Source organism: Melospiza melodia, chromosome 2 (genome assembly GCF_035770615.1).
Source record: "Melospiza melodia melodia isolate bMelMel2 chromosome 2, bMelMel2.pri, whole genome shotgun sequence".
Classification (NCBI taxonomy): Eukaryota; Metazoa; Chordata; class Aves; order Passeriformes; family Passerellidae; genus Melospiza; species Melospiza melodia.
Genome location: NC_086195.1, coordinates 63,626,774 through 63,684,553, shown reverse-complemented (window position 1 = coordinate 63,684,553; position 57,780 = coordinate 63,626,774). Strand labels below are relative to the sequence as shown.

At 51.0% G+C, this 57,780-nt stretch overlaps 4 protein-coding genes across 4 annotated transcripts; all 4 read right to left on the bottom strand.

The window, feature by feature from the left end:
* Positions 1-2,948: 2,948 nt before the first annotated feature.
* On the bottom strand, positions 2,949-14,042 carry P3H3 (prolyl 3-hydroxylase 3). The gene is made up of 15 exons (XM_063148510.1): positions 13,632-14,042; positions 12,899-13,051; positions 12,032-12,218; positions 11,773-11,904; positions 10,789-10,922; positions 10,423-10,512; positions 10,055-10,107; positions 9,816-9,874; positions 8,542-8,666; positions 8,322-8,417; positions 7,181-7,331; positions 6,895-7,012; positions 4,450-4,525; positions 3,886-4,026; positions 2,949-3,632 (listed from the first exon to the last, which is right to left on the bottom strand). The coding sequence occupies exons 1-15, from the start codon at positions 14,040-14,042 to the stop codon at positions 3,420-3,422; spliced, it is 2,139 nt and encodes a 712-aa protein (XP_063004580.1). The 3' UTR covers positions 2,949-3,419.
* Positions 14,043-15,068: 1,026 nt separating this feature from the next.
* Positions 15,069-21,379, bottom strand: GPR162 (G protein-coupled receptor 162). Its single transcript, XM_063148509.1, has 5 exons — positions 21,292-21,379; positions 17,810-19,582; positions 16,828-17,017; positions 16,118-16,269; positions 15,069-15,954 (listed from the first exon to the last, which is right to left on the bottom strand). The coding sequence occupies exons 2-5, from the start codon at positions 18,647-18,649 to the stop codon at positions 15,427-15,429; spliced, it is 1,710 nt and encodes a 569-aa protein (XP_063004579.1). The 5' UTR covers positions 18,650-19,582; positions 21,292-21,379; the 3' UTR covers positions 15,069-15,426.
* A 7,833-nt stretch (positions 21,380-29,212) lies between these two features.
* On the bottom strand, positions 29,213-41,415 carry CD4 (CD4 molecule). The gene is made up of 10 exons (XM_063150417.1): positions 41,227-41,415; positions 34,924-35,053; positions 33,224-33,403; positions 32,996-33,139; positions 32,501-32,773; positions 31,693-32,055; positions 31,324-31,566; positions 31,115-31,233; positions 30,808-30,875; positions 29,213-29,586 (listed from the first exon to the last, which is right to left on the bottom strand). The coding sequence occupies exons 2-10, from the start codon at positions 34,982-34,984 to the stop codon at positions 29,571-29,573; spliced, it is 1,467 nt and encodes a 488-aa protein (XP_063006487.1). The 5' UTR covers positions 34,985-35,053; positions 41,227-41,415; the 3' UTR covers positions 29,213-29,570.
* An 8,954-nt stretch (positions 41,416-50,369) lies between these two features.
* LAG3 (lymphocyte activating 3) lies at positions 50,370-55,810 on the bottom strand. Its single transcript, XM_063150416.1, has 8 exons — positions 55,741-55,810; positions 55,339-55,510; positions 54,919-55,145; positions 54,395-54,652; positions 53,930-54,223; positions 53,331-53,621; positions 52,949-53,064; positions 50,370-50,512 (listed from the first exon to the last, which is right to left on the bottom strand). The coding sequence occupies exons 1-8, from the start codon at positions 55,793-55,795 to the stop codon at positions 50,405-50,407; spliced, it is 1,521 nt and encodes a 506-aa protein (XP_063006486.1). The 5' UTR covers positions 55,796-55,810; the 3' UTR covers positions 50,370-50,404.
* Between the last annotated feature and the right edge of the window lie 1,970 nt (positions 55,811-57,780).

Sequence of the window (57,780 nt, the reverse complement as noted above, 5' to 3'; positions counted from 1 at the left end):
TTTGCCTCCTGCAAGGACCACCAGGAGCAAGCAGGGCACGGCCAAACAGAGCTTGGGGTTGGCTGGTTCATGCCAGCCCTGTTCTGAGCTCTGAGCTGTGCTCAGCCAGTTCACAGCTCTTGGCTTTGGAAATCACGTTTCATTTCTTCTGCTCTCCAACATGACAGTTCTTCCCCCTCCTGCCTCTTCTAACAAATTTCTTGCTGCAGCACTCCTGTCTGTGGGCAACCAAACCCATCCTGAGTCCTTTGGGGCTCATAGCAGATCAAATGCCTCTGCTGTGGTGCAAGATGGAGGGGGACCTGGAATCATCCATCTTCTGCCTTTTGCTGCCACACCCTGACTTTTCAGAGCAGTGGCCACATCCCTTGCACGATGCCATGGAGGTGGCCCAGCTTGCTCCCTGGGGGCTGTCCCTCCAAGTCACCTGCATCACTCCCTGGTGGGGATAAGGGTGCAAGGAATGGGTGGGAAAAAGAGGCAAGGTGAACCCTCTTATTGTCTGCTCCTGGGTAGCTCCCCCACGCTGAGGAAGGAGTGGTCACTTTGTGAAATGTTGGGAGAGGGCTGTGAATAATGGAACAGGGAAAGGGGCAAGAAGAAGGACTCAGTGGGAACAGGCAGTGTCCCTGGGTCTCCGTGTAATCCCTGACCAGCTTCGCAGGCTCGCCCTGGTGACCCCAGGCTCCTTGCAGAGCCGGATACAGAGATGATCCCTCTCTCCTGTGATGGAGATCAAAGGTCAGGGTAAAATTACCCTGCTCTGCTCCTTGCTTTCTGAGGCTCCTTCTCCAGCCAGAACAGCAGCCAGCTGCAAAGAGGTGCACACAGGGTGCACTGGGAACGCAGGGCTGTGTTCAGGCAGTGAGTGCCAGGTCGATCAGGGGAGGTGTTACCCTCCCGCTCCAGTCTGGAAACTCGTGAGATTTACCTGCCAAGTGGAGAACAAGCAACCCCATCCCAGTGCAAAACCCCTCCATCACTGTAAAGGTATCCCAGTGCTAACCCAACTCCTTTCCATGATTTTACCCTCCCTCATTCTCTGATGGGATGAGCCTTTGTTCAAAGACTCGCCACATCATCGCTCCAAGAAACTCAGGGTTCCAATGCCAGTTTCACCAAGGTGATCTCAGGCATTGCAAGGCAGCAAACTTACCAGGGTCTGTAGAGCAAGGTGGGTTGCAGTCCCCTCTGGATGGGACCCTCACAGCCTGCTTCCCTTGCTGAGAATGGCTCCTCACTGCCCAAAAGTCCCTCGTACCTCTGCAGTCTCCAGGCAGTCCCGTTTGTCCACCCAGCGAGTCCCTCGCTCCCTCTCTGCTCCTCAGCCTCTCCCAGGACTGATCTCCCCATGGGGAGCTGGAAGGCTGTGCACGGGAGGGGTTGGGGGAGGGCTGATTCCAGGAGCAGCGTCAGGCAAATTAAATCAGACACCAGAGACTTGGGGAAATCGGATTGGGACGTAATGCAAAGCAGGTGGATGGGGAGGGGTGAAAAGAGAGAGTAGCACACTGCTCCTGAAGGGAAAGAAACAATCCCAGGCGGATTTGACTCCCTCTGTTTATATCAGCAACAAACTAATAAAGTGAAGATTAGCCAGAACAGCCTAGGATTATCAGCCACTAGGGCAGGGCTTGCTGTACCTCACAGTCACAGGAATTCCTGTTTTCCCAGGGACAGTACGCCACTCGTGTCCTGGGCAGGGTGGAAAGAGGGATGATGCCACCAGAGAGGGCCTGCAAAGGAAAAACCAATGGCAGGGCCACCACACCCTCTCTTGGCTGTAAACGGGGCTCTGGATGGAGAGAACAGAACTGGGCACAGGGGCCAGGGGTGGCAAAAGATTTGGTGGCATGCCTTTTGGCAGCCACTTTAGTGGGATGCTGCGAGGGGATTATCTTGGCCTCAATCTCTTTTAATCTCTCCCGCGGCTTTGGCCCAAGCCTGAGATAAATACCTTTTAACGGATCTCATCTGACGTCAGGAGGCCATCAGTCTAATCACCCAGGCCACCTTTGGGCAAAGCAAGCCAGAGATGTGGACACTGGCCCCTCACCCCCAACATGTCCTCATCAACCAGGAACCAGCCAGCATCCCCAGCGAATCATCGGGATGGACATGTGGGTGCTGGGATGTGACAGGCCCCTCGCCAGGGAGAGGGAATTTGAAATGCACAATCAAACGTTTTCCTGGGACCCTGGGGAGGGGATGGGAAGCAAAAAGGGTTGCCAGCACAGGTTTCCCAGGACTGCATGTTAAGAAGCGTCAGGATTCAGATTAAGGAAGGACTTCCCTTCCCATGGAGCAGGGGCCCTCTGCCAACAGTGACAAGGGGATCACTCACCCGCCTCTTACACCACAGGCCCTGGTGCTACAGATTTCTTCCACTTGAACTGCACTTGGGGTGTCCATGCACAACCCATCAAGACTTGAGTATGTCATGACCACAGATTGATCTCTTGCTCTAATGCTTCTCAGGAAAAGGGTCACTGCTCTTTTAGATACTCCATATCCACCCCATTCAATTCCTACTTGGCTACAATATAATCCCATCTCGGGACACTAATCCCCTGGGCAGTGACAGCAGATTGTCTTTCTATCAGGGTGGAAAATGATAAACAAAATCTCTCTTCTGCTTTCAGGGACAATTTAGTGCATGGAGACGGGGAAAAAATGAAAACAAAAAAAAAAAGGGAGGTCTTGCTACAGGGAAACGTGAGTGTACAGTGCTTTATCTTAAAAGCACTCCTCACCCTTTCCACATTAGCCACGTCACAGCTGACTTTCTCTCTTGCTCTCCCTTATTGGAAGTAGATGACATATGGGTAAATACTCTGTTATCTTTAACCGAGGGCTCAATCTCCTCCCATCATTTGTTAATTAAATTTCAATCAGAAACAAGTGTGCATGTCTCCCTGGTAATACAGACTCAAGCTCCCATCAATATCTGTGTCCAGCATTTGGCTTTTATTCCATCTATTCACAGTCCTTCACCTCTCCTGTCTCAGGTCACTTCGCAAGGTTCTGGAGTTTGCAGGTGCTTAAGAAATTCAAAGGCTTTAGAGTTCCTGAATGAGACAGCCCACACTGAAAGACTCCAGGCTCCTCCTCCCCCTGTCAGATTTAGCCTGGATAACCAAGAAGTTGGCACTGAGAGGAGTGGGGTGAGAAAACCTTGTCTTCTTACTTCTCAGTGAGACAAACATGGTGAGGCAGTGAAGAAAGTTCCTGGTGTCACTGACTTCCACACTGTCCTTCTCCCATTTTTCAGCTGCTGGGACACCACAGAGAAGAAAGCTGCACCCCTCCCCATCACTACAGCTCTACCACACTACGACACTGCCTCAGGCCTCCGTGGTCCCGGTCCTCCCGTGACCTGCCAGGCCAGGCTGTGTGACAGTCTACAGGGCCCCATGCACTCAGAACTCATCTCTGGCCCGCAGCACCTTGGGCTGCTGCTTCCTGTCCAAGCCAGGCTTCTGTCTCTGATCTGCAGGCTTGGCTGCACGGCTGGGAGCACGAGGCTCTGAGGAGGATCTGCTGCTGCCATCAGTTCCTTGATGTTTATCTCCATCAGGCTGGTCCTGCTCCATGGCCCTCTGCTCCATCAGCTCCTCTGCCTTCACCCGTTCCTGCAGCCATGGAGACAGAAATGATGTGAATCCTCCCTGCTGGGGTCTCGATGAAACGCATCCACCCGACTGCTCCAGAACCAATTCCCCTCTGCAGGACCCATCCCAGGCTGGCCCCTCCACCACACACCCTGTCCAAGGGCAACCCCCAGGTGCTGCACGGTGCCCTGCCCCAAGGGAAAGCCCAGAAGCTGCTCCTCAGTGGGATTTGATCTCACTTGGAGGTACTTTGTCCCTTCAGCATGCCCTTCACCTGCTCAGTGTGCTCCGGGGAGTGCGTGTACCAGAGGGCAATGGCGCAGCGCCTGCCACGCCTCACGGCCCACACGCCGTGTGGGTTCTCCTTGCCAGAGCTGAAGGCCACCAGCCTCCCACACTTGGGACGCACCTCGGCCTGCCAGGAGAGAGACAAGAGACTGTGAAGCCAGCAGACCCCTGCTCTGGATGACACAGTCCTTCTACAGAGGTCACACACCCTGTGGGAACGTGGAAGTGCAGAGAGCTGCTAGGCACCTACAGCCAGTCTGTGAGCCAGGAAGGCCTTGGAGAGGGACAGAGAGAATCAATGGGGCAACAAAGGTCACAAACACCCACAGACTGGAAGAGCCTGGAAAATCTCAGCTAGGAAAGAGTCAAACTCTCCCCTGTCTGAGATTTGCCTCAATTTCCCTTTAGCTGTCTCTATTTGAATCTGACACTGCACCAGCACTGGATTGTTTCTGGAGTGGTGGGATCCGATAACCAACCGGTTTCCTCCTGCACAGACTAAGTCTCGCCCTCAGTTCTCTCTCCCTCTTTTGGCCAGTCCCAGACTTACTGTGACAGTCACAGTGTCCATTTCAGTGAAGAAAAGGCCTCCACCTTGGAAGTCATCATTGAGGTAGAGAATGCCACTGTGGACAAAAAGAAAGAGAACATTTGTAGGGTGAAGCTTATTCCTCCCAGGTGCTTCCCCACACTCCTTGTCACAGGTTGAAAAGCAAGTAGACCAGCTAGCAGGAGAATCCATCTGAGGGTGTTAAATACAGCAGTGCCTAGCTCAGGGGAGTCCCTGAGCTGCAAGCCACAGGAGGCTGGGAGAGTATGCCAGGGAATTAGCTCTACACACTTGTCCCGTTTTATTTTGGCTTGTTCTTAATCCCCTGCAGCATGCATCTGTGGCACTGCTGTGACAATGCCCTGGGCTTGACAGACCTTGTTTCTAACCTGTTGTTTATGTTTCAAGGTTGGGAATAATCCAACTCCTGGAAGAGGAGACTGATCAGCAAAGAAAGCCATGTCTTAACAGCCAAGGAATTTCAGGGTAACATCAGAATTGGAATGATCAAAAAGGGGCCTGGTGCATGTAGAAAAGAAAATTAAACCAAGAAACTTCCTTACTAAAGTTATACAAAAAGAGAAGTAGTGAGGACACTGTACAGCACAGGTGAGCCCACAGTCGAGTAGGTGAAAGAATGGGCCACAAACTGCCCACTTTCTTCTTGGTATTCAATTAAGCTGCTAGAAAACAACAGAGGAACAACAGAGGCTCTTAGTTAATGGGACAGAGAGGAAGACATACTAATGAACACAGTGGTTGCTGAAGCAACGTTAAGGACATAAGTGCAGTGAGAGGATTACCAGCCCTGGAACCCAGGAAGTTGTAGCTCTTCTGCCACAGGGCTTTAGTAAGGCTGTGAAGCCAGAGGGGTGACATGAGTGGAGAAAAGCAAGGACAGCTCTCTCACGTCCAAAGGGACAGGAAGGCAGGGATAATGGTTGAAGCATAAACAATGTTATCCTGACCTCAATAGTCTGCAGGGCTTTAGACTCCATTTCTGAGAAGGATAATTGGAGGACAAGAAGAAAATGGAAAATGGTCTTAAATGTAACATTGGGGTACTAAAAGCAGATTGGCTACCCACATAATGTTTGAAAAAATAGTGCGTTTTCCAAGGAAACACTACATGCTCAATCTCAGCAGTTTGGACTGTGGTAAAAGGACTCAGAATGGTGCCATAGGGGAAATTTCTAATGAAAAGAGAAGGTGAAGGTGAGCATGACCAGCACACAGGGACCAGTGCACTGCTGGCATCCAAAGGAGCACTGTGCACCCAGAGCAGCATCACAGGAACTCATGGGCCCCTGGGTCCAATCCTGCTCAATGTCATCATTAATACCCACAGCAGAGATTCACAGGAAAGATCCAGGAAGTTTGGAACACAAGCACTTCATTCAAAAGGACACTGCAAGAGCTCAGCCCTTAAGCTGGTTGGGCAGTCACAGCTCGAGCTGCAAGAGGACAGGGATGCTCCCAAAAATAGCTCAGTGGCATAGATCCCCAGAAGGTATTTTACCATCCATTCAAGTGGAAGTCAGAGAACCCAGGGAGCAGTAAAGGGACAGGACAGCTTTCTCACAGGAGGGACAGAGATCTAACTGGTTAAACAACAAAGTCTGGTAACTTTACAATCTGGTTATACCAAGTAAACACTGGTATGTGAAGGGAAACAACTCAGTGATAATGGAATTCCCTCTAAGTCCCAAATCTTCATCGTAGCTGCATAGAGATTTCTGCTCTGGATACAGCTACCATTCAAAGAAAAGACAAGTAAAATTTCTGGATGCATGGGATGAGATGGCAAGTAGGAGGAATCAGCTGTAGTGAACTGACCTCATCTGGCTGCAGTGTGCAACAACTGGCATCACCATTAAACTATATTTCAGGTTCTTTCACAGAGGAGTAACAAAACCCGCCACAGGCTGGAAAAAACACAAACTCTCACATGGAATGGAAAAACCCAGCATAAAGTATTTGCAGTGAATCTTGAGAGAATAGGCACTGAAGTACACTGCTCAAACAAAAGGAATCCAAGGAGCCTGACTATCCCTTTCCTGTAACTCACAGAATTCTGTAAAAGATGGAACTCAACTACAAGAAACAGCCTGTCAAAAGGGCTGGCAGCTGACTGTAGTACTGTGGCAGACCCACAAGATAGCAGCTTGATATCATGGTTCTAATCTGTGCAGCCTCCCAGCCTCATTCTGGTCTCTGTTAAAGCTGGCTGTGTCAAGCAAGGAGGGGAAAAAGGGAAGGTCTTCCCAGCCCAGGGAAGGTGTTTCACTCCTATTCAGCTCCTTCTGAAACTGCTGATGCAGCCTTCTGTCTGATGCTACAGTTCTCGATGGCTTTGAGCCAACCATCAGCAGGTTTCTATAAGCTAAGCTCATCCTCTGATGGGGCCAGGGATATCTTCACATGATCTAATGCAGGTGCTCTTACCTGTAGTCCCTGTACACATAGGCAGGAGGTTCTTTCCAGCATTCTTGCCCCTCAGGATCCAAGAGACAATTGTCAGCATGGACAGGATGACTAAGATCCATGCGACCTTCCTGTTCCCCTGAAAATGCACAAAAACGAATATGGACATTTTCAGCCTCAAGAATGGATAAAGCAGAGAGAAAGGGGTACGGTGAGAGTAAAAGGAGGATATTTTCCTGAGAGCACATGGCTGGGAGCGAGGAGACTCTCTGGGAGACAGGGACTAACAGGATGAAAGGTTCTTTACCGTCTACAGCTCTGCGGCACACAAGGTGTGTGAATGAAAAATGGAGTTTCTTTCCAGGAGTGAAATAGGACTCGATGATTCTCCGAGATTTCTCACTAGCCTGCAGAAGCAATTTGGCATCTCTCCACTCCACGTCCCCATTTTGGGCCAGCTACAAGTGAAAAACAAGTCTGTTACAATACTTACAAAGACACTCTAAGAACTGATACACGTATACAGCACAGAAGAAGAGACCTTTGTCTCCTGTGGTCACTCAGGCAAGAAAAGAAGACATTTTCTCATTTAATTATAACTCAGAAGTACAACTTTACAGCACAGCAATTATTTCCTTCTCCTTGGCCCATGAAGCCACATCTGGAAAGCTGCATCATTTTGGATCTCCCACTACACAAGAGATACTCAGAGACTGAAGTGAGTCTTGAATGAAGAGTCCTAAGACGGCAGGAATGTTGGAACACATGACTTAGAAAAAGAGGCTGAAAGATTTGGCTTTCTTCAGTCTAGAGAAGAGAAGGCCAAAGGAACATCTAAGTACAGCCTCCTGTCACCTAAAAGAGGGTTACAGAGGAAATGGAGACAGTGTCTCCTCAAAGAGACTCACTGAAAAGAGGCAGCCGACAAAAGCTGCAGCAAGGGAAATTTTGGCTAGATATGAAGAAAAATTTCACCCTCACAAGACTGGTACAGCTCCAAAAAAGGTACAGCTCAAAAAAGAGAGGCTGGAGAATCCCCACCCTTGGAAATGTTCAGAACTTGCCTAGGTGAAGAATCGAGGGAATTCATCTAGCTTTGGAATTAGACATGCTGCAAGCTGGAGGTCAGATTGGAGATCTCAAGAGGCTCCTTCTACCTTAATTTATTCTCCAGCTCTAAACTAAGCATGTCTGTAAGGCTACCTTCACAGGGACAAGCAGTCCCCAAACCCTTCCTCACAGAAGAGAAAGCACTTGTCACGCCTTCCACGTACAACATCCCTGAATGTGACTGAGGAGGAAGCAGGCCAGAGGAGACCACAAGTGTTGTGAGGGAGACAACACACCCATGACACCACCCAGAGTGCAATCCACTGAAGAAAACACTCAGGTGGCAAACTCTCTTTCTGCACAATTAAGAAGACAGCAGACTCACAGATGCATTTTACCTGCACGGCCTTCGAAACAGTTAACCCTTCAAATCTCTCATGTGGGGTGTGAGGCGACCGCCTTGCCCGGTACCCATCTCCTGCTTCCCCTGCTGCCTGGAACACAAGGATACAGATGACATGCATTAGGCTGCCAGCTCTCCTCCATGCAAACCCTACTGCCCTGCCTGCTGAGGAGGAAGGTACACAGACAGGAGTTCTTACAGGATCCTGGCCTCACCTTTGTCAGTCGGAGAAGGTCCTTACACTCAGACTCCGTCAGCACTCTGTCGAACACAACCCGCTGGGTTCCATTCATCTGCTGGGAATCCATCGTGACAGCAATGCCCTCAAAAGGCAAAGCACCTGTTGAGAAGCAAGCACAGACAGGCATGATGAGGCTTTGGACAACAACCCCTCAGACAGCAACCCCCCGCCTGGATAAGGAAGTGGAGAGACACTCTACATTCTCTGAGAAGACAGGACAGTTCCCCAGAAGAGCCCGCTCCTCGCAGACCCCTCACATGCTTCAGGGGAACCAGAGCACCAGCTGGGGATGCTGGCCTACAGCACGTGCTTCAGGAGCCAGCAGACACTTGGGACTTGCTGGGAGAGCAGCAGGGAGCGGGGGAAGTTGAGTGCACTGTGGATTGCAGCAGCAGAGCAGGTCCAGCCTACTGGAGTGAGGCTCTGGAGAAAAGAAGCAGGTAAACACCTCCATCAACCCTCCTTTCAATCATCTTTCATCAACATCTTATCCAAGAATTATCTCTGGTGAATCTTTCTGCTTTCTTCACCCCAAAGAGAAGTACTGGATATTAGCTGATGATTTAGCTTTTTGATCTTTGGCCTTTTTCCCCACCCTCTCTGACCTCTGGATGATGAGGAATGCCCTCATCAGGCCCTTAGAAGGCTCTGCTCTCACAAGTGCCACAGCAGAGAACCACTCAGGGTCATTTCAAGCAAAGATTCCATGACTGAGCCCTTCCAGAGGCTCTGCATCCACACATAAGAATAGGGGACCACAAGAACACGAGACTCTGCACTGCAACCTGCATCATTCAGCCACAAACCCCTCGAACTTCTACTTTTCAGGGAAAGACTTGCCCAAGCTACATTGTCTGCTTCCAGTTTCCATTTCTTGCCCCCTCCCTTCGTGTCCCTTTCAGGAAAGTGTTGATTGAAGTTGGGCTGGTGAAGCTGAACCAGGTTTGGTGTAGACACTGCTGGCACAGAGATCTGCATGTCCATGGGCTTGTCACACATTCAGGCTGTCCTCAGCTTCTCCAGCCGCAGTGCCCTTTGAGTTTGCATGCCAGAGATGTAGGCAGTGAGATTTTGCAAGATTACACATGCACCAAAGAGGAAGAAAAGAACAGTGAGAAGACTTGCTGAGCCATTCAAGTCAGTCTGCATCTACGCTAGCATTCAAATGTCTGAGGGTGGAAGACAGCATTTAGCCTGAGTAAGTCTGGCTGACTGCATCCAAGACCTCCTTCAGGCTCTTTTACTCACCCCTCTTCTTCCTTTCTTCCACATCCAGAGTTTCCTGCTTTTGCTTCTCCTGATCCTCTCTCGGGAGCAAGGGAAAAAGCAGAGACCAGGGCTGTCAGTACACAGAGCTGTGCCCAACCCTCCTCTGTAGCAGCATTTCACATCCTTCCCATTCCTTTTGTCCTCATTTCTCTAGGTATTACTGTTCCTTGTACCGCCCCTACTTATACTGCAGTCCTAGCTGACCTGCCCAATCTTACCTGTGTTTCTCCCTTAGGTTTTCAGGAATCAGCTCATCTGGAGTCCAAAGATCCTGTAAGGAAAAAAACCACAGGTGGTTCAGTACACAACAAACCTTGCACTGGCTTCTCCAGTGAGTATCAGACCAACCACTGTGGCCCACTTCTCAAGACAGACAAATTGAGCCAATGCTTATGGTTACAGCAGCAATTTCAAATTAACTTCAGTCCTGGAGCAGAAGAAAGGCCTTAAAGATCCACCTCATAAGGACTTGGGGGTCCTCCTCATCAGCATCTGGTCATGGCCTACTAAAGTGAATTCTGACAACTGAGATTGTGAACAATTGGTGAAACCATGGCAGGAAGATTAAAATGATATTGTTACTTACAGGGTCATGAAAAGTTTCTCCCAGATGCTCTACTGCATAATAAATCAACTTCTTCTCCATCAAAGATCTCTGCACATAATGCTGAATACTCTAAGGAAGAAAAGAGACTGTCAAACAACCACCTCACAAAAGACAACCCCATCCCTGTCCAGGGCAGAAGCCTGTCCCATCCCACTGCTGTGCACAATTAAAGCCTGTATTTGGCCTCAAGGGACACTGACTGTGACAGACTAAACTCCAGTTTCTTCAGTCCTGGCCTTGGCACATGTCTGCAGTGAAACACCTTCCCCTTTTTGTCTCATGGACTGTGATCCTGTCCTGTAGGACAGGGGAGGACCAGCAGGGACAGACCTCGAGTGTACCTACCTGTCTGGCTGTGACAGCTGCGTCCTCTCCCAGCTCAGTGCGATACTGCTTCATTTTCTCCAACATGGGCTCATCCGTGGGATAGAACAGCAAGTAGGAAGCAGCACATTCAGCAGCCAGTGTCTGGTTCCCAACTTGTGCAGGGACAGAAGAGAACAAACACAGATGTCTCTGAGAGACTTGAGCAGGGATGTGTACAGGCCAGCAGCACCCAGAGTCCCTGTCAGGACCTGGCAGCTGGCCTTACACCAACACACACCAGCCCTGCCTAGCTGGGCCTCCACCCAGCGATGGGAATGACCCTGGTACAGAACAGGCATGCCTTTAATGCTGATTGGGAGCTGGTTTAGAAGAAACAGATTAAAAGTAAGTGTATTTTGAAAGAGAGATGGTCCCACTTCCCTCATGCAACAGACAAGATGAGGGGTCTAGCAGCATCTTTGAGATACAAGTTTTCCCAGTGGTCTAACAGAGGAAATAAGTTGGGTCAGAGTGGGGAGGAGCAGGGGTATGCAAAAGGGATGTGTGAAGTGACAGGGTGACAGGATGACCAGTGTCATGCCAGGCTATCAGTTCAGCAGGTAGGGATGCCTCAGAAGGAACACCTCTGCTGAGGTGAGATGTGTGTGCAGCCTCTAGGCAGGAAGTGGGAGCCTGCCCTGGAGCCAGGTACTGAAAAGGAGGGTATAGAACACTGAGCAAATAGCTGGAACAAGGTCCTGAAAAAGTGTACTGGAGGAAGGACGTGGAAACAGCCTCACACCACAGAACCTGGGCAATAAGACCGAAGAAGACCACAAGGGACATCTCCCAAGGTGGCCACAGTCCTGAAGAGAGGTTCTGGGAAGAGTGAGGGGGCAAACAGAAGTAGAGCTCAGGTCAGTGTGCCGTTTTTCCCCATGACAAGCTGCCCTCCAGGATCAGAGGCAAAGGACAAGTGTAGGGGTGCCACAGCACAACCTGCTGGTTTGTGGCTCTGCTCACCCTGGCTGTAGGCAAACTGCAGCAAATCAAGATGAGAGGGTATGAAATCTTCTGTGGCAGAAATTCTCCCTGGCTTTGTGGCAATTTCCAGGACGCACTGCTGCCTGCACTTCAAAACCTGAATATAATGGGCTGCAAGAGAGAACAGCAAGAAAGGTGGTAGCCCACACTTCTTCCAGACAGGAGTGCTGGGTGATGGGATGTGCCCAGGGTGGGGAGCACAGCCTTCCCACCCAGCCCTCTGTGCCTCTAACACTACCTGCAATGGCTTCATACAGGCCAGGCTGCATTTTCTCCTCCTCATCCTCATCCTCCCGAGGCCCTTCACACAGGGCACGACACTCTTCCAGTGCTGACAGGGCCTCTGAGAGTGACTCCTCCAGCCTGGCCACGGCCTGCAGGTACTCATCTGCATCATAGTGCTGCACACCAGTCTCATATGCCTCCTGTGAAGGACAGATCCAGGGCCCCTCATCAGTGTGGGTGACACCAAAGGATGCCCTGAGACTTCTGAATCGCTCATAGGATGGTGCTGACATAAAGGGGCCCACCTGCTCCTGCACAGTCAACCACACAGTGACAGCAAATCCCACACTAAAGCCAAATAACTGTCATCAAAAAGTCTCTCTTGTCACACTTGCAGTAGTTTGTCCTCACCTGGAAGAGAAGGCTGCAGGGAGATCTTCATGCAGCCTTTCAGACACAAAGGGGTCTGAGCAAGACTTTAGACCAAGACCTGTAGTGACAGTATTAAACTGAAAAAGTGTTTTGATGGAAGATAAAATATTTTTTGGACTGGAGATAAGATACTTTGATGATGACTGTTAGGAAACACTGAAGCAGGTTGCCCAGAGAAGCTGTGGATGTCCCATCCCTCAGAGAGTTCCAAGGCCAGGTTGGATGGGGCTTTGAGCAACCTGATCTAGTGGAAGGTGTCCCTGCCTATGGCAGGGGACTTGCATAAGGTGATCATTAAAGGTTCCTTCTGGGCTAAATCTCTCTATGATTCTGTGTATGGGGGCCTGTCTCAAGCCATGGCCTTTGTGTGGGAACAGATCAGGGTCCCAGACCAGTCCCTAGGGTGGACTAAGAGCTGCTCATGCGTGGCTCTGCACTGAGCCCTCACCCAGTGTGGCGTGGCCTCCAAGTCCTGGAAGCTGTCTGACTTCACCCCTGACATACGCCGGTACTTCTCGATGTCCTCCTGCATTTGGAGGTGCTGGGGATTAGCCACGAAGAAGGTGTGAGCGGCAGACACGGCCTGATCCAGCTTCTTCAGCTGTGGAGAAAAGGCAGCGGCGCCTGTCATGCTCCTGCAGGTCTCTGCTGTTCACGCCCACCCCTCACCCCAGCTGCTTCCCGGCTTCACAGAATCACAGAATGGGTCAGACTGGAGGAGGCCACAGTGGGTCATCTGCTCCAACCTCCCTGCAGAAGCAGGGTCGTCCTACAGCACATGGCACCAGATTGCATCCAGATGGTTTTGGAATGTCTCTGGTGAGGGAGATTCCACAACTGCTCTGAGCAATCTGTTCCAGCGCATGGTCAGCCGCATAGTAAAGTTCTTCCTAATATTCCACCTAAAGGTGGAACTTCATGTGCACCAGTTTCTGCCTGTTGCCTCTTGTAGTGGCTGGCACCAGTGAGAAGAACCCGGCTCCATTCCCCTGGCAACCCCCCTGCAGGTATTTACGCGCATCAGTAAGGTTCCCTCGAGGCTGTCTCTGCTCGAGGCTGAGGGAAAGGCGTTCACACCCCGGCTGCCCGGCGACCCTCCAGGAGAGCCGTGCCACGCCCGCCCCTGCCGGGACAGCACCGCGGAGGCGCACACTCCCACCCGCGCCCGGGGCTGTGCCCACCTGGAAGAAGGCCACCTGCAGGTAGTTATAGGGCTCCCTGCGCTCGAAGTCGCGGCGCACGGCGCGGCTGGCGCGGTGCGCGGAGGGCGCGGGGCGCAGCCGCCGGCCCAGGCACTGCTGCAGGCACCGGGCGCGCTGCAGCACGGGCCCGAGCAGCGCGGCCTCCCAGCGCCCGGGCCCGCCGCCCAAGGGCTCCTGGCGGGCGCAGGCGGCGCGGCAGGCGCGGCGGGCGGCCCGCAGCCCCGCGTAGCTGTGCAGGGCGCGCTGCAGCAGCTCGGCCGCCCGCGCCCAGTCCCGCGCCAGGTACGCCCTCACGCCGTCCGCGTACAGCAGGTCGAACGGCACCAGCCGGCCCGGCGACGTGGCGGCCGCGGCGGCGGCCAGCAGGCTGAGGCACAGCAGCGAGGCCATGGCTCCGCGAGGAGAAGGCGGAGGAGGAGGAGAAGGGGTCCTGGCGGGCCCCGGGCTCGGCCCACCCCGGGGGCGGCGCCGGTCCGGGGCCGCGGTGGGCGGGAAGGCTCGGCCCAGGTCCCGCTGCGCCGGCCGAGAGCCGCCGCTGCCTCGGGGGCTCCGGTGCTGCCGCCGCCGCTGTGTCTGACGGGCCCCTGGTCCGGGCGGCCTCCCCAGCGCGAACCCTCCCTTTGGGGTGGGTCACTCAAAGGCCTCCAAGGACGCCTCTCCTTGGAGTCACGCTTGGACACTTCATACTGCCATCACACGGAGAACTGCCTTGGGCATGACAGGATACCTATCTCCCTCTGACACTGCCTCCCCTGGGACAATGCCAAACCTTTGCCCTTGGCTGGAATGACAGCCAACACCAGCCAGAAGGCCCATCTCCCACACAGTACTCTCGCACCTCCCTGCCAAGAATTGTGTCTGGGGCAGGAGCCTGCTCCAGACCTCACCACTCCTAGCTTTGCTGGTGGGGGCAATTGAGGGGGACTTCCCTCAGAAGCTTCTGTCAGCTTTCCTGTTTGGCTGAGAAGTTTGGGCCATCTGAAGTTTCACACAAAGTTTGCACTGGAATCAACAGCTTGCACTGGTGAAATAAGATGTTAAGGGTCAGGATCTTCTTGGAGAGAATTTAATTCTTTCCAAGCCTGGAGTTGCTTCAAAGCAAAACCTTTTGCTGAGCAGTGTTAAAAACTTGAGGCCTCTCCTGCTTAGCACTACATCTGAAATGGACAAAAGACCTTTCACCCAGTCTCCCATGACAACTCCTCTAAGGGCATCATTCACTTTCCTCGGCTGCTAAGCATCTGCTGCCTTTCAGAGAAACTGACAAGGAAGGATGAAGAGGGAGGAAAGGAGCCTCGCACATTTTGCATTTCCCTTCCAGAAGCCTGTGAAGCTTCATTAAACACCGGGCCAATAATTTTGTTTCTATGGAAACAAAATTATTACTAATATAGTATTTTAAAAACAGACACACGATTGACACTCCAAATATAGAATTTTAATACCATTCTGCGCCTGCCTTGTCTCTTAGGGCAGAGCGGATGCGAGGGTGGAGTTCACAAAGGGACGGGACTGGCAAGGGTGCCAAGTGGCGGTGGCAGCGGTGGATGTGTTTGTAACCTGAGAGCAGGCACAGGCTGTCTGTCCGTCCGTTGTGCTCCCTTCTGCGGATCTGTCCCACTTCTCTTTCCCCCACCAGCATGGGGTGCCGTGTTTTCTGCCTGCTGGCGAGAAAGATGAGAATGCAAATTAGTGATTGGGTCCCGGGACAAAGGGAACGCTTGAAGTTTTATTTAAAAACTGTGATGGCACTGAATGTTTTTGATGCTGTCCCTCATAGTTTGGGGTCCTGGAAGGTCTGTGGCTCGCAGGCCTCTGGGGTCCTTTCACATGGCGCCTGCTCTCCATCCTGCAGATGCCAGACTTCGCTGCCAAGCACGGAGCAGCGCCGTGGCCGGTCGGAATTCTCCTCCTCCCTGCTGCCGAGGGAGAGGCGGCGGTCGTGGCGTGATGCGAGCAGGAGACGGGAGTGCCGTGGGCTGCAGGCTGGGCTGGGCTGCGGTGTCTCGTCGATGAAGGTGGTGATCTCATCTCGGAAGAAGCAGGCGCTGGAGCTGGAGCCCCGGGGCAACAGCCCCCCCTCCAGAAACTGCCGTAGGGTCGTCAGCTCATCTTCCGGGGGCCGCCGGCGGTGCTGGTAGTCATGCAGCTGGGGAGGCAAGAAACCGGGGCCCCCGGGCTTGCGGGGGGTGGGAATGCGGATGTCGTCAGATGAAGACCACTTGTGTAGGAAGGATGGAGCAGAGCGGTGGGCGGAGAAGATGTTAGTCTCATCATGTGACATTCTCCGTGAGATAGGGACCTGGAAAACAGAGGAGGGGGCAGGTGATGGAAGACTTGAAGAGTCAGAACAGGAAGGGAGTAGCTGAGGTTCGCAGAGAGGAGAGTCAAGAGGACACAAAGACGTGGGAACCCGACAGAGGAGGAAGTAGGTTGTGGGGCTGCCCCGCTAGCTCTTGGCTCACCTGCAGGTAATGCACCTTGTCCTGGGGCAACAACATGTGGTGCATGGGCAGCAGCTTGATGTCCCGAGAGTCCCGCTTCGCAGCTGCGGCGCCGTTCGCATCGAATCTCACTTTGCAGATCCTGCCATCTCCATAATCATCACACACACCATCTGTTGGCAATGACGAGAACGGCAGTCAACACTTTTCAGTCAGAAGAGGAGCATTATCAGGGCACCTGGACACCGTCCTAATGCTTATCTGACTTGTGCTGCCCTACTTGCAGCCCTCAGGGCTCACCTCTGAACGAGGACCTTGTCTTTCTGCTTGCAGCAGCACTAAAGCACCCACTCAGTGCCCTATTTCTTCTGTCTTGCCTTTGAATTGCTCACTGCCAGGTCTTGGACCCTTGAATGAGCGAGCTGGGCTGAGGCCCAGCATGTCACTTCGGTTGTGGTTTGGCAGCCACACACAATGTATCTATGCTTGCAACTAGTGAGGAGGATGTTGCACTAATGCTTCCTGGATGCTAGTCCTAAGGCGGCGAGCGGCAGAGCCCTCCACAGAATAAATTTTCTCGTGGTTGCTGACTTCAAGCGGTACCATGAATGTCACTGAGCCACCCGCAACACCACAAGATCCTTTTCCCAAAGACCCCCCCTCTTTCCTCTGTAGTCTTTTGGGGAGGTTGGTTAGTGAAGAGAGGTGACTGTGGGTGGTGAGGAGCTTACCATCCTCTGTGTCTTCCTCAGACATGATGGCCACACACTGCTCCCACACGGTGCGGAGATCTGCTCGGTAGCGCTCGCAGGACCAGATGAAAGAGGGGAGCAGCAAAGTCTGCACCATGGAACACCAGAGCACAGCCAGAACCATCCAGGTGGGGGCCGTATCATAGCGCAGGCTGAAAAAGCTCACGACCTTTAAGGCAAGAAAAAGCAACAATGCCAAGGAGACAGAAGTAGGGATCAAGGCAGAAAGGTAATGCGAATCAATTCTGTAGCAGAACATAATCTGTCTCTAAAGGATTCATCCAGTAATTATCCTGTGTCCCCTTGAAAACCTGCTCCTGGGGTCTTGCCCCAGGTTTGCTGGACCATATTCCAAGCTGTCATATCTCTACCATGAGACCTGGTGCTAGCATCCCTTCTTCCTGTGCTCCTTACCAGCTGGAGCTAAATAGGTGCTAACAAAGGACACAGCCGCTGGGGAAAAAAATAATCTGTGACTCAGCCTCTCCCCTTTTAAGGGTTCTTTTTGAGAACTTCTCCAGCTCTCCAATTTTGCACAGAATCGACCGGCTAGCCAAAACCTGAATGCTGCCTACAGCCACACAAGCAGAAGGAAAAAGACAACTGGATGCATCAGCTGTTAAAGCTGGTGTATCAGAAGCAAACTGGAGAAATAGAAATCTCATTGTTTTTACAAGTAAGTTTGCAGAATAATTTCCTCTCCTCTTAGCCACTTAAAACTTGCACAGTGGTTTTAGCTGTGTGGTGTGTATTCCCCAGGCTTAGATTTAAGAAAATGCTGCTGCGGAAGGATGAGAGAATTACTGCAATCTTTTTAAAACCACCGCTCAGAATAACACAGATTCAGATGCGGCAGTTCTGCGGCTGGTGGGACAGGAGAGATCCTTCTCTAAAACTTGAGAGAAAAGCAAATCTGCTTTAACTGCAGACTCTGAAGGCAAAGGGAGAAGTGGATGCTTACCAAGATAGGCACCCCAGTGAGCGTGTCATACAGGAAGACAATGGCGCTTATGAGGTTGGTCATCTGCAAGGAGGTCTTGGCTGACTCGGAGCCGTCTAGTGAAGACCTCCTTTTGCCTCGTACGTCCTCCACCACAATGGCTGGCACATTGAAAGTGGTGTGTGCTGATGAAGAGCAGGACGACGCTTCTTCTGCCCTCTGATGGTGGCACCGCCGGCGTCTCCTGTGCGCCCACAGGGTTTGGTAGAAGGTGATACCCACGCACACCAAGCCCATGACGATTCCTCCGAGCAGCAGGAGGCTAAAGCAGACGCCGAAGCCCAGCCCTATTTTGCTGACAATGAACTGGCAGCCACGGGCGTAGTAGCGCTCGCCGTTGTTGTGCCAGCCGATGGAGGGCAGGGTGGAGAGGATGAACGACACCATCCAGATCCCCATGACTGCGTGCAGAGCCTGCTTCTTGGCATTGCTCAGGCGGTAGTTGACCGGCCACCTCACCATCCACATGCGGTGGTAGGAGAGGGAGGCCACTGTGAAGCAGGTGGCCAGAGCCAGGGTGTAGTAGGTGGACACAAAGACCTTGCAGATGCTTTCGTTCCAGTCGTAGTCGGAGGACTCGCGCCGCAGCTGCACCACGGCATAGGTGGTGAGGGGTACTGCTGCCATAAGGATGTGTGTGCCAGCAAGGAAGCACAGCAGCAGCTCCAGAGGCTTGTGTTTCTGTTGTTTGGCCGTGATGCTGAGGATAATCCAAGAGTTGGCCAACAGAGCTAACATCCCACATGCCAGCCACCACAGCGAGTTGTTGTGCAAGGTGGACTCTGATTCAGAGTCCCCCATGCTGCCAACCCTGCTAGACTGCACCCTGCCTCTGCTGCTGGGATATTGTAAGAGGGTGAGTGGGACTCAGCACTGGGGGAGCCACGTCTCTCCTCATCTGCTGCTGCAATGTGAGTTGTTTGCACGCTGGAAGGGTTTCTCAAGGCATTGCCACCAGGTGCCAGGCAGAAGAGCCGTCAACTCTGTCTCGCTTCCAGTCTTCCCTTTCCCTTCTATTTGATTATATTTATTCCCCTTGTTCTAACTTTTTCATCTGGTTTTTTTCCCTTGTTCTCTTTCTTTTTCTTTCTTCCACCTTTTTTCTCTCTCATGAACACTTGCCAGTGCTTCTTCCCTCACTAGCTTGGGCTCACTTTTTTTTTTTCCTCCCCATCTATTACATCACTCTCCTCCACTCTTCTCCCAGACAAAAAGCTCTCCTTACTTCATGTGCCCACCAGACACCTTCTGACTCAGAGGCCACCTTCTGCTGGGACTGGTGAAGGCCACACACAAACAGGGACTTCTAGGGACTCCAAACACTTCGTCAGAAGCAAGTGCCTGCTTCCCAGTGTCCTAGGGAATGAGGAGCTAGGCAAGAGTTTCAGAGATGACAGGAAAAAGAGCAGAGGTCCCGATGAAAAAGTGAGGGTGGTGCATACACTGAGTGTAATTCCCCTCTCACCAAATGCCACTGCGCTGGTGGCCAGGTAGAGGTTCCTGCCAAGGCTGTCAGAGAGCTATCAACGAAGAGGGAAGGGTGAGAAACAAGATTCAAAGGGCTCCCTACCCAAGACCTCACTGCTCTCTCACTACATTGTCCTTTTCGCTGTTTCTTTTTGCTGGTCTTTAAAGCTCTCCTGCGCAGGGCACAGCTGGCAAACAATAAGGAGATGGCAGGGAGGGGAAGATCCTTTTCAAAGGTTCCCTTGGAGATTCAGGGCATGAGTTTCACTGTAGAAGAGAGAAAAGAGAAAAAGTAATTTAAGATCATTCTATCTTCCCAGATCTCTCTCTCTCTCTCTCCTTGCCCACACTAACACCTTGTCATGATTTAGACAGTGTGGAGCATTCCCTATGTCTTTCAGGAAACAGAAGAGCCAAATTTGTACCAGTCCCTGCACAGCTCAGGCTGGACTCTGGTCCCCACCAACTCAAGCCAGAGCTGCTGAGACCATGCTCCCTGTCCTTCCAGTCCTAGGCTCCCTACCCAAATTGTTGCTAATGCCATTTCTGGCATGGAAGGTCTGATCTGCACCATCCCTTGCAATTCCAGCCCTGCCATCCCCATGCATGTGCTGCTACACCCCTTGTTTCAGCTGTACAGCTCCCACAGCTCCAACAGTCTTTGGACCTCAGCTTCTCTCTGCCAATGATCTGGTTTTTAACCTGCTGCTCCCATCCATGGGTGCATTCCACCATTCCAATGGTACCCTGCCATTCCACCTTCTTGACACACAAGTCTTTCAGCAACATGTTTCTGCTGGCGCAGTTCTGGTCTCCAGAGACCCCCACAGTCACAAACCCAGGGAACAAGACTACTAACCTATTCCTGAGACTCCTTACCTTTGCCTTCCCTGGTCCTACCAGTCAGACCCCCTTCTCTGTCTTCATCCATAGGGGACACCCAAGCAGTGTATTCCAAGAAGGTACAGGCCTGTTCTGTGTCTTGACCAGTGCAGATGTAAACTTAATCTCTATGTTGACAGCTCAGTACCCCAGCCCGATCTAATGGCTCAGTTCCCACCCCCCCCACTTCCTTCTGCCTCTCTGTATTTTCTCACCCTCTCTGTGACCACCTGAGGCTTTGCCTCCTTTCCTCCCTGCTTGGAGCAGTTTGCCATGACTGGACTGGCGATGCCCCCATTCTACTCTGTTTCATCTTTTCCCCCCCAGTATCACCACTCTTGCAGTTAGGCCTGTGGCCTCTGGAGACAGTTACCGAACTACCCATCTCTGATAATTCCCAGGGGAATGAATTTCCTCGCAGTTTCTCCTTCTGCCGCCCTTCCCACCCCAGCTTGTTCTGCTGGCCCACACCGCTCCCTCGATGAGGCTGGAATCCTCCTGCTTCTGCTGCCTCTGGGGCCCAATTCTGCTTCAAGCTGTGGTTCTCCCGCTGGCAGAGACCGGAGTGCCCCCGAGCTCAGGCAGGATGCCCAGGTCGGGGAAACCCGTCCTCACCTGGCCGCGCTCCCTGGTGCGCCCCACCGCCCATCCCACAGCGGGGGAGAGCTCGGGAGCCGCTCGCGGGGCCGCCGATGCAGGGGAGGCGCAGGAGGGGGCTCGCAGGGGAAGGTGACCCAGAATGGTAGCAAAGGAGCGCGCACAGAGCCAGCCGGGGTGCCGGGAGACGCGGCCGGCCGGGCCGAGCCGCGCCGCTGCCCCGCCGCCCCCTCCCCTCGCCCCCCGCTCGGCGGCCCGGCCACGGCGGGGCTCCGGCCGCCCCTCGCCTCGCCTCGCCCGGCGGCGGAGCGCAGCGGCTCGGCCGGGGCTGGGCTGGGCTGAGCTGGGCGGGGGCCGCGGAGCCCGCGGGGCGCCCCGGGGCGCGGCCGTGCCCGGCGGCGGCGGCGCCGCCCTGCGCCCGGCGGAGCGGGGGCCGGCGGCGGAGCGGGGGCCGATCGCGGCGGCGGCGGCGGCGGGGGCCGGGGGACCCATCTTACCTCTCGCCGGAGCAAGCGCTGCCATGGCGACGGGCGCCCCGCGCGGCTGTGCGCGCCTCTGCCCGGCTGTGCCGGCCCCCGGCCCGGCCGCCGCCGCAGCTCCGGCCGCCGCAGGCAGCCGCCCCGGCCCCGCGCTCCGGCCACCGCCGGGCGGGGCTCGGCGAGGGGCGAGGGGCGGGGAGCGCCGGCGGGGGACGGCGGCGGGAGCACCGCCGGGCCGAGCAGCCAGGGGGCGGGACGGGCGGACGGGCGCGGGAGCCGCCGCCCCGGCACCGGCCCCCGCCCCGGCAGCACCGGCCCCTCCGCCGCTCCCGACGGGGCGGGCTGCGGCCGGCCGCGCTGCCGGAGCCCGGCTCGGACACGGCCCAGGCTCGGCGGCTCCCCGTCGTGTGCAGCCCTCCTGCCCCACGGGCCGGGGCCGCCCCACAGGGCACTTGCAGGACAAGAAGGCACCGGCTCCCTTTCCCAGAGAGGGATGTGAGGGGGCACCCAGGCCGTGCGAGATGTGGGGGAGATGGCTGCGAAGTGAGGGGAAAGGCAACGAGCTGATGCTGCAAAGGGTGCTTGGAGGGCAAGGCGCCCAGGGCATCGGTTGTCCAGGGTGCCTTTGCACAGCTGCTGTGGTGGCTTCTTCCATCACCAACCAACAGTGTGGTCCTACAGACAGGGAAAAGACAGAAGAGAGGACAGGAGATCGAGTGGAAGTAGTGCTCAGAGCAGTGTTTTGGTCATGTCAGAGGGGTAAAGCTCCCCCTCGGGCTGCGTCACCTCAGCCAGGGCAATCCTGGCTAGAAAGTTTTCACAAGACAAAAGACATCTCATTTTCCTGTTACCCGTCTTGCTGCTGGAGTGAAGGCACCAATACCTTCCTTGTCCTCATTAATTTTGAGGCCTGTTGTCTGCCAATATCTGTGTCCTCCTTTCCTCCATCAGAACTGGGATAGGAATCCGTGTTCGTGGTCAGATAGGGCACAGCTGCATTAGCACCTCAGTTTGGATTAGGAGAACACGAACAATTTAGGTGAAAGGACCTGCAAGATGTGCAGCAAATGTGCTCTGACCACTATGAGAATTCAGCTTTGCTTTGGGCTAGGGCTAGTCTGAAGTAAGTCCCCAGACATTTACAGTGTGGCCAAAAAGTCTTCATCATCAGCTGCTTCCCTCTGCAGATCTGCTCCTGCTTCACCATCCTGTTTGCTAAAGTGGATCTACTGATCCAGGATCTGCTCTATCACCCTGCTGACAGGACAGACTTCATTTATCATTCTCAGTATTGGCTGAGGTGACCCCAAGTGTCTTAGATAGCAAGGAATTTCATCTAAGATTGGTAGGATCAGCAGAGGGAGAGGCTCCTGAGGAAGAAAGCTGGAGGTACTGCTGGTTCTTGTGCCCAGGGGCAGCAGCCAAGGCAGTTTCAGAGGTAAAAAAGAGAATTGCATGGCAATAGCTGTCCTGAGTAGGGTCGCTTTTGGAGACAGTGAGTAGAAGAGGAACCACTAGAATAGATCCAGCTTGGTATTAGGTAGGTGGTAAGAGATATTTTTGAGGAAGACAGGTGGTGACAATGCTGCCATGATCTGGCTTTTCCCACCGAGGAACAGTCTTGAGGTGGTTCAGCTCAGTTGCCAGTCCAGCAACAGCAGGAGCCAAAGAAGAGAGAAGGGACAGTAGTGTCCCCCCTCTGACACTTTTCAACCTCTATCATTTGCAGGAGGTTTATGCCTTGAAGTGAGAAGGTCTATATCCACAAATGTAAACATTTGTGCAGCTTCAGTTGTGTCATTTGGATGAATTGCTTAATGTGATAACTTCCACATCACTGTCCTCTTCTGATTCAGGAGTTGAGTCTCCTTAGTATGAGTTGTTAGCCTGCTTGTGTGGGTGAATAAATCCTCGTGTTCTCTCAGGGAAACAACAAACCAAGCTTCCAGCACTTTCTGTACTGCCTGCCTGCCTCCTCTCCACACAGGAAGGGACAAGCTGCAGCCCAGCATCTCTTCATGGCTTAGGCTACACCTGACAGAAACTGGTGAGCAGAGCTGGGTGGGAACAGTCCTCCAGTCTCAAGGAAGCTTCATGTGTTTGCAAATTAGTCTGGGTTATTACTTTGAATTAAAGAAAAAAATTGAAGATTTACTGTGAACAGAACAAACTCTGTCAGAGGAAGAGCTCTTACCCTAGGGCTGTCACACTCCCAAGCAGATGCTTGTCCATCCATCTCATCTAAATGTATTTTAAAGATTGCCAGACATCTGGTTTCACTGGTTTTTATAAGAGGGGCGTTGTGATTGTGTATATGCTGTATATTGACAATGCACATGCAAAGGAGCACCAATAGTCAGACCTGGAAATCCTGAAGCCTCACAGTGCAGGGTTCCCTGTGTCTCTAAGAAGTCCAGGCTAGAAATGTGACCCTCCCCAAGAGTGATCTCTTAAGAGGACTGACACAGCTGGGAGCAATTTTTAATTCCTACAGAATCAGGCTCTAGTCCAACCAGCAACCTGCTGTCGAAAGTCTCAGCTCACTAAAATAGTCCAAGGCATCCAGGCCTGAAGAAACAGTGTTGTTACAATGTCGGGCTATGAAATGGTTTCTGGAAAAGTTCACTGCATAAAGATCAGTTATTTCTGGACAGCAGCTCTGCAGGTCCAGGGAAATGCACTTCCCAGAGGTACCTTGGATCCTTAAAGGAACAGAGCTCATTAACCAAGGAACAAACAGCAGAATCCTAAAAGCAGAAGCATTTACACGACAGCCAAATGTGCTTCACAGGGTTTTGATGGCTTGCAGCTCTTACTCAGGACTTTGATAGGGACCATGGGAGGTTTCATATGTTTCTCACAGATCATGGATGCAATTAAATCCACCCTCAGAGCCCCAACATGACTTATACAGCCTCCTGTGAGGCTACGTTGGTGTGCTTGCAAGCAGGTTTCCTGGCATCCTTCCTGGCTCTCTGAGCAGGGTGTGGTTAATGGCTAACAAGAACCCAGCCAAGCATCTCCCTCCAGTGACAGCGACTGCAATGTATATTTGTCATATCCAAACCTTGGGTTCTATTTCTAGCACCATAGAGCAAGATTTAGTGAGATTTCTCGGATATTTCATCTGCAAAATGGGCAATTGATAATAGCTCTCACGAGGAGACAGATGACTAGGGCTGGTTATGAACTTCACAGAAATACTTAGGGCTCACAATGTATAAACTAGGATTTGGACTTGGGGATGCCTATTTGCCACTGAATGTTTTTACTTACACAGCCAGGCACCCTCAAAATATTTTCTTTTCTCTGTCATGTGCATAAATATTTGTATATGATGTTTACCATGAGAAAAGGAATTGCCAGGGTAGCCTTGTCAAATATATGCTGTTGTGATGTTGCATGCTGTTTTGCAGAGCTGTGTATGTCCTCCTTCTTCCCCCCATCCCCCTTCCCATCCAGTGCAATGCTTTGTGTGCTCTTCTCTCCTGAGTGTTAGGGACCCCTTTTTCATCCCTCTTGCTCTTGTGGCATCACTGGTATCCCAGCTCAGTGAATTCTAGTCTGTAAGAGATGTAAAACTGTCATTTCAGAATTTAATTATGCTGCTTTCCAAAATTACCGAACACTTACTTGTTTGTTCTCATACACAGAAAAGATAATTAGGAGCTCTTGAATCATTAGTCTGGGAATCCACAATATCTGGAAGGAGCTAAATTTACTTCTTTGCTTTAAATTTGTAGCACTGAATTGCAATTTTCATTTTACCTCTAGCTTCTCTAGGTATGTTTGAAGTTTCCCAAGGCCAGAACAATCATTTAATTCAAACATAGCCTGGGCTTTCAGGAGCAGTGCTGACATGCTGGCTGCAGCTGGCCCGTGCCAGGGAAGCTCTCTGGCTCCCCTCGATGTTTCAGGTGGTGTGCTGGCCCCTCGGGAGCCACGGTCCCCGTGCAGCCAGCACTGCTGTTCCTGCTGTCCATGCCCAGTCCTCATCTCCACACAGCACACGGACAAGCTCAGAGGAGGGACTTCCCAGCACTGGAGCCTGAAACAGGCACCTTGACACGAGCCAGCTGGTGCTGAAACATTGAGGAGCTGGGATTTCTCCTTTCTTCCTTTTTGATGCCTTGCCAGTGAGGCAATTTCTGCCACCACCTCTTATTCTGCTGTCCTTTCATTCTCCAAATCTGGAAGTACCTCTAAGACTTGGCCAAGCTGGCTGGAAAATGAACTGAAGGAGAGCCAAAGGCTTCTTCAGGGGGGATGCCAAGGAAGGATGCTGACATGCATGAGGCAAAGGCTGTGGTTTGGGTGTGTTGCTCAGAGGTGAGTGCACTTACAGACCCTGGGCTTCCTCCTAGGAAACACACACTTGGGAATACTCTCAGAAAGGAACCAGTCCAAAGCTGAACATCTTGGAAGAGTCTGGTACTCCAGCTCTGGCCTCACCTTTGAGAAGATGGATGGAAGCGACCCTTTCTCTGCGGCAGTGTTAGGCTAATGAGCCATTCAAATGGGCACTGAACACTGCCCTTCCTCTCCCATCCCCCCCCTTCCGATCCCCAAGATAAAAAGGAATTAGAAGAGGCTGAAGTGCACAGCTTTTTCCCTTCTAGACCTTGGGAACATGGAAAGAAACACGCAGGGTCATTTGGCTCTGAAGGCTGAGGGATGCGAGTGCTCTGCTGCAGAGCCTGCGGGGAGCATGAGTCACATGGATCGGCTCGGCAGATCCGGGCTGACAGCATCCACCAAATCACCGCCTCACGCTGCACTCACAGGGCAGAGACAAACTGGCAGGCAGGAGGGGCTGGGGGAGGCAGCGCTGTGGGACGGGGTTATTTCAGCCCGGGTGTTTCTGGCTCAGCAGAACTGGACAGGGCAGCGTATCCTCAGCTGTGCCCAGCCTTCTCCCTCCACTGGAGCAAGGAGGTCTGTGGATCCTGACTGAGGACCATGCGTTGGGTCCAAAGGACTGGAGCCGGTGCTTCTCCCTTCTGCAGCCCAGAAACAAGGGGATCTGTAGTACCAGAAAGACTGATGTAATAGGAAAATTCAGCACTTCACATATTTTTCCAAACTCATGCTTTCTGCGGTATTTCCACATCACTACACAGGGCTCTTGCTGATGTTGTCATTTTGTGAGTATTGCCATGTATGCCATCATCTCAGGGCTACTCTGATGAGCTGTCACCACACGATAAAATAAGTCTGTCACTGTGTTTGCTGCTTTGCAGAGTTGTTTATTGTTGTGGTTTGTGCTATTGCATAATGTAGATACACCCTTGTCACACCTAGCAAAGGGAGAAGCCCCCAACACTTCCTGAGAAGGAGAACCAGGATATGTGGAAGACAGCCTGCAAAGTCCTGGCTTGGGCAAGATGTATCTGCACTCCATTCCAGCTGGGAACTCATCTGCTTTGACACGTTTTGTGCAAGATTGTTCTTATCTGGTTTGAATCTCTACCTCTGTGCTGCCTTGAAGCCCACACTGAAGCTTTCAGTGTTGCACTCACATGGAAAGCAAACCCCAGCCAGGACCTACTCTGAGGATGACTTTTCTCTCAATCAGGGCAGTCTGTGCATCCAGGGAACAAAGGAGGAAAATGAAAAGACACACACAGGAGACCTGCCAAAAAAGAGAGATTTATAAGATTAGAGCCTACAGTGGTTTGTGCTTGCAGGTGAGCTTCAAGTAGAGTAGGGCAGGGTCACAACTTTTGAGATCAGGAGAGCCACTGAGGAATTGTGCAGTGTTGAGGAAGGCTGATCATTTTTGTTACACTCGTGCAGATGGGAGAACTGGAAGCTGTGCATCTGTGGATGCAGCTGAGCACTTAGAGACACCCCAGTGGCACCACCACATCTGCTGCCACGCCAGCCAGGCCACCTGGGACCTTCTGCATGGATGGCAGGGCTGTGAGCCTGAGTGCTCTTTGCAGGTGGGTCCCAGCTGCCCAGCTGTGCTTGGGGACAGAACCTTTGGTCACTTGTGAGGACTCAGTGTGCCTCTGCCAGCCTGTGCAAGAGAGGAGAGCTGCATCCTGGCTTTGACAGCTGTCAAGCAGCTCAGGCACCTCCGTGTTCTCTGAGCACTGCTGCTGGCATTGTTTGCTGCCTATGCATTTTATCCTGGACAGGCCAGCTTTGATGGACCCTGTGCTGAGAAGAAATTAACTCTGTGCTGGCTGAAACTGGGATACAAGGTTTTTAATAAGCCCTATTAGCTCAGTCTTTTATTGTCAGGCTTCTTCTCTTGCTGAAGAAGTCAAGGCTGGTGGTTTTGGGTGAAGAAGAATTTGGTTCAGCTGTCAGAGCCTCAGGTGAGCATCTGAACTGCTGGAGATGGCTGTAGTGCTAAAGGAGTTCCCAACAAATGTTCACCCAGCCTGACTTTTTTGTCCCATCCAGGTATCAGGTGGTACAGGACAATCCCTGTGCTCCAGATACCCATGTGAGTTTGGGAACTCAAGCAGTTCTTTAAGGTGAAGAGTCTGGAGTGCAGAAACAGGGGTAGTTTTTTGTTGAGGGGATTGTGCCAAGCAGTTTGGCATGACCATTATACAGACCACCGCTGACTTTGCTCTCATTTTCCCACATACAGCTCCTAAAAGGGACGTGTCCTTAAGCCATGATGATGCCTTGTTTAGCAGATTGGTGGCTCCCAAGGTATCCTGGCAGTTCAGGGGCAGGACAGGGCGGGAGGAGCAGCTGCATGCACCAGGATATGCAGGCTTTTCCAAAACTAGTGTTGTCATGTGCATGCAAGCATGAGCTCTGGGAAGGAAAGTGACGTTAGTGTGGGCCTTTGTCACTCCTGTTTGAGTGAGGATGATGGTGGAGGAGCAGATCTGACACCAATGGGGCCCACACCTGCTGCCACAGCTGCCTGGGGCTGTGTCCCCACCCCAGGGCTTGTGGGCTGGAGGATTCCCCGGGCTCACAGGTGCTGCCTGGGCCTGTCTGTTGTCTGGCAGTAACAGCGTGGTGCTGGCGTGACAGACACACAGAAAACCCCTCCTCCAGCAGCAGACATCCCTCTGAGGGTCTTCACCACAGGGAGCCCTTCCCACAGCCGGTGCCCCTTTGTGCCTGTCCCCAGCAAGACCAGCACAGACAAACAAACCAGGACTGCAGCCAGTGACAGCTGTAGGACCTCAAGGCCTTTTCGACCTGCCACTAGCAGACAGACAGCGGAGTAACTTCTATAAACACAAGACTGCTGTGTACATATTTTAACAGCATTTTTCTTTCAGGACATTCTGTCATCTCTGCAACATGCTTTTAGTTCCATCTGAAATTTCCTGGGCTTTCCACTCCCTCTTCTCATCTCCTTGAGCCAAAAAAAAAGGGGGTCATTTGGTGAGAAACAATTCCAGTGGCTTTCTCAGAAGCATCTGCTTTCTGCACTCTGTGGGACTAGGCAGTTCAAGGCTGGTTTGTTCTCCTAAGCAATTACTTTCTCATACCATTCCCAAACTTACCATCTAGATCAACATTCAGAACTTCTTCAGGCTCTGACTTCCAGAATCTATTGGTATCCTGGGCTACCCTCCTGATAAAATTAGTTCTGAATGATCCCACTGATTGTGCTGTTTTTACTTGTTTGTTAGCTGGTTGTGGGAGAGGTGACAGCTACAGGCTGACAGATAGATATGGGCGAGCAGGTATGTAGGTCTAGGGGTAGATATGTAGGGCACAGAGTGCCCAGGAAAGGCAAAGGAGCATGGACACAGAGGTTTCACAGAGAGCAAAGAGCTGGTGCATTAAGGAAGGCTCATGGCAGCCAGGGAGGTTGGAGGCAGTGAAAATCAGCATTTCACATCCTAGCAGGAAAGAGAGAAATGTGAATTTGAACCAGACAAGAGTGCCTCAGAAAAAATGTAGTCCAGCTTGCAAAAAATAACTCCCAACCCCAAAGTAATTTATTGTCACTCAAGCAGATAAAAGAAGCGCATAAAATTGGTTCCACAAGAAGGTCAAATTAAGTACATGAACAAAATGCAAGCATATTATATATATGTGTGTGTGTGTGTATATACACATATCTTCTGTTCAGCATCTCTCATTATAGAACTGAGGATCAATCATAACCCCTCGGGGTTTCTTGTCTGGTCCATTGGCTCCTAGCCAGACAACCTCCCTCCATGGCTTTAGACTGGGGGAATGATGAAGGAATAAAGAATTTCATTAGAACAGAGAATGGGAGATGGATTCACAGAGCGCTGTGGGCTGCCAGGTGGTTATGTACAGGCAGAGACTTCATCAGTCCTTGTGATGTCAGTGCTGCAGTGTTACTTTCTCAGCCGGCTGCAAGAGAAAAGTACTCCGTGAGTACCACCCCCCACTTGTTTTTTGCATAGAGAATGACTGCCTGCCTCTGTAGCTGGGGATGCAAACAGTTACTTGAGCATCCACACGGCTGCAGTTTGGGTTTCAGTTACACTGAGCTGCTTACTTGGCAAAGAGAGTTAGAGAACAACTGTATCAGCACTTGTACTGCACAGATTTATCTAGATTTTGATGCATCTGTACAGACTTTGTCCTCTCTTCATGGGGATTATTTTTTAACCTTGATAAAATGTAGGTGAAAACAAGGTGAATTCTTTGACACATGACGAGCATATGTGCTCTTCACCACATATTCATCCCAGCTGTGATGCAGTATTTGCCAATAAACATTCTCACTGAATTCTCGGTGACAGTGAAAAAAAATTAGGCGAAACTATCACAATTTGCCAATGTCACTGGTGAAAATGAAGCAGAAGTCTGGTTCTGCACCCAAACATTCATTGAGCTTGTTCATGCAGCCATTTGTACTTCCCTTTGTGCTCCACTTCCAGTGACAGAATGGCTGTCAATGTTTCCAACAGCTGCTTTTGGTGCCTGATACCATATAAGCTTAAAGACATGGAAAGAGGGCAGCTTCTCTGCTGAGAAATCCTTGCTCCTATGAAAAGGGTCACGACATGATGGTGTATTTCACATCACCCAAGGCCTTGAGGAAAGGGTACAAATCAGACTGTTCTGTGATTTTTTTCCCCTGTTCTTTTGTTACTCCTGGGAGGTTATTGGCAATTTTCACCAAACGCAGTCCAGCAATGCTCTAGCAGAGCTGGAATTAAATTATGGACATCATGGATTTTTAAAATTTATGTTTCATCTTTGTGCTTGGTTTTGTGCCTTCTACCTTCACAACTTTGATATCCAGATCTCAGATTCTCTATGGACCCTACTGAAGGACTTTGGAACTCCTGCTTGAGTTGGGCTAACATCTCTCAACACCAAGATAATTTGAGTGAAACAACTCTGCTCAAAAGTTTCCCAGCACAGTGCTACCATGGGGGTGGGATTTAGCACAGCTCATAACTCTTAAGCAGGATTTAACATGAGTAAGAGCTGAAAATGCTGAAATGCAGCTGTACCGTTTCACCAAAGAGGCTCAAGTTCAATTTCACCCCGCTCAGTCATCCCACTCCTCTCTCTTGAAAACAGTCTTTGCCCATTCTGGGTGCCCTCATCGCCACTTACTGTTGACACTGACACGTCTTGTTTTCCAGCAAGTGTTGTCTTGCTTGTGCCATCCTTTTTGCCCGTTGCTGCCAGGAGAGAAGGGACAAAGAACAATTGGATATTTTTATGCTTCAAATGCTTTCCTCTGAAGTTGGCAGTAAAGTGCTGTCTGACATCTGCAGACTGCCCATCTCAAAAATTTGCCTTGAGTCTAAGGATTGACCCACTGTCTATCCTGTCCTGCACCCAGACAGGAAATCTGATTCCTCCTGTGGTTTGGAGAGGCAGTAATCTCTGCACCTTTCACAGGGACCGTGGCACTCACCCTTCTCCGCTGCCAGCGTACACCACTGATGATGCACAGGCATCCAAGGGCAAACACCAATAAACTGCCTCCAATGCTTGCTCCAATTATCACATTGATAATCCAAACAGAAGCTTCCTCTGTGGGAGGATACAAATATTTAGACACAGAAACAAATAGAATTTTATAGCTTTAGGGTCGGGGCAGGGATGTGATGCTAATTTCCATACCCACGTGATAGGGAAAGCTGATCTTTTTGTCACTGCCTTCTGTGAGGTGACAGCTCCACAGCCCTGCAGTGCTGATGGTCACCTCCAGCTTTACTTCACGCTGCCTTGATTTCTTAATGTCCATCTTGGAGCCATTCACAGGTTCCCAGCTCAAGTAGGCATCGGGTGCAAGCGGTCCGGAGACCTGGCAGGTCAGGGTCACACTGGCCCCTCTGGAGAGTGGCCCAGAAGGGTTAGCTGAGACTGTAAAGGCAAGACAAGGACATGTGAGTGAGGGCATGGGAAGATGGGGCCATCCCCATGCTTTTGGGGCTTGCAGGTTTCTGTAGCTCTTCCTCTTCATGACCCACTTCTCTTCCTTCCTCTCACCTTTCATCACCACCAGCTCTATCTTGCTCTGTGCATGTCTTCTTTCGTACTCCAGCTGGCACTGGTACTGGCCAGAGTGATTGAAATGGACTTTGGGGAGCTTCACTTCTATGGAACTTTCAGGTTTGCTTTCAGATATCTCAAACAAAAAGTTGTTGCTTTTTTTAGTCTCATGCAGCTGTCCTTCTGCTGTGATGTTGAAATCAAGCAGCTCATGAGATTCTGCACCTTCCTGTTGTTTCCAATTTAGCTGTCCTGTGAAACCTTTTTTCCATTTTATCTTCTGGGAGTTCAGACGCCAGGACAAGATGACAGGACTATCAACAGTTGCATACTTTCTTTCCAAATCTGGATTCTGAAAACCTGAATTTAGTAGAGACAAGAAATACAGAGGCAGGAAAAGCCATGGTTACACTTCCCCGTGTCTGTCCTTGATCCGGAGTGAGGCACGCTGCACTCAGTTTAAAAAGGACTTGGAGAAAAGCCATGACATCTTCCAGGAAGGTTAAACAGAGAAAGAATAAGACAGCAGAAAGATCCAAAGCTTCCAAGCACAGCAGAGCTGAGAAGAACAGACCCCGAGGAAAGGAGAATCTTCTCCTCACCAAGTCTGGAGAGAAAAATGAGTGCAAGAGTAGAACAGAGCTCAGGCAGCAGAACAAGCTCCAAGCTGCGTTGCTGGAAGCCCTGGGAAGTCAACCCGGGAGCACCAGTGCTTGGAATGTGGAGGTTAAAAGTTAAACTCATGAGCTGAAGGGAGCAGTGGTTCCCAAGCCTGTGTGTGAGTTCCATTTCTGTTGTCACATACCTAATACCTTCACAGCAAAGGAGATGTTCTGATTAATCAATGGAGAGTCTGAATGGATCTGACACACCCAGGTCCCGCTGTCCATAGTCTCCAGTTTCTTTAAATTCACTATGTATTCTTGAAGGTTCTTCTTTTGTATTTCTGGTGTCACTCTGTTATTGTTACTGTCAAACAATGTGATGCTGAGATCAGGTAGAGGACTGGGTGAATTTTGAGTTAAAATCAGCTTAGGCACTTCATTTTGCAGAAAATGCCCATCCAAAGAGATTGCCACTGTAAAAAGAAAATGCACAGGCAGTAAGTTCCTGGAAGAGAGACACAAGTGTTACAGCAAAGAGAACATGGAGACACTGTGCTCTGGAGGTGGAGGAGAAATGAACCATGATAGCCCGAGACAGAAGAAATGCAGCTGGATAAAGAATCCCAGCAGAGAGGTCTCCCCAAGCTCTAGGGTCCCCATCCCTCCTGATGACCAAAAGGCCTGCACTCACTCACAGTTAACGATGTGCAGTGAGGTGTGGACTTTGTGAGTGCCGTATTCACAGGTGTAGATGCCGGCGTCGGAGAGCTTCAAATCCCTCACGCTCAGTTGTTTGTATTGCATCTTGATGTCAGACCGGCCAGTAATGAAAGATGGTTCTTTGGAAAAAATAGGCTTGGTTAGGAGGGAAGAGGTTTCTCAGCTGTGTGAAGGGAGAAGGGGTAATGAATGGGAAGCCTTACTTCTCCAATATTTCTGATTATTTTCCATACGCCACAGAAGAGTATCAGAGTACTTCCATCTCACAACTGAGTCCCGAGGTAATTGTGATTCAGGAAGTATGCCTGTGCAGTTCAGGGTCACCTCCCCTCCTACAAGCCCAGTCTGGAATTCATTTTTCTGAGCCATACTGGAGGTCAGGCCTGAAAGTCAATGCCCACCCAAAAAAAGTTGTAAGTTCTCTTTCTGAAGGGTGGCTCAGTAAAAAATTCCCAGCCCTTCAAAAATATGTTGATATTTTTCCTCCCTTTCCCAGACAATAAAATTATCCTCAATTTCTGAATTTGTCACTCCTTTATATCATCAATCAATCAATCAAGCTCTTTTATTAACTGATTATTCTCTTTCACATACACTCAGAAAAAAGGGAAAATACTAGTAGTTATGGCAGACTGACCATCATTCATAATTTTGAAATGTCGACACTTTTACCGAGACAACCCTTTTCCACTGGATAAGACTTAGTTATTCTACTGGTAGCAAATGAAGGACAGCATATGTCAGCCCTCCTTCACTCCCCAGTCAACACTTGATGCAGCACTGACAAATTTGCTCACACCTTCTTCCAGTTTTTGCATGGATGAAGACTGAAAATACAAAAAAATGAAGAAATAAAGTAAAAAAAGAAAAAAAGAAGGCTGTCTTAATGTCAGGTTCCTGTTCTTGGGAGGAGGATTATGTGACAGTAAAAGAAATAGGTTCTATAATGTTGAAGAAACATTAGGAGTTGTTGGGAGAATAATTGGGAGAATAATTTCCTTTCCTTCACTGTGAAGAAGGTTTCTGCAGGAGACATTAAGAAAGAGATGGAGTTGCCAGAGGAAAGATTGGGAATAACAGGATTGTGATCTCCTGCCTCACTGCTGGTAAGCTCTTAGAGATGCTTAACCTGCAAATCCCTGAGGTGACGTGAGTACTGAAGAGCTGCAGAAGTGTAAAATTAAAAGTTTACATGAGTTTAACGTAGGGTTTGCCAGAAGTTACGTCCCTCTAAGAGGTCACCTGCAACAGTACCCAAACAAGTTTTTGGTAATTGCACATTGGACTACAGAAGTTTATGATCTTTAATTGTGAAATTAGAAATGTTACTAAGAAGTTGGTATCTTTCGCTTTTCATTTGGTTCTAGGATGCACAAAAGATTTCCAATCTTTTCTCTGTGACCAGAGGAATCAAAGCTGAGTATCTGAAAAATACAGGCTTGGCCTTATTCACTGTCTTTCTTTTCTTGGAAAATGAGCACTAAAAAATCCACCAAAGCTTATAACATTAGCAGTCAAGCTAAGCAAGCCAGTAGCATTCCATTTGCAAGGGCAAATCTGTGATGAGATTCTGAAGATCACATCACAGATGTGGTTACGCATCACAGATATGTTTTTTCCCCAGACAGCTGGAGGCAATGTGGAGGGCATATTTTCCACTCTGCTTGGTGTGTATCCTGGTTCTCACAGGACCCCGCTCCTGCATCTCTGTGGGGCAGCTCCCCAAACCCTGGGTTTGGCTGGCAGGCTCAGCAGGTGGGCTGGGAACAACCTGAGTCCCAAAGCTAAACCGTGTGAGGAAACTTACGGAACACATCAGAAAGAGCCTGGAAATGCACCGAGGGTTGTGAGGCTTGTGAAAAGGCTGTGAGAACCACGAGGGTTTGCAGGGCCCAGGACTCACCCAGATGCAGAAGCAGGAGGGCGGCAGGCGTGCAGCTCAGGGCTGTGCCACTCGACTCCATCGCTGGGAATGCTCCTCCCCTCCCGGGAGAGCAGGGCTGGAAATGCTGCCACTGCCAAGGGATCCTATCCTGGAAGACCCAAATGCTCTGTTAGTAATGTTTGATTATTCAGACCTCGATGGATGGGACTTGTGTTCCCAGTCAGCTCCCACCATCCCTCAGCACAGGAAAATGGAAGCTTTTTGGGAAAGTCACCAGAGCCTTTTGTTTCAGCAAAGAATCCATCTGCAGCATGCCCCTGGAGTTTGGTAATAAACATTTCATTTTACTCATCCCTAGGTTTCTGGCATTCATCAGGCAGCAGCTGTTTATACTGCCAAGAGTTCTGTGCTTTTTTACTTCTCTATGGTGGGTTATCATCACTCTTGCAGAGATTAAAGCTAAACACATACAGGGCTGCATTAGCAAGAGCACAGCCAGCTCTGCTGGAAGTAGAGTGAAGTAATTATTTCTCTCTATTTGGCACACCTGAGGTCTCATCTAGGATACAGGGTACAGTTTTGGGCCCCCAGTACAAGAAGGGTGCCAACAAACTGTTTGGAGTTCAGTGGAGGGCTGGTGACATGGTGAGGAAGTTGGAGCACCTGACATACAGGGAGAGGCAGAAAATTTGGCTTGACAGGGAGAAGGGAGCCAAAGTGGGATCTAATTTCAGTTTCCCATTATCTAATGGATATTACCTAGAAGAATAAGCCACATTCTTCTCAGATGTGCCCAGGGGAGGAGCAGGAGGCAGCAGCCATATGTTGAGCAGGGAAATGTTGACTAGATAGAAGGAAAACTTTCTTCCCACTGAAGGTGGTTCAGCAGTGGAATAGATGCCAAGAGATGCCAGGCAGTCTCCACCATTGGAGATGCTCAGAAGTTGCTTTGTCAAGCCCTGAGCAACACGTTGTAGTTTTATAGTCAACTCAGCTCTGAGTAGGAGAACTAACTGGAGAGCTCCCAATGTCCCTTGCCATCTAAATATTTCTGTGTAATTTTGTGATGCTATGATTAAAGCCACCTTTAGGCTGTTATTATTATTTTTCTTCAGGTTTGGGCTTTTTTTAAAAAAACTTCGTACCTTAAAAATCTCAATAACCAGCAAGTCGGATGTTGGAAAGAACAGAATTCAATTCTGCTTGAATTCTTAGGACTGTTAAATGAAAAATATGGGGAGAAGGGAGGAATGAGGTCCACAAGAAGAAGTTGCACTAATGGTAGCAAAACCTTAAGTGGGAACTGGAAGCTAATGGTCATGTTAAGGTCTGTTATCAAATTAGATGCAGCTTCTGACTGTAGCAAAGGCCAAGAGCTGCTAAGAGCTGCAGCTGGGTGGGGTGACAAGATGAGGGGGACCATGGCTGCTGGTGCAAGGACACGACTGAGCTCTCCATCCCTAAACCAAGGCATAAACCACAGAAGGGAAGCCAAGCAGCTTAAATGCCCTGGGGAGTGAGCAAGCCAGTGAGGTGACCTCACTTCTCTGGAAGCAGGCAGTCCCCGTGTCAGGCGTGTGTCAGACTGAAGGCTGGAGTCTTAATGGGATTAAACTCAAAAGAAATGCGTGAATAATTTTCCACAGTATTTATATGTACGATATGCAATATTAAGTGTAATATATTCTATTAGAGGATAATTTGATACCGAAATTAATTTAATGATCAGAGCATGTGGAGCTATCAAAGAGTAGATGAAAACATCAGCACTACATTTAAATGGAGATAAGGTCAGCACAACGTCTGACTCCAGACCCATGTACAGACATGCACAGATGAAAAATATGTGTGCAAGAACAAGACAGCAGCCATATGCACCATCAGAAGAGAAACAGGTGGCAAAGACACAGTCAGAGGAGACTTGTGGCTTGCCTCGTGCAAAACAAAAAACCCACCCCAGGCCAGGAAATATTTGCATGAGCTGTTTTCTGCAAAAATTATAAAACAAAGGAGCGAGTGCGGATGATTGGAGATCACTCCTAACAAGATGCAGAGGCAGTGATGAAGCAGTTTGCTGGGTTGAGCTACAGAATAAAGAAAGGGGCACTAACAAGGCATCTGTATGCATCTCACTCTGAAGGAACATCGATAACTGAGAACTGGCACGGGGCCCTGAGTAAGATCCATTCCTGAGGTGACAGGAGGAACCTCATCCCTGCTGTGAAATCTCGCATCACCTGTTCCTGTGGGATGAAAACGTCAGCCCCCACTCTAAAGTAATATCTGTGAATTAACAGTTCAGTGATGGGTTTCAAATTTTTTAAGTCATTAAACTTTATATAAAACCTGAAGGTAATGGAACAAGTAAAAATTAATGAAATCACTGAGTCACACCTCATAATTTTGTTTTGACTGGGAATCTCTATTCTCCTGTCATATGGCTTCAGTTTATTCTTTGTCTTCTTGCTTCCTGGTTATTGAGCAAAACCACACAACCAGAGCACTGTGGGACTGGTGAACTGCTGACCTTGTGCATCTTGGTAGATGCAGATTGATGCATCTTTGTTCTTCTGTTTCTTCTCTTGGTTTCACATCTTCTGCATCCCCACTTTGTTCACACTAATCTTTGTATTTCTGTGGCAGATCTCCACAGTGTGATGTTACCACCTACATGCTACAAATCAGTGGGGAAAATGGGTTGCCTTCAGCTAGGATTTCTTTTACACACTTTCCCTCTCTCCCTGCTTATTTCTGCTTCTCATGCATGCCACTTCCTATTCCCCCCTGCCTTTCTATCTCCTTCTGCATCCCTCCAGGCCAGATCCCAGGCAAGGCTGCTCCAGAGTTTACAGATCTCAGAGAGCAAGGCTCCGCTGTGTTAAGCGAGCAAGCTGCTCTCATTAGCGGATGGTCCTAGCAGACCCACAGCCTCCTTACAGGCAGCCCAGCTGCATCTGATGGTGGTACTCATAAATTAAGCGGTGTCACAGAATGTCCCCAGGCACTGGAACATACTCATCAGTCCTGTTAAATTGCTAGTACATTTCCTGACACATTTTTGGCCGGGGACAACTCTCCCTCTCCCCAGCAACTCTTGGGATGCATTTAGGTGTTAGCATGGGCCAGGGACCTCTCCCATTAGGTGGCTGGCATGTGGCCAGTTCGTTTTGGAGGTTAAGTGAGTTTAATAGCCCAGACCATCTCATGCCAGCTGGCCTCTGTGCCAGAAACAGTCCAGGCATACTTGATTTATTAGCACATCTAGCAACGGAGGAGCAGGGCTCCCTCCCAAGTGAACATTGATTTCCTTTTCATTTTAACTTCCCTCTCTTATTAAACTGGTTTAATTTCCTTCTTGACTTATTTTAATGATCCTTGCTTCTCTGAGGGATAGGAAAAGGAGAGCTGAGGTAGTGAGTGAGCTTGCTTCAGAGAATAATGCCTGCAGGACCAAGTCATGCCTGGAGAACATCTGCTTGAGAGCAGGGCTGGCAGCCCCTCAGTACTGAACCCCAGTGGGTGATGGCTACAGAGACCTCTCCACAGGCTGGCACTGGCATGACACAGGAGGAAACTTAAATTAAAAAAATCCCAACAAATAAAAACTCAGCAACCGCTCCTGATGCAGAGCAGGCCATCTCCTCTTCTCTGTGTTTTCCTGCGCCTCTTTCTTGCAGTGTGGTTTTGGTTTCTCCTCTCGCTGTTGTTTGTGGCTGTGCTTTTGATCTGGCAGCAGCTCGTTCTGTCAGGGTGGGGGGCCCCCAGCCCTCCCTCCCCACAGGGCTCCGCACCTCGGCTTCCGCTGCTGCGGCATTTCGGCATTTCCCCTGCTGCGGCATTTTGGCATTTCCCCTGCGCTGCCTCCCGGGCCAGGGCCCAGGGATGCGCCTTGCCCTGCTCGAGAGTTAGCCTCAGCTGTGGGGCTCTGGGCTAAAGGGCTTCACCTCTCTTCCTCTCAGTTTAAAACTCTGAAACAAAGCTGACTTGGCTCTTTTACCAAATAGTGGTTTCTTTGAATTTACTCCTTGACGTTAAAGCAAACGTCAGGCGAGCAGCGGGCAGGGAAAGAGACGAAGTGCAATGAAAATAGCCAGCAGAGAGCAATGTTATGACAGCAGTGAGGATCATTTCATGGTCCCTACTGTCCCCCTGGACTGTTTGACCCTCCCTACATTTCCTCCTGAGCATCTCTGCTCATCCAAGAGCAGGTGCCATCCCCCCATTGGAGCCCCTGGGAGAGGAAGGCGCTGGAGCAGGATCCATGGGGTCACACGGGTGAAAGCCTAGTACTTAGAAAAGCAGGAATTGAACCTACCCTAGAGGAATCAAAACCCTCCATACTTCCTTTATATTACTTTCTAGTAGGGTCAGCTAAACAAGCTATCCCGAAAATGATAGTTCAACTCCTTCCCCTGCTAATGAACCCCCAGGAAAAACTAATCTTTTTCACTAGCTTACTCCTAGGAACAACCATTACTATCTCAAGTAACCACTGAATTATGGCCTGGACTGGCCTTGAAATCAACACACTCGCCATCCTGCCATTAATCTCAAAATCCCACCACCCACGAGCCATTGAAGCCGCCGCTAAATCCTCCCCAGGAGAGGTCCCACCATCAGGACAAGGAGGGTGGGGATGTCGCTGTGTCAGCACCAGCTGACCTCCCCTCAGCCACGAGGTACCCCATGCCCAGTGACATGCCCGGAACCACGTGGAGGCCGCAAGAAGTGGCTCCAACTCCGCAGCCCAGGCTGCTCCCTTCTGGCCAGAGGGGAAGCCAAGACCTGCCAAAGCCACCAGAGACTGTGACTAATCAAGGCAATGAGAGGCACTCTGAAATCAGCTCCTTCATCAGCCTTCCAAGCCCTGTATGTGCTTGGGATGACATTTGGGTATCACCCCTCCTTAATTTTGCTCTGGTGAATACAGGGTCCCCACGAGAGGCTGTGACAGATCAGGTGGGCACCGTCCCTGGGTGCTCAAGAACCTCTAGTGGGGATGAGGTGGGTGCTCAGTTTGGATGAGCCAAACCCTGCTACGCTGCAGGCAGACATGTTTGTGAGACGCTGGGGAGGACAAAGGAAAAGCCAGGGAGACCTCATCACAGCCTTTCAGTACTTATAGGGATCTTATAAAAAAGAGGAAGAGTGACTTTTTAGATGATCAGATAGTGATAAGAGAAGGAAGAACAGTTTTAAACTGAAAGAGGGTTGGTTTAGATCGAATGATCAAATGTGTTAGGAAGAAATCTTTTACTCAGAGACCGATGAGGCACAGGTTGCCCAGAGAAACTGCGGCTGCTTCATCCCTGGAGGTGTTCAAGGCCAGGCTGGAAGGGGCTTTGAGTGACCTGGTCTAGTGGAGGGTGTCCCTGCCGGTGGCAGGGGTGTTGAAATGAGATGTTTTCTAAAGGTCCCTTCCAACCCAAGCCATCCTGTGATTCCAACCTGCACCAGGGAGTGTTGAGTTCATAGTGGAGAACACTGAGCAGTAACCTGAGCTCAGCCCTTATGTGGAGGAATATCTAACGTGGCTGATGGAGGCTGAGCAGGATATACCACCTGAAAGTTGAAAAATTCAACCAGAAATGAAACTCCTGCTCTCAACAGCACAGCAGCCTGCGTAAGGGGAAAGCAGATCCCTTTTCTGTTGTCCTGAAATTGCAAGGATCCCTCTTTTTCCAAGAAATCCTGCTCACTCAGCCCTGAGCTAATGGATCAGGCTGCATTGGCAGCTAGTGTCAGGCAGTGAGCCAGTCAGCCTGGATTAGCAGAACAGACCCCTCCAGTCTCAGCACGTACAGATGTAAGTAGACATCCTTACTTAGCTAGAGATTGGCATCTTCTTATTTTTGCAGGCTTTTTTTAGAATAAAGTTCCCCTTCCTGCAGGGTACGTGGAGAAGGTGATAGCAAGTGGCAGCTGGTAGAGGGCTGCTTCCCAATGCATTTGCAGCCCTTGGGGATATGCAGTCACCAGTGACAGGCCCTCATATAGGACATATTTCCCTATATATGGGTTTAAAAGATCCATGAGATCCCCAGGCTCTGAGCTTTTCGTAGCTCCCTTTTTTTATGCCCCTTTCAGTGAAAATTCCAGGGAGTCAAACAGTTTTTAGCTAAAATTAAAAGGCCTTGGAGAATTGCACAGCCAGAAGTATTATCAAGTCAAAGGTTTAAGATGGTTTTACAACAGACCTTTAAGCGGGGCAAAGCCAATCCATCCATGCCGAAACAGCAACTTGAGCAGAGTAATAAAGTTCATAGCATTAAAAAACCCGAAAACAGGCTGGCCTCTTAGCAGAAGAAAGAGTTTCCTTACCTCTTTTCTCTCAGCCTCTGTGTTTCTGGCTCCTTGTGTTTGTCACCTGCCTTAGTTGATCTCACCCAACTACAGCTGAAACAAAAGAGGAACGAAGTTGATGTTCACGAGCAGATGTAGGGCTGGCCTTGATGTCTCCTCCTCTCCAGCCACAACGACAGCAGCAAGGTCTTGCCGCCCGTCCAGGCTCTGCCGACACCCGTGACTCCTCTGGGCAGAGGGTGATTTTCCAAAGGCACGTGATTTCCACTCTGGGTGTGGGCAGAAATGGACCTGGGCGGAAGGCGAGCCATGGCAGCGGCGGGGAGGATGAGTGTGCGGAGCAGAGAGAGCCTATTGGCCACGGGGCAGCTGATGGAGGCCCTGACGGGGCTGAAACCTCGACATGGACGGCTGGGAGCTGGTTCTGCTCCGCTGGGGAGGAAAGTTGACAAACGACAGGTTAGCTGAGCAGATCCACACCCAGCGCACGCCTCCCGCACTCTGTAAGAGCCACCTGAGCTCCATTTCCCAGCCTGTCTCCTGCACCACCACTGAGGAGGCACCTCTGAGGGCTGACCCCAGCCCCACCTGTCTGTGCAGTTTGCCTGAGATTTAGGGTGAGATGAGAGAATATTTTCTTTATAGCAGTGGTGGCTTTTCCTTGGCTGTCGGCCAGCACCCACCCAGCTGCTCTCTCATTCCCCCTCCTCAGCAAGACAGAGGGAGAAGATGTGAAAAACCTTCTCAGGTCAGGATAAGGACAAGGAGATCTCCCCCCAGCTACCGTCATCAGCAAAACTGACTTAACCTGGGGAAAGGTTAATTTAATTTCTGGCAAATTAAAAACAAACAAATAGATTTATGGCTAATTAAAAACAAACAAACATAGTGATAAATTTTTAAAAACCCAACAACTTTATAAAGCTTCTCCCACCCCTCTTTTCTCCTCAGATTGAACTTCACAACTTCACACCTGACTCTTCTACCCCTCCTTCCTCCCCCAAAGTGTCACAGGAGGCAGGTCATAGGAGTCGTGGTCGGTTCATAGCACTTCATCTCTGCTGCTTCTTCCTGCTTATGCTGTTCCTCTGCTGCACCGTGGGGTCCTTCAAGAAATGCTCTGATGTGGATTCCTCCCGTGGACTGCAGTTCTTCATGTTCATCTTGACATTAGAAAGACCTTTTTGACAGTGAAAACAATCAGTCACCAGAACAACCTCCCCAGGGACGTGACAGAGTTGCCATTGCTGGAGGCTTTCAAGGTGTGATTGGGCAGGGTGCTAGAAAATCTCATCCAGGAACCCAGTGTGGGTCCTCCATAGGCCACAGCTCCTGCCAGAAAACCCATTCCAGTGCAGACTCTCCATGGACTGCCAGGGAATCTTGGCTCTGGCACCTGGAGACCTCTTGCCCCTCCTTCTCCCCTGATCTTGGTGTCAGCAGGGCTGTTTCTCCCGTGTATTGTCCTTCCTGTCTCCCACAGCTGCTGTGCACAGCTTTTTACCCTTTGTTAAACAAAGGTGCCACCAGCATCACTGATGAGCTCAGCCTTGGTCTGCAGTGGGTCTGCTCTGGGGCTGTCTGGAGGTGGCTCTGACGGGCATGGGGCAGCTCCTCACGTCCCACAGAAGCCGCTGATGCAGCCCCTCCAGTACCAAAACCTCGCCCTGTAAAGCCAGTGCAAGGTTACTCTTCAGTAACCTGTACCAACCTGCACCACGACCGAATCTCAGCTGTTTCCCTTCTCTGTAGGGTGGAGGAGGGGGCTTTTGTGGTTTCCCACCCACATTTGGTCTCTCTCTCTCTCTCTCTCTCTCTCTGAATCCCAGCCTCAGCCAAGGTGGCGGAAACCCACTGAGCCCCAGACATGGCTGAGATTTCATCTCTGCGCCACCCACTCTCCTCCTTTTGGCAGTGACTTGCCCCTGTGTGTGAGGATGGGGCTGTGAGGTGCAACCAGGCTCTGGGGGCAGCAGGGACAGACAGCCACAGCAGAGAGACTCACAGTGTGCCACCAGCTGTGACAGGAACCGCCATGATCGCACCTCCAGTGCAAGGGCTTCCCCATTGATTGGGACTTTGGAGAAAGATGATGTCCTGCTTCAGAGAGGAAGCCACCTGCATGAGACAGGACCTTCCCAGTGATGGGCACTCTGCTAGTGTCCAGAACTTAGGAATGCCCTTTTCTGAGGCACTCTGAGCTCTCTGGCAAGAACCTGACATAGCCCATCAGCATCTTCAAAACTCTCTCACACGTGTCAAATAGAAATGTCCTTTTGGTCTCCAGCTGCCAGAGAGGGGATGTCCTGTGGGAAAAAACAGCGATAAGAAAACTCAGGTTGGGATTGTAAGGCTTTGGCATCTCAGTGCTTGGGGATCTGAGGCATTGAGCTGATGCTTCAGTTTGTACAGATTCTGGCTCGCGTTTTGTCTCCCCAGCACGCTGTAATGCAGAAACACTGGCTTGTTTTTAAACAGTTGGTTTATGTCACTGCAAATATCTACCAGAAATAGCATTCCCTGAAGGGGTAAGGCTTGCAAAATGCACTTGAACTTGCTGCAGAGTTGCAAGGAGAAGCAGGGCTGTGGTCTGAGGTGACAAAGCCTCAGGCTTGTCACGTCGTGAGAATGCCTGTTCTGGATCCACTGTCACCCTAGGGTGGGGATCCATCTCTTGGAGCTGCTGCAGCTGTGCAGGGAACAGGTGCCTCTGGGACCAAGGGTCACAGCGTGCAGTGACGTGTTTGTATCTCTTTCATCCAAGCATCTCAAAGCACTTTGCAAGCATTAATTAAACATCAGAATCCAGAAGGGATGAATAATATTAGCCAGTCAGTCTCTCTTCTGAATGTAATATTCCTCATAAATATTTAACTGGTTTTTAGGTTCTTGGCAAGTCTGGTTCTCACCTCGCTGGGGCAGTTGCTGTACTGCACCCCTGGGGAAAGGGGGCTCATCCAGCATCACACAGTGACCCCCCAGCACAGCGAGAACAGCCTGAGCACTGCACACAGCTCTGCCCCCGCCAAGCAGGGGCTGTCATGTTTCCCTGCTTTATCCCCTGCAGACACACTCTGTGCTGTCTCTCTTTGCTCTAATCCCATCACCAGCAATATTTTTGCAAGCTCGTGTCAGATAGAAACAGATCCTCTCAGCGGAGAGGAGCAGCTTCCAGGCTGAGCTGGGTGATGGTCACAGCCTGCAGAGACACTGAGGGTCTCCAAGGAAGTGAGAGATAAAGGGAGAAAGGGGCCTCAGAGTCCAGATGTTGAGAAAGACCTTTTAACTGGCTGCACTGGAAAGCCAAGATGCCTCCAGAGATCATCTCCTTAAAGCCAAGTTCCCTGCACATCAGTGGGGGCTCTCTGTAGACTGAAAGATGAAAGATACCCAGATGTGTTGGAAAATTAGTGACTGCCAAGTGGCATTGGAGAGAAGGAAGGACAAGTGTTTGATGCAGCATAAAAAACAGATCTTGAGGCACCTGACTATCAGCAGCTTCAAAGGCCAGGAGCGTTCTCTTTGCAACAGAAGAGCTGACACCTGGTGAGCCTCTCGAGGGGCATTTTGGTGCCTGATGTGGGAGCTAGAAACAACAAACTGGCTGCTGAGGGGCCCAGTGATTCACCCCAGCACAGCTGTGTTCCTCAGAAATGGGGAAATCTGGGGAGAGACACCTGTCTGCAGGAACTTGGAGGCCTAAACTGGGAAGAAAGGGCTCTCTAAGCAGATTATCATAAAGGTTCTTGTGCTGATCACAGTGGAAAATCAGGAACCCCCCAGAGAGGTCCTTCATGAGCAAGGGGGTCCCCTGTATTTAGTCAGGAGGGGTGGAGCCTGATGGAGCAAGACGAGCCCAGTGTGCTGGGAAATCAGGGACTGCTTGGAGGGCACTGACAGAGGAATCAAGAATGAAACCCGCAGAAGTGTGTCACCAAAAGTGACAGAGAGTAAAGCCAGCCTAACCAAGCCCAAGCCCATGTTAAGGACATGAGAGAAATGCGACAGGCAGGAGGGAGGTGCCTGGGGGAGTTTTTAGGAACCTGTACAGGATGCAATATTGCTTTACTGTCTCACTATCGCTGGCCTTGGCGAAAGCGAGGGGCAGAGGCTGGTGGAGGGGCTGTCCTGACGCGCATTTAAGAATCCCGCGCACGGTGCGCTAGGTGGCGGCATCGGCTCGGGACAAGGAGGGACCGGGAGCTGTCCCCGCACAGCTCTGCCCTCCCTTAGAGCCCGCGGTTTGGGAAGGAACCCGAAAGATCATCCACTCCGACATCCTGCCCTGGGCAGCAGCGCCTTCCAATAGACCGGGATCCTTGAGCGCTGCCAGGGATGGGGAATCCACAGCTTCTCTGGGAAACGTGTGCCAGTGCCTCTCCACCCTCACAGCACAGAGCTTCTTCCTAATATCTCATTTGAGATTTTGAAGGGCTGGGGAGTGCCTGAGCACAGGGTGCTAACTGAGCTCCTGACAGCCCCCAAAGCTCGTTAGGGAGTTTGCTGGTGTGTCCCCCTTGGTACAAATCCTGTGTCATTTTACATACAAAGTGGGAATGCTGAGCTGGTGACAAGAAAGAAGACACACAGCGCTTGTAAAAGAAGAGGAACCTCAGTAAGAATGAGAGTGACCAAATCCTTGCAAAATCTGCCCTTGTGTGTGATTTCCCGTGTTTCTGGGCTCCAGGAGTGTCCTATGTCCTCCTGCCACGGGACCCACTGAGACCCCTGCATTCAGGTGGCAGTGACACCCTTTTCAGAGCACACCATATGACAGCTCTTGGAGGGAGAGGCATTGAACTGGCAGGCCAGAGGGATGGAAACCTAGGAGAGAAACTCTTGGGCATGATGGAATCCACAAGTATGAAAAGACTGTTCCAGATGCTTTGGAACTTAGTGGGAGGCACAAGATGCACTACCCACAACAACAGCATTCCCATAAGGAGCTTGGTTTGACAGTTTTGCCTTTAGAAGGCAAAAGTAAAACCCTACATATTTTGGGTTTATGCATCAAAGTGTTGAAACAACAGAAGCAGAGTACTAAGTAATGGGATTTTTTTGCAGGATTGGTGCTGATATTGTTCCCATAAATTTGCCAAGCAAATATAAAACTCAGTATGCCTTAGTAGCCTATATAATTTGATATCTGGTTTAACATTTTATTGTTTTGAAAAGGCTGTGCAGAATGCACAAAGACCACAATAGATCTATTTTTCTTGTAGCTCTTTTGTCAGATTATGCTATTTGCTAGAATTTAGCCTCTCACTGTAAATCCCTCAGAAGTCTGGGTTGCAGAACATCTGGACCTAGTTATGATTTTTTCTAATGATGCTGATCTTTCTTACTGAAAAAAGATTAGTTTGGGATTAAAGGTTGTCTTCCAATTCCTTTTGGAGGAGTCCTACGCAAAGGAATTTACATGTGTAACACTTTCTTTGCATTCCTTAATTCCTCCTCTCTGCTAAAAGGGAATCCACTGGATTTCCTATATTTTTCTAAAGTTTCCATCCACTGTGCAATGAGCTTTCGTGGCAAGGCCTAGATAGCTGGGGAGCTACAGAGTTGGCTTCTGTGAGAAGCTGCCAGAATCTTCCCCCATGTCTGACACAGCCAAAGCCAGCTGGCTCCAAGACACTGATGGCCAAGGCTGAGCCTCCAGTGGTGGCAGTAGAGCCTCTGGGACAACATGGTCAAGTGGGATGAAAAGAACATGAACAACTGCAGCCAGAGAAGAGAGGAGTGAGGATATGTGAGAGAATCAGCCCTGCAGACACCAAGGTCGGTGCAGGAAGAAGGGCAGGAGTGCTCCGGGTGCCAGAGCTCAGATTCCCTGCAGCCTGTGGTGCAGACCATGGTGAGGCAGGGCACTCTCCTGCAGCCCATGCAGGTCCATGGGGGAGCAGAGATGCACCTGCAGCCCGTGGAGAACCTCACACTGAAGCAGGTGGATGCCTGATGGAGGCTGTGACCCCATGGGAAGCCCACACCGGAGCAGAGTCCTGGTTGGACTTGTGGCCCTGTGGAGAGAGAAGCCCACCCTGGAGCAGGTTTGCAGGTGGGACTGGCGACCCCAGAGGGAACCCATGCTGGAGCAGTTTGTGAAAAACTGCAGCCTATGGGATGGACTCAAATTTGAGAAGTTAAGGGAGGGCTCTCTCCTGCAGGAGGAACCCCACACTGGAGCAGGGGGGAGTGTGAGGAGTCCTTCCTCTGAGGAGGAAAGAGTGCCAGAGATAACACCTGATGAACCGACAGCAACCCCCGTTCTCTGTCTCCCTGCACTGCTGTGGGGAAGAAGGTACAGAAAATTGGAAGTGAAGTTAAGCCTTGGAAGAATGGAGTGGTGGGATGGAGGTCTTTTAAGATTTGAGTTTATTTTCTCAATATCCTGCTTGGATTTGATTTGATTTAATTGGTAATAAATTCAGATAATTTCCCCATGGCGAGTCTGTTTTGATGTGATGATAATCAGTGAGAGATCTCTCCCTGCCCTTATCTGGACCAATGAGCCTGTTTTTATACTTTCTGCCTCCCATCCAGTTAGAGAAAGGAGTGATGGACCCAGCCAGGGTCAAATGACCACATTCTGGTATGTTGAAAATATTTATTTGAGTTTTGCACCTGTAACTGTATCCTTATGGAAAAGCATCAGGTCTCTTTCTGTCATATGTCATTTGCTTAATTTCCTGTTTCTATTTATTGACTCCACTTGAAACAGGCTTCCAGATTTGTTTGCTTTATTGTGCAGACTCTTGGTCCTTCCACCTCAACTCCACTGACTTGCCTTGTGCCACCTTGATTTGGAAATATTTTCCTACATATAGGAATAGTTTCCAGGAAGGAAAACTTAAACTGTGTAAACACTTCCAGGCTTTTGCTCACTGTAACTGCACCATGTCAGACATCTGCCTATCATGACAGGCACAGTGAACAGCTGGCTACAAGCTCAGTGTTGTTCAACTTCTTTCAGAGAGGCAGACAAAACACGGAAGGGCTGGATGGAAGTGAAGCAGAGAAAGGCTCTGTGTCTCATGTAAACCAGCACTGCTCCCCTGCTGGGCTGCTGCCTCCTCTTCCAAAGGGCCTGAGCAGAGCTGACCGTGCCCAGTGCTGGGCCTGCCCAAACTGTCTGAGAGAATGTCCCAAAATCTGGGATTTGTACCTGGAAGGCAGTGAGTCACGAGGGGATGGGGAAATAACAAAAAAGGGGCTGTGATAAAATGTGGTAAAATAATGGCCATCCAAGTTAGGATGGATTTGGGAGTCCCTCTTTTCCCAGCCTTTGTGATGGGAGGAAAGAAAATGGTGACAGTGGAAAGCTTTTAGTTCAAAACGGAGAGGAACTATTTTCACACAGTGAATAAGCAGATCCCAGAACGGATTGCCAGAGGAAGTCAGAGAGTACAAGGAACCAGGGAGGTTTAGACACAGACCAGGCACACATCTGAGCAATGAGAACATCCAGGCTGTCACAGGCAGTGCTGAAAGTGGTACCCGCAGGAGGAGAGAGCATCCCATTGTGTGTGAGAAGAGAGAGCAAACCACTGTCAGGCACTGAGAGAATGTGGTGTGATCCTGATGGATATCGGATTGCCCCTCAGCCCCACAGGGGTTAACCAGCCCTTTCTCTACCTCCAAAGCATCTGGCAGAGAGAGGGGATTGAGCTAGACAGATCACTCCCACCTGAAAAAAAAAGGCAGTGTTATCCTTTGCCTAGGAAGATGCTGGTACCACGCTGGACTGTCTTGCCTTTTGTTGGTTCTGCTCCAGGGTCTGCCTGAAATTGCATGGGATGGTTGAAGTAGACAAATCTACCTCGCAGCTCTGCTGCACTTCTCTAGCATTCAGTGGAGAAAGAGGTGTCATTTTCAGTAAAATACGTGGATAGCTGAGTAGATAAAGAGCTGAGGAGTCCAGATGTGCTCCCTGGAGTGACTACTGGGTGTTACTGCAGTCTAAGGACGCCTGAGTGCATTCACTACCTGAGTGCTTAAACCTTTTGGGGAGGGAAGGGGGGACCCACACAGTAAGAAGGTCTGTTCATGTGCCTGCTGAAATAATGAAAAGCTGTTCTGGCTGAGGTGACATTCTCTCAAGCCAAGAGAATCTTCCATCCTGGACAGGGAGCAGCCTCAGCGTGGGGCCCATATGGGAGAAATCCCACGTGTGACTCTCATTTCCAGGTGTTTCTTCTGGGGCTGCATTCAGTACCACAGTCCTCCATGGCTGCTCAGAGGGGACCTGAAGAGCATTCTCTGACTGCATGAAACTTAAACACATTGAAGGTCTGGAGAGGTGGGGCCTGGCAGACTCATGCTTACATTGCTAAGTACATCCTTAAAAGAGCCATAATGCCACTTGTCGATCTTTCAGGAAAATGTGAGGACTAAAGGAATAAATGAATGAATGAACAAGGACAGTTAGATGGGAGGAATAAAAGAAAAGAAGGTTCTGAAATGCAGCAAAAAGGAAAGACTGAACCTGTGATTCTTCCTTCTCTAGTGGCATTTAATTTCCCCTTCCTCACTGTGAAAATGTCAGAAACGAACAGGAACTTCAGTAAAACAGAACTGAAAGAGAAAGAGAAGGCAGCAAAAGCCTTAGAAATGGCTTCACACAGGCAGAGGTACACCCTGCTCTGTCAAATAGGTACGTTCCTCCACAAGCACACACAGGGGTCAGTGGGCTTTTTCATCACATGAATTTATTTTAAGTTCTAAAATTATTTTCTAATAAGTTAAAATGCTCCAAATGTGCAACAGGGCAGTGAGCAGGGCAGTGCAGGGAGAGGGAGAGGAGAAGAGAGTCAGCATGGGGGGAAAAACATTGTCAGACTGCAGGGGAGATGGATTCCAGCCATGTCCAGCATCCAAGAGTTCCACCAGAGAAAGCCTGAGAGGGAGGCCATGAAGGAGGGGCAGAGAGCAGGACAGACATGTGGCACAGAAGCAGGCAGTAGCTGCTGGCTCAAATACTGCCAGCAGCTCCAAAGCACCTGCTGGCCACCCGACTGCAGCGGCGAGTCTGCCTCGCCCTGGCTGCGGCCTGCAGCCCCTCTGCAGGCACAGAGCTCCAGGGCCCCCAGCCCTGCCCAGGCCATCCCCAGCCCTCCTGCAGAGAGGGGTCTGCACGGCGCCCATCCCTCTCTCTCTGGGGCACACAGAGTTTCACCCTGCCACGCATGCCCTGCTTCCATCAGCACTCCGTTTGCTGCTTCTTCCCTTTCTGCTTCTCCTCCATGGGCTTCCAGGGCACACTGGCTGCAAACATCCCCTCCAGGGCTGGGAAGGCAGGAGCCTGTGCCTGAAAGGGAAGCAAGAGGCTAGGTCAGACATGGGGGAGAGACTGAATGGCACAGGTCTGGGGGCTTCTCCCTGCCGTGGAGGACAGTCCTACTGCTTGCAAGCAGAAGGCTCCCATTCCCTGCCAGAGCCAGGGAAGGAGACACTCTGAGACATGCAATCCCTTCTGGGGAAGGCTGGCTCAGCACAATCCTCTGTGGTGTGATGGGCATAAGGAATAACAAAGACAGGACCTGGCTAAGGGAGAGCAATCACTGATCTGGGCAATGGTCAGGCCACTGTCAGGTTTGATGTATGTCAGATTGTACAACACCTTTTTGGAGAGGTAATAAAGGCATGAAGGCTTGTGCAAAATGAGATAAGAACAAATTAGAGACAGAACCACACAAGTGACTTTCTAGGCAGTGAAAAAGAGGTCGATCTCAGGGCTCCTGATAGCAGTGTAGGGTTACACACAGACAGTACAGCAAGAAGGATGAGATTAGCTAGAGAATGGCATGGTAGGTGTGATCTCAGCTAAGAGGAGGGGACTGGGGTTTGCTGACAGGTTTCTGCCAGGCTGAAGGGAAATGAAAAGCACAAGTCTTCAAAGACCAGTCATTATTGGCACAGAGAGTGTGAAAGTGCTAATGAGTTAGGCTGCTGATAAAGTTGAGGAGCCTCATTTGGAAGGAAGAGGATGAGAATATCATGCAAGACACAGATATTTTAGGAGAAGGCAGCACTAACCTGAGTGACAGGATCAATGAAATGCAACGGTACTGATCAGACATTGATAGGATCAGGGGATTGGAATGGGAATTCCTAATGTGTGGGCAGCAGCCCATCAGGTGTGCACGATACACCACGGGGAGCAGGAACAGCAAATGCAGTCTCAGAGGATGCCAGCAGAGAGAGAGAGAGAACCAGAGAAGAGCTGATATCTCTGCTCCAGGCACCACCTCACCTGCACTCTGAGGGAGGGTGAGCCCGCAGGGAGCCTGTGCAGGGAAGGGTGTGAATCACAGAACCAGAGGGTGGCTGGGGTCGGAAGGACCTTTGGAGATGATCCAGTACTGCTAAAGCAGGGCCATCCAGAGCTGGATGAGGAACTCCAATGGATAGAGGAGCTCTGCTGCCACATGGGAGCCTGGCTTGCTCAGCACACCAGGGCCTTGGGGGCAAATGCAAATGCTTTGGGACGATGAATATCCTGAATATCCTGGTGGGATGGGAGCTGTTTAAGCAAACAGCTGGACACCCATTTATAGGTACACTGTTAAGGGGTTCCCGTCCCAGGTTTTGGGCCAGAAAGGTTGGTTCTGATCACCTTGCCCTGGCCTTGCACACTTTAGAGAGTCTCACAGAAAGTGTAAAATTCTGCCTCATATTATGCTTTACCATCAGTGCTGATTAAGGACGGATGACGAAGAACCTGTCACGAGCTGCTCTTGCACTACCCACAGTGGTTTCTTTAAAATTTCCACCTTGCTTCTTTTGCGATGCTGCCTGCCTTCAGCCTCCCGCCACTGGGGCTTGCTGAGACTTCTCATCAATTTTGTCACATCCCTCATGCTCAGCTCGAGGCAGTTTCAAGGCTCCCAGCTCTTTCACCAGGGTAAGCTCTTCCAAACTTATCTCGCTCTCATCGCCCAGCCCCTTCCCCACCAGAATTGTCATCATGGGCCCTTTCCATGAGACTAAGTAGGAGGCAGCTGCATCACAGCTACTCCCTTGTCTGCAAAAGGAAACCCTGAAGGATGGTTTTGCCACATTATTAATTTGCAGAGCAATAATATGAAAACTTCAGGGAAACAGTCTGACTTGTTTGCACAGTTTTTTCCAGTGATGTGCTGGGGAGGGATTAGTCCTGGCCTGGTCTTGAGGGATCATAGAGGCAAAGGTACAAGGCAGAGTTTTCAGAGGACAAGATACTGGAACAAGCTGAGCAAATGAAGGGCATTAAGTTGCAGGAAGCTGAGAGCTGAGGTGTGAGGGCTGAGCCAGAAACAGCAGCCCTGCATCAATATCCGTGTCTGGGCACCAGCAGGCATTGGTACAGAACAGGAGATGGTTACATGAAAACATCCAGCTAAGGAATGAGAGAGAGGACATCTACAAAAGCCTGGCAACTGACCCTCCTCGACTACAGCATGGCTTGATCTCTGGGGCAATAAACATGAAGCTTTTCAAAGCTTAGGAGGTTTTCTTCCTTCTCTGAGGTGTCTGAGCTGCCCCTGAGGAATGCTGTGGTTAGCCAGACCTGCCAATGCCCAGGTACAATGTGCCAGTGCCACGGCTTTCCCTGTGTGTCCATGACACCATCAGCAGGCTGCTCCAGCCCCCCATCTCCTCCAGCCACTGTGTCCCCAGCACCTTTCACTGCTGTCTCTGGAGTAATCTGGGCAAGGTCAAATAAGGGTGGAGAAATAACAGGAGTGGGGTGATGGACACTTACCCTTTTTTGTAGGGCCAGAGCCACGACACAAACGGCAAGCAGGAAGAAGAGGGTGAGTGTGAGCCCAAAGGTAATCTGCCCACTAAAGATGGAGGGAGCGCTGGAGACCTGGGCACCTGTGAGGAGGAACCACAGTGAGGAAGGAAGGGATGGTTGATTCTGCACAAGGAATGGGTGGGACAGCACAGCAACAGACAAAATAGGAAAGAGGTAGGCAGGGAACTGGAAGGAGCAGCATGAGGAACTGGTGACAGATAAGAAGATGGGACCCAAGTGGTGTAAGGGGAGAAGGACAGGATTAGGCTGAGAGAGGAAAGGGCACCAGAGAGCTAAGCAGGTGAGGAGAAGAAGAGGTTGTTTGCAGAGCCACGGGGGACAGTACCTGTGATCTGCAGGTCATACTCCACTGCTCCCAGTCTGCCTTCTGGGCCATGCACGCTGCATTCCCAGTTGCCCGTGTCCTTTTGTGACACTTGGGGTATTTCCAAGGTAGGTCCCACCCGGGAGCTGTGGCTCTCCAAGCTATGGGGAGTAGCCAGAGCCAGCTTGCTCTTAGTGGGGGCTGAGTCAAGGTGAGTCCACTGGAAACGCTCGTGTCCCTGGGCGTGTGTGAGGCTGCAGATGAGCAGCAAACGAGTCCCCTCAGAAACTGGTCCTTGGATGCTCGGAGTCACTGTGGCAAAGGGGAAAAAGCAACCTCAGGAAAACCTGCAGGCATGTCCACATCTCTTCCTCGTCCATTCTTCTGCTATTGCATCTTTTCTTTAGTACTCCCTCTACATTATTTTTTTGTCTTTCTCATTCTTAAGAGGAATAATCAAGTCACCCAGGAAAGCCCCCGATTCCAGCAGAGTCCAATGCAGTGCAATGCCCTGAACAGAGGTCTTGTTTCCTTCCCCCAGGGTGGGAACCCATGACCAGGAGCTCATTGCACAGACAGGTGGGGGTGTTTATCTGCAGTGAGGGACCCCAGTCTCTCACCTGTAAGCACGGCCAAGGTCACGTCCCTGCTGATTGTCCTGTGTCCCACCGAGACAGCGCAGCGGTACTGCCCTGCATCGCCCGGCCCCACCACGGGGACGTGCAGGGGGAAGCTCCTGCTGCTCAGGTTCTGGGAGATGCCCCTGTCTTCCAAATGTCCTCCTGCAAGATGGCTCCAGTGGGCTGCCACCACCCTCATCCCAAGGGCTCTGGGAAGGTAGCTCAGACTGCAGGGTAGATCGGCTGCAGAGCCAGCTGCTGCATAGACCACAGGGCTGCTTGGGCCATCAAAACCTGAACCAGGGAAAGAAGGCAATGTGTGGTGGTGTCTGGAAAGAGCTCCTCAGGGACGTGACTGACCTGGGAAGTGAGGAAAGGTGGGAGCTGGGGCCGTGGGGGTTAGTCAGTCACATCAAAGGGATCAGCCTGGGGATGCTGGGGTATCAGCACAGAGGCTGAGCTCACCCAGAATTTGCAGGTTGAAGGTGGCAGAAATGATCTCCTTATCAGAGTAGCGAAGCTGGCAGCGCCAGGAGCCCGCGTCGCTCATGGCTGGATGGAGGATGGAGAGAGTCCCGGACAAGGAGCAGAAGGTCCTGGAGGTGGGGCCCAGGTGCTCCTTGTGGAACCAGCACGTCTCCACAAGGCTGGCCCGGTGGCTGGAGTTGCAGCTCATCGAGAGCATCTCACTTTCTATCACAGGAGTGGGAGGACTGAGGGTCACTGCAAAAAGAAGGGTTTGGGTTGGGGGTGAACTGAGGTCATAGGGGAGCCACCAAAGCCTTCTTTGTGTCTGTGCTGCCCCAACTTCATCCCTCAGGCAGCTCTCCCTGCAGAGCTGAGGGCAGACAGCAGCAAACTGCACTTTCCAGAGGGTGCTGCCTGTGCCAAACACGGCCCCGCCAAACACGGCATCCCCACCCCATCCCACCTTTACAACCTCCCTGGTCCCAAAATCACCCTTCCCCAGGTTTTCCATCCTGTCCTACCTGTGATCACCCCCAGCTCCACGAGGCAGCTGTGCACCTCTGTCCCGTGTTTCACCTGTGCCTCGTAGAGCCCCGCGTCCTCGCCGCGCACGGGCACGATGCGCAGGGAGAAGTTGCCATTGCGCAGGGCGGAGTCCTGGAGCGACACCCGGGGCTTCATGAGCTGGGCTGTCTTCTGCAGGCCCGAGTAGCCCACCTCCAGCACCACGTGTGGCTCCTGGTGCACGCTGCAAGCAGGACAGGGAGCAGCTCATGCCAGAGGCAAACACGAGATCAAGGGAGGGGGCAGGAAGGAGGGAATATGGGGAAGGAAGGAATATGGGGAAGGAGGGAACAGGGGGAAAGAGAAATGGGGCTCAAAGGGCCTCCAACCCTCCCATTCCCCCAGAAGGACTCGTGTCTCTTGTGGCCCTGGCATACCTTCCCCCATGCCTCTTCCACAGCACGGATATCTTGTCAGGCAGCTGCTTTGAGCTCTCCCTTGTCTTTCTGGGGCCCAAGTGGCAGGGCAGCACGGCTGAACTCCCCTCTCTGACCCACACTTTCTGCTCCCTGCTTATCCCCTCCAATAGTCCTGGTAGGATGTGGCCAGCTGTAACGAGATGGAGAGTTGAGCAGAGAGCAGGATTCGGTGTTATCCCACTCTGGGGTGGGGATGCCATCTTTGCCAGGCTGGGTTAGGATACAGCATGATACCTGGCCACCTTCTGTGGAGTTGGAAGGGCAGAAATTCTCCCTTCCAGCCATTCCAGGGATCAAGTAACACCCAGACTCAGATTTCTGAGCTACTCTGCCCTCCCCAGTATGTTCAGCCCCTCTTACCAGTGAAAGGCAGCAGAGTGAAGATGAGGAACAGCAGCAGGGACACCAGCCTCATGGTGGCATCCAGGAGACGGGCTGCTTCTCACTCAGCTCTGTGCTTAAGGAGGTCCAAAGCTTGAAGAGATCAGCAAAAGTGAGGCATGGGCAAAGAAGGTTGTCAGAAAGGGTGGGTGAGCACGGAGGGGTCAGTGGGATGAGCTTGCTCTCCTGCTCTCTCTCTGCCTCTGATCAAAGCATTTCCCTCAATGCCTTTATAGTGCAGGTGGGCAGCGAGTTTCCCCGTATCACTGCGAGGATGCGTCACGACCAAGAAAGCAGCAGAGCCCGAGGCACGTGAGGGCAGAGAGGGAGGGACCAGCGACACTGCTCTAAGCATCTTTTAGTGGAAATTCTCTGGGTCGCTGTTGTTTTTCTAACACGTTTCGCTTCTATATAGCCAGTGGAAAAAGTGTAGAAGACACTTCCCAGCAAGTACCCTTCATGTTTTTCTTTCATCTCTTGCCTTTTTTGGTTTGATCTTCCCGTCTCTTACAGGTTCTCTCTAATTCTTTCAGGGCTTTTGAGAACATGTTGGTCTTTTTTTTCTGCTGTTCTTTCTTTTGTTGGTTTTCTTATTATTATAATTTTTTTCCCCTTCTTTAATCTTTCCAACGTGCTGACTTCTTGGCTTTTTCTCATTGGTCAGTTGACAGGCAGCGTGAGGAAAGGCTAATGCTCCATGCTAAGCTCCGACCAGGACACATGTGACTCATCAACCTAGAGTCCAGGCATGGTATGGGACACACCTGAGGTGGTGCAAGGAGGCAGAGGGGAGCATCCAAAGGGGAACAAAAGGCTCTGAAAAGATGAGCTGCATGCTGTGGCTCTGTGAGGAGCGTGAGGAAGGAAGCCTCCTGCTCCTGCAGCTCTGGGGGAAACCCACTCGAGCTCATGTGCTGAGGGGGCTCATCCTGGCCCCCATGCAGCTGCTGACCTTTGCACAGGACAATACATTTCCATCCACATGCCTCATCCTGGGCCCCCTCTTTGTCTCAGAGAACCCCCACTGTTGTGGTTCACAGTTTCCAGCTACCCACTGGCTCTGACTCTTTCAGGTTATCAGCCCTTTGTGATGAGTGTCAGACAGCCAAGCCCCTCGGTGGCTCATCCACCAAGGGCTTGGGCTTTTTCTGAGGCTGAGGGAAGGGAGGTGACTCATAGTGGCTGCTCTTGACTGTAGAAGGAATTCTTATTTGCTCTCTGGTTTTCCTCAGCTGTGCGGTGGAGGTGGAAGATAAAAGCGAGCCAGTGCTTTGCTTTCCCTCAGCAGAGCTCTGTTGTAGGGACAGCTCTCAGGTCTTTCATCCCACGTGGCTCCTCAGCCTCCTGAGCAGTGGGGCTGGTGTTCAGGTGTGGCCTTGTGTGCCTCCATGCCCCTGAGGGCTGCTCTGCATGGCCCTTCATGCCCTCTTGTGTGACACTGCCATGGGGATGGCATGAGAGAAGAGGAGACAAGTGAAGATGGGGGAGAACTTGTGACAGTTGTCAGGAGGTGTTTTTTCCTCCTGTTCAAGAAAAACAGTTTGTGGTGACCAGTTCAGGCAGAAAACATCGAGTTCTCTTTCCCTTGAATCAGCAGCGCAAGAATGGTGTGAGTGTGTGGGTGCAGACGAGAGAGAGAGAGAGAGAGAGAGAGAGAGAGAGAGAGAGAGAGAAATTGAGAGAGAGAGAGAGAGGAGGGAGCTGAACTGTGGTGGGGAGACACGTAGGGCTCCACAGTCCAGCAGCCTCTGCTCCCCCTCTCCTGGCTTTTTCCAGGGGACACGCCAAGCTCACTGCTCTCCCCTTCGTTTCAGCCCTCCCTGCACTGGTAGCCTTGGCACCCTGGCACTGTCCCCCTCTCGCCCCCCAGACCATCCTGAGTGAAATGGGAAAAGCTTGTCCCTTGTAAGGACCAGCAAAGGAGACGATGTGCTTCCATCCCCAGAGGCGGTCCTGAGGGACTGATGGACAGCCCTGGAAAATGCTGGGCATTGCCTGGCACTGGGGGGACATCTGGGG

Bases quoted from the DNA above. Each gene is read 5' to 3' on its own strand.
- P3H3 (XM_063148510.1), bottom strand. From the start codon at position 14,042: ATGGCCTCGCTGCTGTGCCTCAGCCTGCTGGCCGCCGCCGCGGCCGCC. The intron at 11,905-12,031 runs GTAGTGTTAGAG...TCTCTCTTGCAG, and splicing joins CCTGTATGAAGCCATTGCAG to CCCATTATATTCAGGTTTTG. The intron at 4,526-6,894 runs GTAAGAGCACCT...TTTTGTCCACAG, and splicing joins TATGTGTACAGGGACTACAG to TGGCATTCTCTACCTCAATG.
- GPR162 (XM_063148509.1), bottom strand. From the start codon at position 18,649: ATGGGGGACTCTGAATCAGAGTCCACCTTGCACAACAACTCGCTGTGG. The intron at 16,270-16,827 runs GTAAGCTCCTCA...CATTGCCAACAG, and splicing joins TGAGGAAGACACAGAGGATG to ATGGTGTGTGTGATGATTAT. The intron at 15,955-16,117 runs GTGAGCCAAGAG...TCTGTTTTCCAG, and splicing joins ACAAGGTGCATTACCTGCAG to GTCCCTATCTCACGGAGAAT.
- CD4 (XM_063150417.1), bottom strand. From the start codon at position 34,984: ATGGAGTCGAGTGGCACAGCCCTGAGCTGCACGCCTGCCGCCCTCCTG. The intron at 33,140-33,223 runs GTAAGGCTTCCC...TTTTTTCCAAAG, and splicing joins TAATCAGAAATATTGGAGAA to AACCATCTTTCATTACTGGC. The intron at 30,876-31,114 runs GTGAGTGCCACG...CTCTCCTGGCAG, and splicing joins TACGCTGGCAGCGGAGAAGG to CAACGGGCAAAAAGGATGGC.
- LAG3 (XM_063150416.1), bottom strand. From the start codon at position 55,795: ATGAGGCTGGTGTCCCTGCTGCTGTTCCTCATCTTCACTCTGCTGCCT. The intron at 54,224-54,394 runs GTGAGCTCAGCC...TCCCTGGTTCAG, and splicing joins CTTCAACCTGCAAATTCTGG to GTTTTGATGGCCCAAGCAGC. The intron at 53,065-53,330 runs GTACTGTCCCCC...TCCTCCTCACAG, and splicing joins GTATGACCTGCAGATCACAG to GTGCCCAGGTCTCCAGCGCT.